Source organism: Gymnodraco acuticeps, unplaced genomic scaffold (genome assembly GCF_902827175.1).
Source record: "Gymnodraco acuticeps unplaced genomic scaffold, fGymAcu1.1, whole genome shotgun sequence".
Taxonomy (NCBI): domain Eukaryota; kingdom Metazoa; phylum Chordata; class Actinopteri; order Perciformes; family Bathydraconidae; genus Gymnodraco; species Gymnodraco acuticeps.
The window spans coordinates 1,296,111-1,368,199 of record NW_022990510.1 but is presented as its reverse complement, the minus strand read 5'-3'; the positions used below and the strand labels follow the sequence as shown (position 1 = coordinate 1,368,199).

Genomic DNA, 72,089 nt, shown 5'->3' with positions numbered 1-72,089 from the left:
TCCATCTTTCACTTTGCTGTTAGCAAATAATTTGGTGGTAAAGTGTCCCAAAGTCATTTAGCCTATGGGTAGGTCAAAAATCGAATGGGTGCTGGCCATTGGCCTAATCATATCGCCTGTGTTGGCTTTATGTTTTTGGTCAAAAATGTGTTTGTTTCACATTTGCATCGATGTAATCAATAATTTGTAGGGCCGGGACTTTAACGCGTTAATTAAGATTAATTAATTACACAAAAATTAACGCGTTAAAAAAATTAACGCATTTTAATCGCACTTATTTTTGCACCGCGGAACGTTTCTCACTGGATGAGTTTCAGGCGTACCGATTATACTGGAGCACCAACTAACGTTCATGACTTCAGACAACAACAAACCACAGTGAACAACAGTGGGAAATGTTGTTTTAAAAAACGGACGGATGGAAGCGTCGATAAGAGCACGGTTGTGTGCAAATTATGCAAAAAGGAATTTGCATATCACCGCAGCACATCAAGCCTCAAGTATCACCTCAATGCAAAAACATATAGCAGCTAGCGTGGAAGCTAGCGTGGACATTAGCCTATTTTATCGCGTTCACACCAAAAAGAGCCGGTACTAAAAATTAGTTCATGAGAACCTTTTTACCCCCACGAAAGTCCCTGCTAGAGAGCAGAGAGCTGCTAGAGAGCAGGGACTTTCGTGCGGCTCTCTTGTGAGAAAAGAGCTATATTTCTGATTGGCTGGGCGGATTGCAAACCACGCCCCGTAAAACTCCCAAAAAGTTTTGTGAAGCCGCCATTTTATTATCCTTGCATTAGCATTATTAGCATTAGCATTATTAGCATTAGCCCAGCGCAGAAACGCAGAGAGACTAACTTATGGCAACACAAAATAAAACATGGGAGCGGTGGAGATGAGGAGGTGTCGGCGTTCTGGCGATTTACTCGGAAGGCTTCAGTAGAAGCTGCTGGGACTCCCAGCAGCTTCTACTGAAGCCTTCCCCAACTCCGGGGACTTCCGGCCGGGGACTTTGGGCGGCAGTATACGCCGTGAAGTGGTTTGCGGCCTGCCAGTAAACCCAAAGCAGTGAGAAGAAGTGACGTCAGCAGCTTCATTTGCCTAATCCACCCCCAGGTTCAAAGAGTTCTCATGAACTAAGTTCTCATGAACCTTTGTGGGAAAAGTACTGCGGTGTGAATGCGCCTAATGGTATACTAAAATCCATGTGAAAAAAAATTGCTTCTCACTGTTCTTAGGTCAAATATGTATATGCGATTAAAAATGCGATTAATTTCAATTAATTAATTACAAAGCCTCTAATTAATTAGATTAATTTTTTTAATCGAGTCCCGGCCCTAATAATTTGTCTAATTTAATAAAAATAATAATAATTTTCAAAAAAAAAACATATTTCTTGGGGGTGCTTTGGCAATCTGCTCCCCCCTGGCGCCGCCCCTGACCTACAGTGAGATGGTAACAGGCATGCGCTTAGTGCCCGCTTTCCAGCCAGTTTCTGTGGGGTGACGCATTCTGAGGTGAGGCAGAGCTCATCTGTGCCTCACCTTACCCCACAGTAACTGGCTGGAGCGCGCTCACAAAATAAGTGCTAGCGCTAAATTAGTGCCAGCCAGTTGATGTGAGGGCTACAAGCAGTAGCGTAGGCAGAAATGTACTTTAGGGTGGGCCTGTAAAAAATAGGGTGGGCCAGATTTTTCTTCTGCGCATCAGAAGCGAACAACAATCCCCGTCGGTATACCGGTGGCAGATTACTTTTAGAATAGTTTATTTTTCCATAACAGATGGGTATGTGTTGGTGAACAGGAGACACGTATTTTACTGTTTTAATGGCTTATTAAGAACTCAAACACAACATCTTGGTGTCCTTCTGGACAGCTCTCTCATCTGCACCACACATAAAAAACATCACCCGGACTGCATTCTTTGTACTGTCTTAAAACCTTTCCTTAGAATATGTTATGAATTGTAAGTTGTCCTTGGGTGCTTTGAAAGGCGCCCCTAAATAGAATGAATTATCATTATTATTTATTATTATTATTCTGAAACGATGTAAACTTTTTCCAGTCACTTGCCCCATGCATTCAGCAGCAGCAGGCCATTCACTTTGATTTTATCCCGTTATAAATGTCATCATTTCGACAATAAAGAAATGCTACATAAACGTTATCTTGTACATTTTATCTAACCATCTCCGTTTCTAACTTTCAATATATTTTAAAAGAGATCTCTCTCTCTCATCTGGGTGCGGGGGCGGGGCCTCACAGACACGCTGCAGCGCCGTTACATTTTGTGAGGAAACTTTTCCACCAATAATTCAAATAAGTATTCCAAAATGTATTCACTTCAGGTTTACGAAAGTAACTGTAATCAGATTACTCGTTTTTCAAATGTAACGCCAGCTGAATTTTGATTTTTGTATTCTGATTACGTAACGCCGTTACATGTAGCCGTTACAACCCAACCCTGTGTATATCTCTCCGGACTGTCCACCAGCAGATGAAAAACACCCACCTCTCCGCCTCTTCCAAGGGACGAGGGAACCGTGCGGCAGAGTTTCCGTTAGCATTATTTTTCTTCTGACAGCCCAGCAGCAGGAGAGGTGGAGAGAGGGAGAGGTGGGGAGAGGGAGAGGTGGGGAGAGGGAGGCGGGGCTATTTCATCGTTATCAGAAAATGATCGTATAGATCAGGGATGGGCAAATGGCGGCCCGCGGGCCGCATGCGGCCCCCACCTCCTTTTTTTGCGGCCCTCAGATTAATTTATAAACAACGTAATTAATAAAAAAAATGTTTAAAAAAAAATATTATTTGTGTTTACTTGTAGTACTGATACCGTCCACTAGACTCCTAGTTACGTCGCGAGCTGCGTAGATGATTTCAAATACCGCGAAATAATCTGTGACGCGTTTGTGTGTATTGTGTTTGTTTCCTGGGGAAACACTCACAAGAATCATCGGCTTCAAATAGTTGTATTCCATTGTTTAATAACCTGTTCAATACAAACATGCCACTTGTAAAAATGAAATAACATTTCAGCGAACTGATATTTGTTTAGTGAGCTTATTAGAGGATGTTCCCATGTTTGGGGATGTTCCCTTTAATTGTAAAATGTCAATGAAGATGTCAGACTTAGTATATTTGTTAATAATTACATACAACACATGGAATTTGTGTGTGTGTGTGTTCCAAGTGAATCTGCGGCCCCCTGGTGGCTAGTACATCAATGATGTGGCCCCCACCACCATCAAAGTTGCCCATCCCTGGTATAGATCGTTGCTAGATGAGGGCAGTGGGGGCTCTTCTTGGAGTCTGGCTTTTTTTTTTTAAAACCAAAGTTCATTAGTGAACTTTGAGCCATCATTTATTTTGCAGGCAGCTCTCTGCCTCTCTCACGTTATTATGGCGCGCGCCGGAACCAACAATCAGTTTTTACCGTAAATGAGTTTGGTTCAGAGGATAAAGCACATACAACATTAATTAAACTCGATATTTGTTCACTTGAATTTCACTTTGAATTCTTGGATATTCTCAATGGGTGAATACATTTTTTTATAATAATAATTAAATAATTAAAAAAAATAAAAAATTAAATTAAATTTTTAAATGACACCGAAGCTTTCTCAGAGTGGGCCAATGAGTAAACTGGGTGGGCCTGGGCCCACCCTGGCCCTATGGTGGCTACGCCACTGGCTACGAGAGGCAGAGCTTGTCCCTGCCTCACTTCTCATCGCTCCCCGTAGTTGTAGCATGCAGAGCTCGGCAAATTTGCAGATTTTTACTATAAAAAGCGATTGGAATCATACAGAAACCACATTTACAACACAGATCAGTGGAGACATTTTATTATTCTATTTTTTCGTTACATTGGAGTACAGGTACTCTGTCTCCTCTGCCTCCCCTGACTGCACGTCGCTGTTGTAAAGTGATATGTCGATGCTGATACTGTTTTACTTTTACTTAAGAAAAATGTTTAATGTTTGAAATTAGTTTTTTTACACTGTAGAATTAGTACTATTACTTAAATAAGTATTCTGAGTACTTCCAGCCGTGCTCTCTGCAGTCCGGAGCGGGCTGTGCTCAGGTCTGCTGCAGGGTTCACAATGCTGCTCTGTACATTCAATGCTTGATCTTCAAAACTCACTAAAGCAGGGGTGTTTGTCACTGAGGGCCGCATATAGATAACCCTACGAAGGGCTTTGCCCCCCACTAGATGTTAGGTATATTGCCTCATAAGTTAGGTTATGTTAACTTATGAGGCAAAATTAGCTAAATCAATCAAATGTAGGTCAATTATGCTTGATACTTGAATATGCATGAGAAAAAAACAGCCGACATCACAGCTCTCCATAGGGTTTCATTTATTTTCTTACGAACAGTGACATCCCTTAAAAACAGAAGCCTCAGATTGCTTATAAGGGGAAATATGAAGGGTATATTTCAAACGTGTTATGTAAATAAGTTTTGGGCTTTTTTTATCAACTAAGATTTGCTAGACATTTTTCACAGCTCTAATTGGCTGAATGTATTGAAAAGGGGGCTTATTAACACATGAATACTGTCCAATCTATTTTTACACATATACATTTAAGAAGGACAATATAAGACAAGCACAAGTTTCCTGTGTGGGCCGTATTCCACTATACTCTTAGAATTGGCTGCGGGTCAATTAAAAATGGACCACAGGTTGCAGTTGATTTGGACACCCCCATAATTAAAAGACTTCTACAGTCTCTCCTGAGTGCGTGACACATACAAGGAAGTGTAGCCTTATTCTCTCAGTAGCTCTCTGTAACCTTAACAAGGCCCGTTAATGAATCTGTCCTTTAACATATAGCCTACAGAGCATGAACAGCACAGACACAGTTCTGACAGGAAGAGGACAGAGTTTGGTCTGAACAGTTATTGGATTTTATATTTTCACTTTAGACTTCACCTGCGCATTATCAGCGATGTTCTAGAAGCAGCTTGACTCATAAATCATATATAAGTATGAGTCCTGCAGCCCTTCAGCAGCCCACTCAGCCTGCATCAGCTCCTCATAAGCCAGGAAAACTTTTCCTAAAGCTGTCGTGAGTGTGTGGAATGCCAAAGCTCAGAACTGTTTTTCTCACCAACACAAACTGGCATCCTCTCCTGCTTGGCACTCTCACACCTTTCTTCAGTCTTGAACAAACTGGATGGTGATTTAACATAAAATAGTTTCCCGCATTCCTTCCTGACATGACATGCACTCAGATTAGCCTCTTAAATTCCCCTCTGACATCTGCAAAAAGCTCTGCAGCATTCGTGATGGACTCGCACGGAATATTTGGTTCCCGGGATGTTTTCATTCTGCGTCTACATGCTCCACGTCTCCTGGCTGATTGTCGTAAGCTAAAGGTATTTATTTGACAACTCAAGTGTTGTAGATAGCATTGGAGAGGCATCTGGTCTTTATACAGCGCCCTGCCTCGGGCCCCAAACCATCACACAGACGCTCTGCTGTGCTGTGTGTCGGAGTGTGTGTGTGAGATAGTGTTCAATTTGCATAAGCCACTAAGATGTTATGCAATGTGTGTGTGTGTGTGTGTGTGTGTGTGTGTGTGTGTGTGTGTGTGTGTGTGTGTGTGTGTGTGTGTGTGTGTGTGTGTGTGTGTGCATTGTGGTTGGCAGAGCATAGCTGCATGCTTGTCTGTAGTCAGTGTGTCTCCATGCTGACAGCTCTATCTTAAATCACACTGCTGTGAGTCTCCTCCTAACAACAGCATTCAAACCACAGGGAGAGAAAAACAACCCACTGCCAGTTCACCTGCACACACACACGCACACACACATCACAACCTGATTAATCTCACCCCGCTCCATCTTCCCTTCATATTCCCATCATGCCCAGGCAGCGCTCCGTGTCCTGTGGGTTGACAGCTGAGTGTATTGTGTCTGACCACAGGCCTCATGTAGAAACGCTGAGTATGCTCAATAGAAGGTGAGCGCCATTTTGTTCTGTAATTATTAGACATTACTTACATGTTGTGAAAAGTATTCTCATAAATAATAAGGTTAACAGAAGGACACATTCAGTTTACACCAACACTTTACAACCTTTAGCTATATTTTTTTGGTATATATATTTGTTTTACCTTTCAATGTCAGACACACAATAAGTAGCAATATCTGCTTTTACCAAATGAAATTGGCATCTATGACTGTACTCATGTTGTTTCTAGCACACCAAGTGAGAATAATTTGCAATCATTAATCCAAAGCATTCTTCATTTGATTGAAATCCTGGACACAATAGCGAATGAACTCATTGCAATTAAATAAATTGCAATACATCTTTACTAGACTTTTTTTTTGTAACTGTTCAGTCATGAGCTATTGCCTAAATGGCTTCCAGTTAGTCGTTGTTACGTGCCGTAGTGGGTGCTGGTGTTTGGGTGTGTGTGTGTGTGTGTCTTTCTCTCTCTCCCTCTATATTGTCTCCAGGTGCAGCCTCTCCCTCCAGGTGCAGCTTCTCCTCAGGTGCTCCCAATCACCAATCAGGGCCTATATAAAGGACCTGAGAAAAGCTGCAGTCGCTCTCCCCTTCTTCTCTGGCTGCTGCATGGTGTCTATGTCTCTGTGTGGGACCTGATTATATTTGTATCTTACTTTGCTTTGCAAGTTGGCTGGTGAGCCGTTTTCTGCTTGTCCATCATTGGTAATTAAACCTCCCTTTGTGGCTTCAGAAGATCAGTTTCTGCACTTTTTTCTCGTGCCTGGTCATTTCTGTGCTTTGTTACTTCCCTTCGTACCCCTAGATTTGGAGGGAACGTAACAGTCGTACTGCTAACAAGCTAGCACACAACAGAAGGCTTCTTCTTCAAGGCTTAGGAAAACAGACTGCAGTGCTTAGAGAATCGGCCTGCTATCACAATCAGAAATACTTAAGTTAAGGGAATTTGTGAAATAGATTTTCGTGGCAGCTGTTTCATTTAGGAATAAAATAAAGGGAGAGAGACGTTCAGGTAATTCAGGTGGTCTGAGAAAAAAACTAGACTCCAGCAATTTATCTTTGCTTTGTTTTCAGGATTAAGATCATCTAGGCCATAACAGGAGACTTTGGCTAATCGGAGATCAGTTCAGAGAGGGCATTCCTATTGGCTGTTTTATTTCTGTGTGTTTTAAATGCAAATACATGTATGTCATATCCTATCTTATGGTGAAAGCAGGACACAACAGAATAACATCCTGCAGGAAAAGTTGCTATTACAGAATTGGCAACCTAAAAAAGTAAGACTGATATAAAATCGGTGAAGCGTTGGAGATGGAGAGAAAACGTTGCTGATAGTTTAGCCTGATGGAGCTGAGAATGGCTGCCTCTTCCAATTCAATTGCCTATTCCAGAAACTACCCACTGTGCAGATTCTGTCCTGGCTGTCTCCCTCACCTAAATGCTCATGTGGAGAGACTGTTGGTGCCATTAAAACCAACTCAGGAATGGTGTGCCTCTTCAGACCATGAGCTCCCTTTTTATTCATTTCATATGGTTTGGCTGGTTGGATATTGCAGGTATTTGCCACTTGAGCTCATTCATTAAAGTCATGTCGCCTTGCACCACCCAGCACCGCCTCACAAGGAGAACACTGAGGGTTTGGATCAGGATGCATTTGGTTTCAGAACCCTCAATAAATCATATCAGAACTAAAAACAGGCTTACAATACTGTTTAATAGTTGTTTTCCACATACAATATATTTAACTTAGTGTAGTGAGAAAGGCTTTGACAAACACATTAAAAAGTAGGATATAAACATATGTGAACATTGTGTTTAAAGTTAGGATAGAGAATGTAATAATGTAATTATAGAGAGATTTGCAAAGAATGAAAACACTCCAGTAAAGTACATGTATAGATTTCATTGTTTGACCCTGGGATCAGTGTGTGACCAGACGCACACTCACACCATTGTCCCTTCTGGTCACAAATACACATATCCTGAGATCAGAGCAAACCCAGTTACAAATGATATTCCTAAATGAAAACATAAAAAACAATTGCACTCTACTGTCCTCTGTGAGTCTATCCTGGTCTAACCTGTCGCTCTCCCCCCGATTATGTTAAGTCATCATATTACATATAAACCTATAGACTGAGATCATACAGTTTGGAATTTGGGTTCAGCATCTTGCCCAAGGACTCTTTGACATGTTGACTCTTTGACATGTTGACTCTTTGACATGTTGACTCTTTGACTCTTTGACATGTTGACTCTTTGACATGTTGACTCTTTGACTCTTTGACTCTTTGACATGTTGACTCTTTGACTCTTTGACATGTTGACTCTTTGACATGTTGACTCTTTGACATGTTGACTCTTTGACTCTTTGACATGTTGACTCTTTGACATGTTGACTCTTTGACATGTTGACTCTTTGACTCTTTGACATGTTGACTCTTTGACTCTTTGACATGTTGACTCTTTGACATGTTGACTCTTTAGAGGCTTCTCAATACTCAAATTTCCCCTACTCGACTCCCCTCCTCGGTTCCCCTCCTCGAGACTTAGACCCGCCCACAGGAGATGCGAGCGGAGGACCGAGGAGGGGAACCGAGGAGAGAGGAGGGGAAGCAGCAGACGTTTAAAGAAATGAGAACTCCTCTCCTCTGAGCGGTCATTTTAAAGAGACGTCCGTTCATTATTACGTGGCAACAGCTGCATCAGCTGTCGAGTGTTTTTGTCATAGCGCTGTATCTCTGTTAGATCAGCTGAACATTGTTCCCCCACATATTTACTTTGAATTCATTGAGAGTGCGGTATAATGAGACAATAACAGGCTCCAGATGCGGACACACACACACAAATATATTTATATAAATATATACAATTTAAAGTATGAGAGCACTCTCATAATAATGTAACACAATCAGAGACTGGATATATCTCCCCCTCTCTCTGGTCGCTGAAATGGGGAATTGAAATTACGGGCCAAAAGTTGTATTTACAAGTAGCCTATTAAAAGTAAGCAGAGGACACCAACCCAACTGAGACCCGTCTGTCCGCCGCATTTACGCACACACCTACACACTGTACCACACACACCTACACACTGTACCACACACACCTACAGCTCCTAAAGCATAAGCCGTTGTGTATTTTATTATGTGAAGCACTAAATGGTCTTAGAAAAATCTGGACTCTTTGTTTGTAGATATCTACTAAACTAAAGCAAATAAAGAGAGTATAGGCCTGTTATACTGAGTGATATATATTATACACACTGCTCTGCTTTCTGCACGGACCTCACAGCTGTTCTCTCTGGAAACATCGCGACGCGATGAAAGCAGTTTCTAAAATAATATCCAGGGGATGCATGCAGAGCTGTCATTGGCTGAGATAAGTCCGGCCGTGCGTCACGCCTCCACCGTTCCCGGAAATGCATCCGCGGAGGAGCCGTGGAGGAACCATCAGTGTATCCTCGGTTAGAGCTCCTCCAGAGAGCCTCCTCGATGCTCGGTCCTCGAAGTGCATTTAGAGAAATGAGACGTCCTTCAAAATGGCGCGCTGAAATTCATTTCCGGGTCACTACCGGAGGACTGAGGAGTCGAGCAGTCGAGGAGGGGAAATTTGAGTATTGAGAAGCCTCTCTAGACATGTTGACTCTTTGACATGTTGACTATTTGACTCTTTGACATATTGACTCTTTGACTCTTTGACATGTTGACTCTTTGACATGTTGACTCTTTGACATGTTGACTGCAGCGGCCGAGATCAAATCCCTGGACCCTTCAATTGGAAGACATTTTTATCCTGACTCTTTTGTACTATACATGTGTACAAAAATGACTTAGTTTCCATTTTATTTCGCCGCTAAAAGGACCATGGACTTTTGTTTTTGTCTACATTTTTCTGTGATTGAATTTTGTCCACATTATGTTTATTGTTGACTGATGCACACTGTGACGAAGGTAACTTCGTCACAGTGGACTGACAGCACTTTAGTGAACAGTTTTGCACTTTATTAGCGTGATTGCACAGTACCGTTTGGCATGGCATATTTGCACATTTTATATAATTTATACTAATTATTGAGATGGTATGTATTAAAGGATTAAACCGTATTGATTGAAATGTCGTCTGGCAGGTGTTGGTCGGGTCCTCGGCTCCGCCTGACAAGATAGGGGAGTTAGCGAGAGCGCCGAAAGTGCTTATGCTAGAATGACAGCGGTTAAGAATAATCCGGGTGCAAATAAAAATGTGAGGGTGTAGAAATCATAGCGTTAAGTGGCATTAATTGTAAAAGTGCTGACTGCGTTTAGTTGGAGTTTGTATGTATGTAATTCTGTTCAGTTATGTGTTTGAAAAGTGTTCCCCCTCCCGTTATGTCTGTTGCTGGATTGTGTGCACCTGGTGCCCGGTGTTGTCTCCTCCCCCCTCACCTGTGTCTAGTTGCAGATTAGTGTGTCTGTGGGTATTTAGGCTCTGTTTCCCTGTCTGTTAGAGGCAGGGAGTGTGTGTGAGATCCTGGTGGCTGCAGGCTGGGCTCACGTGAACAGCAGCAGCAGATTGAGGCTGTGTGTAATGTGTTCATGTTTTAATAAATGCCCACACCGGGTTATAATGTTGGACATTCTGCCTCTGCCTCCTTGCTTGGTCGGGCCGCTCAATTGTAAGCTTCACACACCCCTTATTGGCCTTTTGGGGATATTTGTCTAAATTCAGTCCATGAGTATTAAGCCATTGGATGGAGGGTGGTGGTTGTTAGGGAAACAAGAGGTAGAGATACATGGATTATATTCATGAGATTATTAGTTTGTATTTATGTAAAATTATTTCAATTTCTCCTTTTACAACTAAGTTTTTCATGTGTTTTTGCCACTTGTTATGAGTGGTCAGATCAACGCGCCTCCACATTAGTCGTCCATTTAGTCAGCTGTTTATTTAAAAGGAAAAGGATTCATAGCCTTATGGCGTATCATAGGTAGCTTGTGTTTCATGCAGGTGAAAAATGTTTGCCCTTCCACTCTTATGGCGCTTTTCCACTGCAGCTTTTTTTGCTTTGCCATTGCCACTACAGACGTTACTCAATCTCGTTGCGGATGAAAAAATACAGCGGGGAGCTCGACGGCGCAACACGAAACGAAGCCTGGACTCGGCAACAGATGCAGGATGGTTACGTTTTTGCTAACGCTCTGTTCTTTGCTTGAAAGCGCTGTGTCGCTATCTATTGTAAAGCTCATTTCTAACAAACAAACCTATTTTATCCAACCCATGCTTTTATGGAGCCCCGAAGAGCTATGGTTAGCACAGATAGCATTAGCTAGAGCTATTGTTTGCCAACACCATATGCACCATTGTTTACGTCCAGTTTTCTAGAGTTGTTGTTGCTATTTAGTATTGTGCTGCAGTAGTTTGTGGAATTAACAAGTCCTGTATGCTGTTCTAGATGCCGTTGTGATTAGCGAGGAGGAGTCCCATACAACGAGTGATGGCAGTGCTCCAGAGCACCTTTAGCCTCGAGCACCAGCAACGCAGACAGCCAGCATGTGGTTCTAGGTACGAAATAGGCATGGCAAAACGACTGGAATACCACTGTGTGGAAATGCTCTGTTACAAGTCAAGTAACGTACCAAAAGTAAAAGTACACTCTAAAAAGAAATACACCAGCTCTACTCAAATAAATTGAGGTAACAATTTGTTAAGAATGTCACAAGGCTCAGGACCCAAACGCACAACACCAGAAACAGATCAGGATTAACAAGGTCTTTTAATTAAGGTCAGAACACAAAACGCTCACTTGGAGGATCAAAACTCAAAAATATACTTAACACGATCAAGGAATGACTGGCAGGCTTGACGAGACAAGACGAACTGGCACAGGACAAAGGGAGACGCAGACTATATATACACACTAGGTAAGGGGACACAGGTGGCAACAATTAAGGGAGGGCTGACAATCACACTGGAGGGAAAAACACACAAGGGCAGGAATGCTCTGAAACGAGAGGGAAAGGTTACTACAAAATAAAACAGGAAATCACAAGACAAGGCAAAAGACAAAAGGACTGAACTAAATAAATTAACTTAACACAAATGTCCAGACACAACACAATTTGCGTCGATCTTTTTAGTATTTAAAACTTAGTTCAGAACTAAACATAAATTGCTTCCACCTTTAAAAACTAAATTAAATTGAACCAAATTAATTTTAATAGTAAAGATGGAGTGATATTAAGTTGCATTTTGTTTAATTTAAGCTATTGTAATTTATTTATTTAAATCCATACTACTCAAAAATGTCCATGCAAATTGTTACCTTAATTTGTTTGAGTATTAGAAACTCATTTATTTGAGTCAAAAACAACATAAACATTTAAGTTCCACTTAACAGTTTATTTTAAAATGTTCTTTACACAATGACCTTTTTATAACAAATGTTCTCAAATATGAAAAAAAAGTAAATACAAAAATTAAAATAATGGCATGAACCTGCTTCCAACGTTTTTAACATCTCTTTTAGGTAGTTCAGGTTGAGTGTGTATATTAGCCTGATCAGCATGGCACAGGCTCTTGGGGCATCCGAGATTTGAAGGACTTTTGTTCATTTAAAGGAATGCTCCACTCATTAGATAATTAATCAAAACTTCAGTATTTAGTGAAACATTATGTTTAAACCATACCCTGAAGAAATCAGCGATATTCCCCGGTAAATAATGATTTTATAGCTCTTTTTTATCAAAACCTGTATATTCCGTCAGGCCGCTGCCATTTTGCCCATTTTCAGTAGTCACGTGATGGTCGTGACGTCATCCATGCGTTCACTTTGTAAACACACGAAAACATGGCGGAGTATTTGAGTTCGGACTCGTCAGCCGAGGAAGAAGTTTTGAGCAATATGAAGAGATTGGATGGGGGAATTCAGCCATACAGGTTCGAGCCATATGCAGTAGACCATTGTGATGTCCAGCATTGTAACCTGTGACAAAATACGGCTACTCATATTCAAAGAATACATTATAGTATTAATCAGAGCACTCATAAGACCTTATTATCAATAACAGAGCATTACTTCTGGGCTGCTGTGGCGCAGTTGACTAGTGCGTTGGTGTTTGGATCAGGTGAGCACATGTTCAAACCCCACTGCAGTCAGCATGTCGTTGTGTCCCTGAGACACTTCACCCCAAATTGCTCCTGTGGGGATTGCCCACAGTATTTAGTATTTAAGTCGCTTTGGATAAAAGTGTCTAACATGTAATAATTACCTATGTTTTGAGTTTAAAAGATTATCTAATTTAGAATCCACAGAAAATGTACTGATGTTCTGTCAAGTGCTATGTGCCTCGGGCTAGCTTAAGCTTTTTACCTCTTTAGTTACATGTGATGGCTTCACTTTCATATTGTTTTTATAATAGCATTACTTATCCCCAGGTCTCACCCATCTCCTATGCCATATTTGAAACATATATTGTAGGGCCATACCTATATAAAGTATATAAATATATATATTTTTTCAAAATACCAAACAGATCCTGCATTTTAGCCATGCCTCATTTCGCTCTATTTGCTCTTTCCAGCGCTGTTTTTGCAGGGGGCTGATTCTGTGAGCTGCAACTAACCACGCCCCCCTGCAGGAGAGGGGAGTTGGCAGTTACTTTGGCATTAGGGCAGGGGTATCTAGATACTTTCCAAGGTTTGACATCATGAATTGTGCTACTTTTAAAGCAAGCAACGATGTTTTAAAATCTGTAATCAAAAAGCTCCTCAAAAACACTATCGAAGCAGTTCCTGCCGTTGCTACGTTAGTTCAAACAGTAACAACGGACAATGTTTCTTAGCGGATGCATGTCAATTTAAATCAATACATACAACTATTTTTTAAATCAATAAAATAATTTTCTAAATCCATAAAAGCATTTCAATTCATATTGGGAGTCATATCGTTACTTTGTTGAGAATGTGGCCATGTAATAAGCGGGATAATGTGCAGCGACTTGGTCATTATGGGGAAAATAACACCGACAGGCTGATCAGGAGCCCAACGCGAAGGTTTAAGATTAAAGGTTTATTAACCTTTAATAAATATATATATATATTGCATTTTAAGAAAGGATTTGATTACAAGGAGTACATAACAACATAAATACTTAGATACATTAAATAACTACATAACAATCCACAAATCAGGAAAAGAGAAGAAAGAAAAAGAGAGAGAAAGGGTGAAAAACAAGGTATAGTTTACACATAATGGACACTACATTAATATTGTAATGCCTAAACACACTGCTGATCCATCTATCTATCTATCTATCTATCTATCTATCTATCTATCTATCTATCTATCTATCTATCTATCTATCTATCTATCTATCTCATACATACATTATTTGTGACATCTTACCACCTGATCAATATAAGGGTTTTGTGTTCTATAACTCACCCTTTTTTCTAATATTGCATCAAAGATATGAACTTGGTTTCTGATTCTCATTGTTATTTTATTTTTTTCCATTCCATAAATCTCCTTCACTAGATACTTCCATTGTGAGTTAATGAAGCGATTAAGTAATTACATTTTAAACAAATCCTTGTTATTTGTTTAATAATTGCTATTCTTAAAACAAGAAATGAGTACGATTTTTCTTTTAATTCCCTCTGGTGTTTTCCCCATTAATAAAGTGTGTGGGTTCTTGTTTAGAGACATTTCTCTTGTGTTTCCCAGAAGCCACACAAAACATTTTAAGACAAGAATATATGACAATGGTTTGCCTTCTTCTCACTGTATTCTGTACAGCATTTTGAAGTAGACTTAATGGTATGAAAAGATGCAATTAAGTATTCTAAAATAACATCGACAAAATCGACAAAACCAAACCAATCCGGATATCCGGTTGTAACGGAAGGCCGGCTTCTCTCCATCCCAGAGAAATGGCCGTTCTCATTCTTACAAACACACTAGCAACATATCTTGACGTTTAGCAGCTAATGCGTTCCAGGGACTGAACTTCTCTACCGAGACTCGACTCGCCGCTTCACCGTGTTGTGCTGTACAATACCGTGAATATAAATGTTGAGTTTTAGGTAAAGTATTTTCCTTAGGAAGGCTAGTTCTGCTGTTAGCTACCTGCCAGCCTGCTAGCGTTAGCCCGTTAGCTGCCGAACCACTGGTCATCCTACTCTGCTCGGTATAGTCTGTTAATGGGAAATAAATAGGACCTGAACCACAAGAGGACCGCCTTCCCGTTTTAATAGGAGAGTTAAATCACCGGGTAACCCCGAGACTAAATGCCCGAACAAGGTCCCAGGATGAATGGCTTTTCTCTTGGCGAGCTGTGCTGGTTGTTCTGCTGTCCGCCCTGTCCGAGTCGCATCGCGGCCAAGCTAGCTTTCCTCCCCCCGGAGCCCACGTACTCGGTGCACACGGACACTGAAGGGGCAACTAGCTTACATCTAACCGAGCGGGCGGACTGGCAGTATTCTCAGCGGGAGCTCGATGCGGTGGAGGTGTTTACCACCAGAAGCAGCCGGGGTAACCGGGTCGGGTGCATGTTTGTGCGGTGCGCCCCGAACAGTCGCTACACGCTGCTGTTCTCCCATGGCAACGCCGTGGACCTCGGGCAGATGTGCAGCTTTTACATCGGCCTCGGCTCCAGAATCAACTGCAACGTGTTCTCCTACGATTACTCAGGCTACGGAGTCAGTACAGGGAAGCCTTCTGAGAAGAACCTGTATGCGGACATCGAGGCGGCCTGGCAGGTCCTGAGGAACAAGTGAGTATGAACCATGTGTGTGGTGCACGAGCAAATGTCCTCCTTTAGTGTACTGTTCATGCAATACGCTACCCCCTTTACATGCTTATATTGATGAAGATATAAACTAAACTAGGCTCAGATCCCATCCAAACAGTCAACCACTTGACATAGTGATGTTGGTTTTCAATGTAGTGACTCCCAGGGTCATGTGGTCAAATTTGGGCTATATGACAAATTGTGGTTTGCACACACTTTCAGGGCTTACATTTAGCACAGACTAATTGCTAGAAAGCTTTATATCTCTGTGGCAAAAAGTCTAAATCATCCATCACTATGTAAAGGCGCTGATGGCAGTTCACTGCTGAGCTGATATGGTGCGATGATATGCGGCGAAAAAAGAAAAAAAAAGAAGGTTTTAACAACATGTTTATTTATTGACTTTTCATTCCGCTATAATCATTTTTGCGCAAAGATGGCGCTGTTTGTCAGAGCACTTCATCCTTCTGGGATTTCATGAAGAACAGCTCCAACGCCTGTGTGTATGGGAACGCCTCTGGTGCTGGCCCATTAACTGCCAGTGTTTCCCACAGATCTGAAATATACTTTGGGGGGTGGTGGGGGGGGGTTGAGGTGACGTGCAACAACATTAACATTAACCTTTCTGTTGGTCGCTTGTTAGCAGACCCTTCACGCGATGGCCGAGCGAACAGGTACAGGCAGGGTCCATAATGATAGCCCTATAGTTTAAATCTACTACCCACACATGAACATATGGAAATGAGTTACTATTTTAAAAAATAAATGTATTTATTAATGTATTTAGGAGCCTATCCATGTGATTTTTAGTGGGGGTGGACCTCAAATCCTCTGGGGGGGTCCAGGGGCATGCCCCCCCGGTAAGATTTAATTTTTTATTTTGGAGTTAAATGCATCAATCTGGTGCATTTTGAGGGGAAAATAAAGAGACTAGATCTATGGAAACACCTATATGAAACAGAACTGTATACATTTCAATAATCATAAAATCAAGGCCATAACCAATAACATACCATTTCCAATATGAAAAAAACACTGAAACTTGTTTATTAATTTTGTTTTGGTTCATTTATAGTTGTGAGTGTGTCTGTGCTCCTGAATCAGCCTCTCCTGTCTCCCTCCTCTCCCCCCTCTCCCTCCTCTCCCCCTGCTCCTCTTTGAGGCAGCAGCAAAGACTAGTTTTCTCTCAACAAGTTTTAAAATGGTATCTTACCTTTTTTCACCTAATTAACTTTTTATTTATTTATTCATGCATATTTTACTAATCACATTACATTTAATTTAGCTGACGCTTTTATCCAAAGCGACTTATAATGACCGATTACAGGGACATTCTCCCTGGAGTAACTAAGGGCTAAGTGCCTTACTCAAGGGCACACTAGTGGTGGTGTTCCTGGCGGGATTTGAACTCACAGCCTTCCGATCTTCAGCCCACCTCACTATCCATTAGACCAATCACTACCCCTCTCAAATGGAAATATGTGTTTACATAAATGGTGACCACACCGTTTGAGACCCACTGAGAACTTAGACTAAGTTAACTACCTAAACACTCAGAGAGTCCTTTACCTCACCTGAGCTGAGGTTATCCCGAGCTTGAATGACACACAGAGACCAATCAAGGGCTTTGATTTATGATCTGTATGACAGTGGCCATGTCGGCAGGCCACATCATGTGGACAGCCAGTCACCCTGTGTGAGGCAGGCCACTTAACAGGCCAGAAGGAGGCGAGATCAGAGCAAGGGAGCGAGGGATCATTGTCTACAAGTTAATCGATCGCAGATGGCGTGGACGAATAAAAAAAAAAAATATTAAAAAAAACTTAGAAAAAAAACCTAAATGGGTCGCGAAATATACTTGGGCGGCCGTTAATATACCTGGGCGGCCCGCCCAAGTATAGTCTGTGTGGGAAACCCTGAAATGCAGTGTGGATGCTTATAAAAAATAATTATATATCAAAATAATTGTTTTTACAAGTATGAATGTTATTGCTAAGTTAAATAATAGCAGTGTATAAAAGCAGCTGAAAAGTAAAACACTGGTAGATGTTTATTGCAATATGCAATTTCAGCAATATCTGCTGCCTTAAAGGGGACCTATCATGCAAAATGCACTTTTGTACGTCTTTTATACATGAATATGTGTTCCCGGTGTGTCAGGGAACTCACCAAGTGTCAGAAAACACAACCCTCTCTATTTTCCTCCATACCCAAATCTCTAAAAACGGGGCTGCAACGGATCTGATACAGACTGATCCAGATTTGAACACTGTCCTGACGTCAGGACGGTGGCGCTATGGCTATTGGTCAATTCTCCACCTATCAGGGGAATGAGAGGTTGGGCCACGGCCGGCCATTGCCGCTCAAAAGCGCTGGAGACGCTGTAGTACATATGCTAGGCCTGTAAGTGGCACTGTAGTCTGCCACAAAAGCAGCGAAGAAGACTTCCCTTGCATGGTTGCCATGGTTGCCCTTCTGTTTATTCTCCGCTGTGGCTCTTTTTCTCCCTCCCCGAGGCAAGCGTTTGCTCCTCCTGCTTTAAAACAAATGAATAATGACTCTATATAATCATATGTAAGGGATAATGTGCAGCGACGCGGTCATTATGGGGAAAAGAACACCTTCATGCCGATCTAGATCCCTCCGCTTCGCGTCGGGCTCCTGATCAGCCTGTCGGTGTTCTTTTCCCCATAATGACCAATTATCCCGCTTATTACATGGTCACATTCTCAACAAAGTAACGACATGACTCCCAATATGAATTGAAATGCTTTTATGGATTTAGAAAATGATTTTATTGATTTAAAAAATAGTTGTATGTATTGATTTAAATTGACATGCATCCGCTAAGAAAAATAGTCCGTTGTTACTGTTTGAACTAACGTAGCAACGGCAGGAACTGCTTCGATAGTGTTTTTGAGGAGCTTTTTGATTACAGATTGTTGCTTGCTTTAAAAGTAGCACAATTCATGATGTCAAACCTTGGGAAGTATCTAGATATCCCTGCCCTAATGCCAAAGGAACTGCCAACTCCCCTCTGCTGCAGGGGGGCGTGGTCAGTTGCAGCTCACAGAATCAGCCCCCTGCAAAAACAGCGCTGGAAAGAGCAAATAAAGCGAAATGAGGCATGGCTAAAATGCATGTTTTGTATTTTGAAAAAATATATATATTTTAGGGCTGTCAAGTTTAGGATACTCTTTATTTATTAAATTATGATCCCTCAGATTAGTTTCTTTACAGGAACAAATTTAATTAAAAAAAAGGTAGAAAAAACAGACCTCCAAATCTGAGGCCATGGTTCTCAGCAGGAAACCGATGGACTGTCCACTCCAAGTAGGGAATGAGTCCTTACCCCAAGTGAAGGAGTTCAAGTATCTCAGGGTCTTGTTCTCGAGTGAGGGAACAATGGAGCATGAGATGGGCCGGAGAATCGGAGCAGCGGGAGCGGTACTGCAGTCGCTTTACCTCACCGTTGTGACGAAAGGAGAGCTGAGCCAGAAGGCACGCAAAAAAAAATTAACGCCACTAATTATTTTAACGCGATTAACGCATGTTTATCTTTTGTCCTCGGCCGCCCCGTAGTTTCAGAGCGCATCGAGTTTAAAATACCATCTACAAGCTGATGCTGACAGCCCCGCTCCTGCCGCCCGCTTGTGGCAGACCACACTACAACGCTCACCGGCAGGCACCGACTGGCTATCGGGAGGACCGGGAGGGTGTGTGTATGTGTGGCCCGAGCGAGCGAGAGAGAGACCGTACGTGCATTGTTGTTGTTAGCATCTGGTGCTAGCTAGCTGCGCTAACGGATATAAGGAGCTGTTTAAATGAAAACAGAGGAGCGACATTTCGCCGACAACTGCGCCGAGCACTTGACTTTATGCAGGCAGCCAGACAGTGGGACATTGTACGAGAAGTCAGCACACTCAGCACGGATAGTGCAACATGATTGCAGCGTCCAGGCAGCTCCCGTTCGGGCATACGCCTTGAGTTGCACATAGCTCCAACGAGCCATCATCGCACACACACACACACGCACGCACACACATTTTGTATTGTATGAGAGGTTCCAGGTTGAATTGAGGCGAATATTTGTAATGTTCAGAGGTTGTTGTGTTTAATATTCATGAGAATATTTGTCATTGTTCAAATTATAATAAACATTTGCATAAAGCATATTTGTCCACTCATATGTTGATAAGAGTATTACAAACTTGAAAAATATTCCTCTAAGGTACATTTAGAACAGATAAAAAATGTGCGATTAAATATTTTAATCGACTGACAGCCCTAATATATTTATATACTTTGTATGGCCCTACAATATATGTTTCAAATATAGCATGATTGGTCCACTTTAAGTTAAACGCAAGAGAACAAAAAAAAAACATCTCGGGGGCTTGTATCCGCGATCTCGTTCTTTCGGTCATGACCCATCCTTCATGACCATAGGTGAGGGTAGGAACGAAAATGGCCCGGTAGACAGAGAGCTTTGCCTTCTGGCTCAGCTCCCTTTTCGTCACAGCGGTGCGGTAAAGCGACTGCAGTACCGCTCCCGCTGCTCCGATTCTCCGGCCCATCTCACGCTCCATTGTTCCCTCACTCGAGAACAAGACTCGATTCACTTGGGGTAAGGACTAGGGCTGTGCATCTTCACTGGTCTCACGATTCGATTACGATTATCCTGTCTTCGATTCAATTCGATATCCCGATGCATCACGATTCATACCAATGCGTTGCATCCTCAATTTTTTATATTACTGCACATGGCTTATTTTTCATCAATGCATACATGCAGTAAATACATATGAACTCTCTTTTTATTATTTAGAAAGTGCTTCAGAAATCTATAACATAAATGTCTTGACATTCATTTATAAACCAAAATAAATGAATTGTATAGGTCTAGCCTCCCTATATCTGTGTGTGAAGTTGTTCCATCCTCAAAAACAAAACAAAATACTTCTGCAGTCTAGCTGCAGCTTCTAGCAACGGTCTTCTGTTAAAAAAAGGACACTGAATGTCCTGAATGTGGCATCACACACAGGACTTGAGTCTGAACACAGCAGACAACAGGAGTATTTACAACAGCATATACAAACAAAAATAGTGCATGTGGGTGCACACTTACATTCTCTGTTTTACTGTTGCATAAATCCCATGAATGTATGAGATTAAGTTAGCTTCATCATATCTCAGTGATTAAGTGAATAATAAAGTTTCTATCGGGTCACTATCAGCCTGTCACTCATTATTTTCAGGGAGGGGGCGGGGTTTGGAGGAACGGAGGAGACGGTGATCGCGGAAGCTTTTTTCCTCCTGCCTTCACAAACTTTACACACGTATATATCGTCTGAAAATTGCTAGAGGACATTCATACTTTGCAATCCAAGACTTAATTAAATCCACCAAAAACCTGACATGATTGTAACGCGATTATTTTTGAAAAACATAAATCCCTGTGCCGCAGCGACACGGAGTGATTCAGAGCGGGTCCTTCTGCTGTTGGTTCTGGACTGGTGTTCTTGTGTTGGTGGATAAAGCAGACTGCTCCGTGTTTGGTGTTGCTGTGCCGCTGTCACGTCTGTTCCCTGATCTCTGCGCCACCGACCGATTTGATATTAAAGTGACAGAAAAAAAAAAACGTTATAATGAAGCAACGTTACTACGCTATAACCGATTATCTTCCGTCACTGCATCGAGACCGAATCGTCCACGTCCGCATCGCAATGCATCGTAGAAACGATTATTTCCAACACCCCTAGTAAGGACTCATTCCCTACTTGGAGTGGACAGTCCATCAGTTTCCTGCTGAGAACCATGGCCTCAGATTTGGAGGTCTGTTTTTTCTACCTTTTTTTTATAAAACATTTCCTGTAAAGAAACTAATCTGAGGGATCATAATTGAATAAATAAAGAGTATCCTAAACTTGACTGATGGGGTATATGAGTGTGAAATTTGACATGGTGAGTCATGCTTTGTGGTGGGACTTTTTTGCTGTGTAATCACCACAATATACAATCAATTTGTTTAACAATAAGAATTTAAAGTTTTTCATAGATCCAGCCTCTTGATTTGGCTCTTTAAGTGCAACAGATTCATTAATTCAAAGCAACATAATGTAGGATTCTGGATTGACATCAGCACTGCTCCCACTTCTCCTCCCATCATTCCAAAGCTCCAAACTCCAACATTCCCCCTGTGACTGGAGCTCCAGGGCCTGGCAGCACAGCTAACTGAGCTAAAAGCGAACTGGCTGACCTCACATCCTGTTAGCAGCAGTTAGCGGTTTGGCATTGCTCTAGCAACAAATAAAAGCTTTCTGTCCATCAGGAAACTCCATAAATCACAAAGTAATAGCAGCATCCGGAGGTCATCAGAGGAAAAGCCATAACATATGAGCTGTTTTCACCAAAATCAATTTTGTCCCATTAAAGCCTTGAGCACTTCTCCTATGAGAAGTTTTGTCTCTGCAGAGTATGGTTGTATTCGGCTTGCACTATGTTACTTTCCCATTAGAAACAGTTGTGGATAGTACCTGGTACCAGACAGTGCCACCAAAGCTGAGCTGATCCGATACTAAAAGGTTCTCTGGAGAGCAACCTGCCCAAGCGTAGAACACTGTTAATCATTAGGCTGTCCTTTGGGGAGCTAAGCACCTAAGAAGGGGGTTTATGTTTATTCAATTTGTTCATAATTACACATTGCGGAAAATCATTAGGACTGTGCCCTTAAACAGCTATTTATTTTCATAGCGGTTGTCTCATTGCTCAGCCTCTGCTGAAATACAGCATCGAGAAAGATTTTGGAGTAGGGCTGCAACAAACGACTCATTTGATAATCGATGAATCTATCGATTAATGAAACGATTAATCGACTATTCAAACTATTACTGTACGCCTTGCACAATTTCTCAAACGCTCTTATTTAGCCATCAACTTTTAGATGTAGGTTGAGGTTGTTCTAGGCATGTGGAAACTAACAATGAAGACAATCAAGATGAATACTTGATTCAAAAATACATATATTATTAAATTAACTAAACAAATTGTTTACAAAATTAACATTGCTTTTTATTGAAATAAAATAAATAATATTTCACATCAAAAGAAACAACAATGTTTTAACAAATCGTATTAAATAATGTGATGACAGAACTGTAAACAGAATAGCTGAAACTTTAACAAAATAAAGAGTAACTCAGTTTCCTCTAATCATTAACCCATGTTTGTATAATGGAGTTAACTCTATGTGTTGCTGCTAGGGGTGCAACAACTAATCGACTTTATCGATTAAAATCGATGACCAAATGAGTTGGCAACTAATTCAGTCGTCGATTCGTTGGTGACGTCATCACGTGTGTTTTACACGCCGTTAAGCTCCAACGTTATCGGTCTTTTTATCGGTACTGGAGACATTTAAAAAATATATGTCATAGCCTATGTATTATTGCTACAAAAACATTATATCGCAGTCTTAGTCGCCAACTAATTTCTAACATGCAAAAAGACAAACAAATGCGTCTATGATGTATTTTCGAGATCTCTCTCCCCCGTCTGTGTGCGAGGGGGCGGGGCAGTTTACACACACGCAGCTGCTACATGTAGCAGCACACGGAGGAGATGGCGGAGAGAAGCGCTCCAAGGTGTGGTTAAATGTTACCCGTCTTGAGGCGGACAATGCTCGTTGCCAAGAGTGTTTAGCATGTGAGGGCGGTAACACGAGCAATGTGTCTAAACATTTATCAAAAGTGCTCCACATCCAGACGGAGGGATGCACCGGGTTCGACTGTCTTTCTAGCAGCTCTGTAGCCCCATCCACGAGTAACGTTTCCACGTCAGGTGTTATGTATGCTAGCAGCAACACACAGAGTTAACTACATGATACAAACATGGGTTAATGATTAGAGGAAACTGAGTTACTCTTTATTTTGTTAAAGTTTCAGCTATTCTGTTCACAGTTCTGTCATCAGATTATTTAATACCATTTGTTAAAACATTGTTGTTTCTTTTGATGTGAAATATTATTTATTTTATTTAAATAAAAAGCAAAGTTAGTTTTGTAAACAATTTGTTTAGTTAATTTAATAATATATGTATTTTTGAATCAAGTATTCATCTTTATTGTCTTCATTGTTAGTTTCCACATGCCTAAAACAACCTCAAGCTACATCTAAAAGTTGACGGCTAAATAAGAGCGTTTGAGAAATTGTGCAAGGCGTACAGTAATAGTCCGAATAGTCGATTAGTCGTTTCATTAATCGATAGATTCATCGATTATGAAATTAGTCGTTTGTTGCAGCCCTAGTTGCTGCTAGCATACATAACACCTGACGTGGAAACGTTACTCGTGGATGGGGCTGCAGAGCTGCTAGAAAGACGGTCGAACCCGGTGCATTCCTCCGTCTGGATGTGGAGCACTTTTGATAAATGTTTAGACAAATTGCTCGTGTTACCGCCCTTACATGCTAAACTCTTATTGTGCTTTTGGCAACGAGCATCGAGACGGGTAAAGTTTAACCACACCTCTATGGGCTCAGAACAGTCTCATAATACACACATGCACACAGAAGGATTCACACACTTGTATTTCATGATCCGCACTTGTGTTTTTCAATGCACACACAAATGTGTTCCGTTTCATATACATGTAAATAAAATCCAAATACAGAAAAAAGTTTTACATGAGTATTTTTGATCCTCACATATTTGTTTTCCGTTTAAAACCCCTGCACCTGCAAACACAAACCGCTTTCTGTGCACGGATCGCTGTGAATTCGTGTGTGGTTTTTTTGAGACTCCCCTGACGGTCAGCCGATTCGTACTTGTAATTGTTTCTATCTATAGCCAATCAGATGTCTCCTCAATTCTAAGCCAATCACATGAGCGCGCCCCCACGAGGGTAGATTTCTTGCGTTCATGACGTAGCGCTTCATGTACGCATTTTGCGCAGTCCGGAGCTGACAGGTCCATGGAGCCTGCCTGCAGGCGCTAATCTCAGGACACCCTCCACTCTCAGTACAGTGCCACTTTCCGAACAGGAAATGCACACAAATACAAGCCTTTATATTATTAAGGTACAGCGCCACTTTCCGAACCATTGATGAATGCTTGTGTACACAAAAACGGCAGGCAAAACCGTTTTAAATGTGTGTTTCATGTATGGCGAATACAGCTGCTTTATTTATGTCTGTATGAAGTTGTTGTGAGTGTGGAGGGAGCAGCTACAGGTTAGCTTAGCCTAATCGATCAGTGCACTACGAAGCCAGTGCTAGACAGTGACCTGTTAACGGGGGGGAGCCCCGCCGGTCATTATCGGCCGATATTCACTCTTAATAGTTTGATCGGTGCTCTCTATAAAGGCCGATCAGGAGAGCTGGATCTGATCGATATGGACATAAACGCGAGTTAAGTGTAACCGGACGCGAGAGAGAGATCAGATCAGCTGCTGAGTCTGATGGAGACACGCAGCTCTGCATAATCACCTGATGCTCCGGCCTCTGTTTAGCGAGCTGACCGGACTGCGCAAAATGCGTATATTACATTACATGACATGTCACTTGTTAGACGCTTTTATCCAAAGCGACTTACATACTCAATACTGTGGGCAATCCCCACAGGAGCACTTTGGGGTGAAGAGTCTCAGGGACACAACGACATGCTGACTGCAGTGAGGTTTGAACCTGTGACACCAACTCAATCCGAACACCAACGCTCAACCCACTGCACCACACGCCTCCCCAGTAATCTTACCCTCGTGGGGGCGCGCTCCTGTGATTGGCTTAGAATGAAGGAGACATCTGATTGGCTATAGATAGAAAAAATTACAAGTACGAATCGGCTGACCGTCAGGGGAGTCTCAAAAAACCCACATATGAATGCACAGCGATCCGTGCACAGAAAGCTGTTTGTGTTTGCAGGTGCAGAGGTTTTAAACGGGAAACTAATAAGTGAGGATCAAAAATACACATGTAAAACTTTTTTCTGTATTTGGATTTTATTTACATGTATATGAAACGGAATACATTTGTGTGTGCATTGAAAAACACAAGTATAGATCCGGAAATACAAGTGTGAATCCTTCTGTGTGCATGTGTGTATTATGAGACTGTTCTGAGCCCATACACCTCTGGGCGCGTTCTCTCCGCGATCTCCGCAGTGTGTTGCTGCATGTAGCAGCTGCGTGTGTGTAAACTGCGAGAGAGATCTCGAAAATACATCATAGACGCATTTGTTTGTCTTTTTGCATATTAGAAACGAGTTGGCGACACTAAGACTGCGATATAATGTTTTTGTAGCAATAATACATGACATATATTTTTGAAATGTCTCCAGTACCGATAAAAAGACCGATAACGTTGGAGCTTAACGGCGCGTAAAACACACGTGATGACGTCACCAACGAATCGACGACTGAATTAGTTGGCAACTCATTTGGTCATCGATAGGGATGTCCCGATCACCTTTTTTTGCTTCCGATCATTTGATTTTGACAATCTGCCGATACGGATTTTTCCCGATCCGATCTTTATGCAATGCATTAAGAGAAAAAAAAGGAAAAAAGCATTCAATTTGTCCCTTAAGGTTATTTTTTTTATTTAAATGACAGTACCCAACTATCCATTCTATCCAACATGGATATAGCTTCTTTTGTTCACAGCAGCATTGGATCAGTTCAGTTGTGCAGCATTGGATCAAAACAAAATAAAGCTTATCAGTGGTCCACCACAAAATAACCATGCAAACAAATTGAGTGCAGATAGTGGAGTAACAAAACAAAAATAACTCTACTGGAAAGAGGTAGCTTGACTAGCTTCACAAGTTCACATTCAGTCACAAATAATCAAATGAAAATGTGGCTTAGTGCAGAATTCTATCCTTAAGACTAACTAGTCTAGTAATAATGCAATGAACAACAGCAGCTTAACATAACATGAATAAACAAAGTATTATATTTCCATCTTACTGGAGTAACACAATTCAATAGTAATCAGCAGCGAACCACTTCAACACGTGTGTTTCGGTGTATTCACGGCATTCATTTTGTTATTCTACAGTATTGTTGTTTTATAGTTATTTGTTAATGTAACCCAATTTCTGTTCTTTGAAAGTGAAAAGGATATTGCATTGTGTTGGTTACTTTCGTTGCAGTTGTATATGTCTTGGCTTCCTATTTGTGGACATGCTTTTATTTTGAAGGAGAGGTAGCGCTGTTGACAGGAAGTTGTTGTTGCTTTGGAAACAACGTGACGGAGATTAACGGAGAAAAGTCATATCTACATATAAAGACGGAGAAAGTAAACGATAACGTTTATGGTTAAGTGTTGGCACCCCCCGAAGAGGCACAAGCTCTTACGTTGATATTGGAGATTTCAATAAATTCAATTTGAGAAAAAAACGGGGAAAAAATGAAAAAACTAACAATCGTATTAGATTGGTCGTGTTGAACGTAGCTCTGTTCTTTCCACCACGCGGAACCTCCTTCTTGCAAACATTGCATCTGGCTGTTACACTGCCTTCGCTTTCAATTTCATAATACTTCCAAACTCCTGACATTTGCTCTGTCCCCACTCCCGAGTCACCAGCTGAACGTAGCCTCTCGTTAGCTTACTGCTACTATTAGACACTGCGCCCACTCTGTTGCCAGCTTTGAGAGAAATAAGCAACCAGGTCTGAAAACAAGCCCAACAGAAGCAACACATACATGATGTTGTGTAATTTTAAACCAAAACTAAGTCCTCAGGATGACTTTAAGACGTGAACATGGTCATTTTTGTTTTGTAACATTACATAAAATAATTTTTTTAAGGATTCCCGATCCCCGATCTTTTTCTCCCGGTTCCGACCTTTTAAAAATCATGTGATCGGCTCCGATCCCCGATCACGTGATCGGATCGGGACATCTCTAGTAATCGATTAAGTCGATTAGTTGTTGCACCCCTACTTTGGAGGTAAAGATCTGTTGCTCAGTTCGCTTGACATTTTGATAATTGCCCATTGATTGTATTGTATTTGTTGTTATGAAATGACATCTTCCCCATCAGGCTTTAAATAATCCCTTGTTTGTGTTGTAATGCCAGACTGTTCCCTGTAACCTCCAATCGTTTCTAAATGACCACAGTTACAGAGCATCACCGTTAAACAAAGTGATTTGGGTTGCCACGGCATTACAAGAGAGATTGTCTTCAAAGAAGAAAGTGGGGTTATCTTTTTCCCTATCACCATTTAGGTTGAAAAGATAGCTTGTCAATTCTCATGACTTTTTTTTATCAGTGTTACACATGCCTCTTTACATCACTGTGAATGTGGGCTTTGTGTTTTGATTGAAAAGCAGCCCAGACTAAGCTTCCTCTGCTTTTATTAGGAGATAAAAATAAAGCATTGATTCTGTCCGTGTGGCCATGGCTCTGTGTCGGCTAGTGTTGGCCAAACAGGGAGTGTCACGCTGCATTGATGATGTGATCATTCCCAAATGACCTAAACCAAGATTCCCATGCAATTAGGTATGAGGCTGGTATGCCGGCAGACCCTGACGTAGACAGATTTTTTACCTTGTTCACAGCTTACATGCTGTTTTCCATGAATCCAATTAAATAGAATCCAAAGATTTCAAATCATTCTATCTTTTGAAAGCATTCAACAGAGCATCTTTGGCGTGTCAGCGTTTAGTTTACTAACTCTTCCCTTTTTCTTTTTGCGATTATTGATGTTGGTGATAATGTGCCGTTACTGATTTTATTTTTAGGCAGGGTTGTTTTAAATCAATTTGCACCTGGCTTCACGTCTCAGAATACGGATGCTGTTTCATCCTTCACAATGTGGCCTCTGGATGCCTCAGGCATTAGTCTGGGCATAGCCACCACCTAGAACTATTCACTCACTTTAATCCAAAGTGAGTTGTAATGCTAATGTCACTTCATTTCTAAAGCCTTTTTATACAATGCCCCACAAGGCTGAATTGAAGCAGCACGATACTGGCCAACCACTGATAATACGTTTCACAATTGAGCCCTTCTCCTGTTCAACTACACTTGAGGCTTTTTTCTATTAATATCAATACATCTGTGCACAGAGCATTGAAAGATGTTTCTGTTTTTTGAAACATGATTGAAATCATTTCTCAAATGACGCAAACATGACATTTCTTTCCGACCAATCAGTGTTATTCAGAGTTTAAACCTTTGAAAGCACAGTGCAGTGTCTCTATACAGTATTTGTTGGTGAATACATGCTACAAGATCCTATTAGGGTCTCTGTGTCTTTACCACTTGCTGATAAAAATGAGGCACAAAGCCAGCTTCAACAACGGCTCAGGCTCACCTAAGGTGCAAAACCAGTTATATTGCATTGACAAGCTGCTCACCAGGGCTTCTGCTCATCTGATGTTTTAAAGAAAATCTGCTCTATTCCAGTCTTGCTGAAGCACCCCCAGATCATCAATGAACTCCACTATATCTCTTAGTAGGTATAGAGACTGTAGCTTGTAAACCCCTCTATTGTCTGTTTGACTGTTAGAGGAGCAGGTGTTGAAAGAGCTATACAAGTTTAATCTGAGAACATTTTGTTACTCTACATCAGGGGTGCCCAACCTTTTTTGAACCGAGAGCTACTTTTAAAGTTGCCAGTCTGCCGAGATCTACCAGTCCAAATAGAGAGGCGTAGTTACTGACAGCCTACTACCAGGTAAATACACACTTCTACTTGTATAAAACTGACCTTTGGACGATTATTACTTCATAAAATACTGCAGATCCTTTATCTTACCTCTTTCTAATCTACACACATACAAGTATTTAACTGAAGTTACACAACAGTGGTGTTCATACGGAGTTGGAGTTTATTCACACGTCACATACTACAGTGGGTAATGTTTTCAAGAAACATTGAACAGTGCTGCCACATATGACACAGGAACAAAAGAAAAGACTCTGAACTCTTTCTTTGCCATGATATAAAAATAGTGTTGCTACAAAAGTATAAATGAGGCTTAATAATAAGACAACTCAGATCTGAAGCTACACAGGAATCTGCTGCCAACGTGCAATAAAAAAGACAACATTAATAGAATCAAACCCTTTTTTTGTTGCATTTTAGTCGAGTATAAAAATAAATGCTTTTAAAATAGGATGCAAGCAACACTAGTTTCTTAACCTGAATTGATAATAGACTATAATCAATTTAAACAGAACAGATCTTAATGTTTGCATTATTATACCATTTTGTACAATAATTATAATTAATAAGTTCAAACAAACTAAAACTTACAGCTGATTAATAACGGTATCTAACTTGAGTTTTTATTATATCAAAAACCTGTTGAAATGCTTCTGTTATTTTTACTGTCCCCCAAAAGCGCGTCGGCAGCCTCCAGGAATGCTTCTTTCACAACTTCGCCGTCTTTGAAAGACTTCATGTGTTTCTCAAGAACGTGACTGACACGATAAGATGCTCTGGTAGCAGCCTTGCTCTTGTTGTTGGGCCTGGTGAAAATGGACTGCTGTGCATTTAGCTGTCCTTTCAGGCCCCTCCCCTTTTGGAGCGTAGGGCAGAATTAGGAGGGAATTCCCTCTCGTAGCGTTTGTGCACTGTTTTGAAATGCCGCTCCTAAATTACCCTTCTTCGATAAAGCCACGCTCGCATTGAAGATGAGACAGATGGACTTTGAATTGGAATAGTTACACAAATAATCATCCTCCCACTCGGAGTGAGAATTATATATTTTGGGCTTTTTTGCTTCTGCCATAATTGCGGTCTTGTGAGTGAGTGTGCGTACTGTCACTCCTGTTGACACGGACAACGTCAGCCAACTAGTGCCCACTGCCCACCAGCCACGCCCCGACACATGGGGTCACGCCGGCCAATCAGAAAGCTTTGATGCGTTCACGTGCATTATTCTGGCACAGGAAGATTATGTTATAGGACATTAACGATAAAACTGAATATTGTTGTTCTATTTTTAGACACATCTCGCGATCGACTGAGAATCTCCCGACTGGTTGGGCACCCCTGCTCTAGTCCGTTAGTCTTCTACAGTCCAGTCTTTCTGCCTCTTCTGTGAACTCCTTTTTTCTCCAGCCCTGCACTTCCACTCAGCTGCCGTTTATATTAGTGCTGTCAATTGTTAAAAAAAATACATTTAATTTTGTTAATCACAATATTAATCTGTGGTTAATCATGATTAATCACATCTTTAAAATACCATGTTTAACTTGTATTTTGGGGAATACAAACCATATGCACATGTGGTGTTTTAATGCAGAAATGCATGACAAACTGGTAAGAGGAATCAAGAGAGTTTTAAAAATAAATTATAACATGCTTTTCGTATTATTGGCAGGGGTGCATAACTTTTTTAGTGAGTTACTCAGATGAGCACCAGGAGACAGCGTTTGGTACTCACCCCACACGTAGCGTGGTCCTCCTTCACTGTCCTCTATTACACTTCTTGCATGCTAGATGATGAAGATGAAGATGCACCTCCCTGTCTCTTTTTAAGCCTCCGATTTGCTTTCTCCAAAACTTATTTCCAAAACTGTGAAGTCCTTGCATTTCCTGAGGCCAAGTTGAAGGATCAAATACTAAGAAATGATCACATGACTTGAAGTCATATCTGATTTCAGATGTGGGAAGTTACTAAGTACACTTCTTCAAGTACTCTACTTAAGTAACATTTTGAGATATTTGTACTTTACTTGACTTTGATCTAATTTGTAAAATTAGCTGCACCTTTACCAGCTTTGAGAACACTTTAATGATCAATCATTATAAAACATATCATATATATTATTCTGAAATGGACCAATCTGCACAATCACTACTTTTACTGTCGCTACTTTCACTATATTTTGATGAGAATACTTTTCAAATTTTACTTGAGTAACATTTTGAATGCAGGACTTTTATTGTAACTGAGTAACTCTGGTACTTCTACTTTTACTCAAGTAGCCTACAATATCTGAGTACTTCTTCCACCTCTGTCTGATTTCAAACTCTTCCATAACACCCTGAGGAAGTTTGCAACTGTGTGTTTTACTGCACTTTGTTGTAAATCAAACTGCAGCAGCTTGACCGCAGAGCGTGCACGTTGTGATCAGCTGATTTTGCGTAGTGTCTGTGCAGGGCACATAATGTGCTCAGGGGAGTCTCCCTCTGTGGCCAGTTGGCGGAGTTTTGGCACAATTCTGTTGTTCATACCGACGTTAACCCTGTGTGTGCACACGGCGACCAACTCTGTTGTCCAGTGATCTAAGCCTCTGCCTCCTGTAAGCTTCACAGGTCCGTCGGTTATGTCCTGCGCGGCTCGGCCAGCTCCAGTTCAGTCAGTCACAGAAAGTCCGAAGAGTTTTAGCAGGGAGCGAAACGGCAACGTAGCTGCTTAATGTCTTTGTTTTTTGTTACATGTCTCGTAGTTTACTCCATTGACTGTTGACAAGGAACACGTGTAGACCAAATATGTGTTTTGTTTAGATGTTTTGAGGTACGCAAAGGCGCGTAGTGACACAAGTGACGTTACGCAATTCAGATTTTTGCCGCTTATGTGCACCCCTGATTATTGGCACACTTGGCTAAAGGAGAGCTGCCTTGAATCCCCTTTGAGTTTAGTGTGCTACACAATGCTTGTAGTATTCATACTGCGAGCACTATCTGCTCTCCCACTCCTGTTCAACACGTCCCAACCTATCGTCTCCGTATACAGTCATCTAGCTGAATCACCTCTCGCAGCTGTGTGTCTGTGAATTCAGCAGGATGTCTACAGGAGGCACTTAGAGTAAAGTTGTTATATATACAGTTGCAAGAAAAAGTATGTGAACCCTTTGGAATTACCTGGATTTCTGCATAAGTTGGTCATCAAATGTGTTCTGATCTTCATCTAAGTCACAACAATAGACAAACACAGTCTGCTTAAACTAATACCACACAAACAATGATATGTTTTCATGTTTTTATTGAACACACCATGTAAACATTCACAGAGCAGGGTGGAAAAAGTATGTGAACCCCTAGGCTAAAGACTTCTTCAAGAGCTAATTGGAGTCAGGAGTCAGCCAACCTGGAGTCCAATCAATGAGACGAGATTGGAGGTGTTGGTTAAAGCTGCCCTGCCCTATAAAAAATACACACCAGTTTTGAATGTGCTATTCTTAAGAAGCATTGCCAGATGTGAACCATGCCTCGCACAAAAGAGCTCTCAGAAGACCTACCATTAAGAATGGTTGACTTGCATAAAGCTGGAAAGGGTTACAAAAGTATCTCTGAAAGCCTTGATGTTCATCAGTCCACGGTAAGACAAAGTGTCTATAAATGGAGAAAGTTCAGCACTGTTGCTACTCGCCCTAGGAGTGGCCGTCCTGTAAAGATGACTGCAAGAGCACAGCGCAGAATGCTCAATGAGGTGAAGAAGAATCCTAGAGTGTCAGCTAGAGACTTAAAGAAATCTCTGGCACATGCTAACATCTCTGTTGACGAATCTACGTAAAACACTGAACAAGAATGGAGTTCATGGGAGGACACCACGGAGGAAGCCACTGCTGTCCAGAAAAAACATTGCTGCACGTTTGAAGTTTGCAAAAGAGCACCTGGATGTTCCACAGCACTACTGGCAACATATTCTGTGAACAGATGAAACCAAAGTTGAGTTGTTTGGAAGGAACACACAACGCTATGTGTGGAGAATCCAAAGGGTTCACATACTTTTTCTTGCAACTGTATATAATATATAATGGCACTGTCCTAGTAGTAAACACTTAACCTGTTAAGCCCGAGAGACCACGGTTCCGGGGTACTGCCGCAACATCTAGCAGGAAACAGTGTCTGAGGGCATGTTCATTTAATAAACTATGTATGTTTTATATCCATGTAACGAGAAGAAACTCATCTAACTGATCATTTTATTTTATTTTTCAATAAAAACCCCACAATGCTAACGCTGAGCCTCTGAATTAGCAACGAGCGAAAAATGCTAACAGATGACTGCACCGAAATTCACTCACAAAACCTTATTATTTATCTTTGGTGCACATCCAACCCATCGTTTCACATCGTGAGGTGACACAGAATCGAAGGGTACCCTCATTATCACTCAATGATACGAACTCGCGGAGATAATAACAAGAACAGACATCAAAACATGTTGTGCTAGGTAGCTAAAAACGCCAACATGGCTCACCTGTGTCGTAGTCTGGTCAAAAGTGGTCTTCAATGGCATTAAAACCATAAAAACGCTGCTGAAGTTAATCCATAGGTTAATCCAATGTGTCTGTGTCCCTTTGACATTATTTCTGATAATCCATGAGCAATAAACCTGCTTTTCCGTTTCCAGATGTCAGAGCTAGAGCTTATAGCTCTATAGCTTGATTCATGCAAAACTGCGTCCGCGAAGCCCCAACTTTTTGTTTTACTATGTGTGTGAGTGGGGAGATTCCCCTTCGATTCTATTGGCTCTAACGGTCAGAAAGAGATGTCAACCACCAAAATCGACCAATGGGTTCCAGAGAAACAGTAAAACCCCCATTTCCACCCAAATCACCTCAGAGGTGGAGTTTTTTTTGCTAAACCTCTCCAAAAAGGTCAAATGTCACTTGTTTTGCATCAATCTTGATACAGGGTACTTATTATATGTTGTACTTTGGATTCCTAAAGCTTTTAGTCTACCTTACCATCATCCAAGGGTAGTTTTCACTATAAGTAAAAAATAATTTTTGGACGGACACTATAATTTACAGTTTTTTATTATGTTCAATCTGAATTTTCTTTAAAATAAAAAACATCTATATTGATTCTGACTTTTCTACATCCAACTCACAGGTTTATCATTACTTTGAGAACAAAGATTATTAATTTAACCCTTTTAGAAGGGAAGATATGGTAATTTGTTCTGGGAATGTCATTTTCGAGCCCTAAAACAGGCTTAGGGCTAAACTGGTTAAGAAAGAACATGTCAAGCTATGTGCGGTATCAGAAACAATGCGCGTGTTTTGGGGGTAATATGCTGTGTGTTTACATTAGCAAGCATGCTAACCCTCAGAGATAACGCTGTACTGGAGAGAATATGTGTAACGTAATGTGGTAAACCCTACGAGAGAGAAAGGTTTGAGCTCCATACTGTTTCAGAAATAAAGCTTGAAGTGGTTTGGAACATAATATGGCATTTATTCACAGCAGCGTTTAGCTGAGTTTCTCCCGGTAGAAAACTCTCTTAGCAGGGGAGAGCTGTATGACGCTGAAAATGGGCGTGGCTAGCAGCATCTGTTCCATTTAAAGCTACGGTCACAGAATCAGCTTTTTTGGAACAGGGCTGCAATAGAGGGGTATGAGCAGTATGAGGCATGGCTACAATGGGTGATCCGTTTGGTATTTTAAGCAAAAAACTGCACAGGCATGTTTTGTATAGATATGGCCCTACAATATATTTTTCAAATATAGCATAATAAGTCCCCTTTAAGAAACTAGAGCATGCTTTAGCAAAATGCTTTGCCCTTTTCTTCGTTTTCACTTCTCCTAAAGATAGAGTGCATATTTGTTATTCATTTAGTTCTGCTGTTAGTAATCGTTCTTACCGATGATCAGTGGTGTCCAGTCGTTCCAATACATGTTCTTTGTACGGATTTATCTGCATATTATTTATTTTCACTGCCAGCTTGAAGGGAAGAACTCACGGTCAAACTTGGAAATGTGATTTAAAAACAAACATTATTTCCTTGTCATGTATGTATGCATGAGCCTTTTTTTACAGTAGCATAGCCCTGTTATGGCTATAATCATAAATCGTTTGTAGGGACTCTCTGTCCCTAACAGTGTGCTGCATCAAAGTCCATGTTTTGTGACTCAGCTGGCAGCCAGCTACTTTGTCCATCCATGTGTGGGGTCATAATCTTCTATCAGGATGACTGCTCAGTTTAGTTGCTGCTTATCAGAGGCAGGATTTGTCTAGGCCAGGGGTACTCAAATACAAATCTTAAAGGTCCAAAATAAATGTTTCAATAAGACAAAGGTCCGTTTATTACGGTCATTCAAACTTTTAAACAATTGCAACAAGATTCTTAACACGAGGTTGCAAAAACAAAAATAATCTGTATGCAGCAGTTTTCATTGTTATTGTGTCTGTGCTTGACCCCTCAGAGTCGCAGTGTAAGAGCTGCAGTTATGAATAAAGGCAGCTGCACCCTCTTTCATTCAGCATTCCCATTATTGCTTTATAAATGTATTCCCCCTTGTGTGTCCACTGAGGTTCGTCAGGCCCAACACATCTTCAACAAACTCCCCCTTTGCCACATCATAAAAACTCACAAACACCAGCAACTGAGCATTGTCAGTGGTGTCAGTGGACTCACCCACAGCTAAGGAAATGCACTGCATTTTTTATTCCATCACAAAGCTGATGAATCAAATCACCAGCCAGTATTTATGTTCTTCTGGTTGCTGTGGAATCTGAGAGGGGGATTTGCTTGACCTGTTATTTCCTCTTTTTGTTTGCCTTCAAACAAGGTCTCCATCACTTCAGTCATGCATTATTTTATACTGCAGTTATTATCCAGTGGAAAGTCCTTACCTACTGGCCTAGTTCAATCAAAGTGGTTACTTTTGTTTGGCTGGGCAGTGTAGTTTTACACACCGTCTTATTTGACTTTCTCAGGACTTAAAACTGTTTTTTGGGGGCAGACCCCCTCAAAGAAAAAAATATATTTACACACGTAAAGTCATCATCTTAATAGTTTTGTATGCTCATCCGTGAGCAGAGCATAAATGTGTCTATTACAGCTGAATGCGGTGATTACCATTTTGTTCAGCAAAACGCCTCACAAAATTAGTAAGATCCAAAGCTTTAGTGCGTTTTGATTCAATGCTGAGTACAGTCAAACTTGACAGTCTCTTCTCTGTCAGTGTAGACCTCAAATACCTCATTCCTTCAGTGCTTGGGTCCGAATGCTTCTCGTTTTGCACCGTCCCGTTCAAATGAAATCGCCGCCAATCATATGTCCACGCTCGCGCCAGGACCGGGGGAGGGGTTACATGACGTGCATCTTGTGCTGCATTCACTTGCACTCGGACATTAGAGACTTTCTCTCATAAATGTCCGATGAGCCACAACTTTTCTTTCAAAACAAAGCTGCCAACTGGGGTGGCAGCTGGAGTGGCAAGGCCTATTTTTAGGGTGTCCACCCCGGTAGGTGAAACTAGGCTACTAGCTACAGTACAGATGGAACTAGATGAGCTGTTAACTCTCGCTCTGAATTTTTTTTTTTTAAACTCTCGCTCTGACTCAGACAGGTGGAAAGAGACGAGACCTTTATATATACAGTCTATGGACGAGACACACATTTTTCCCACCCGCATTCTGCAAAGACCCGCCCTACTGTGCCTCTGATTCGCAGATTGTTTGGGGGGAAAAAACGCTGACGGGATGCTGAATGTGATTGGACCAATGCGTTGACAGACACACACAGACAGTGGAACAGGACATGCAGAGCGCTGTTTGCAGTCTATGGACATAGCGGATCATTTTGACTCGTTTTGACTTGACTTGCGTTGTGACGATGTCTCGCAGATAACACAGATAATACATATGAAAAGTATAATTTGCTCAGAGTCCAGAGACAGTTGTGGTTCGGTCCGGATCCGGACCGGAGTCCGGACTTTGAGGATGCCTGGTCTAGGCCAACAGATTAGTCACACCCTAGCTGTTATCTGATCAGCTCTTTTGATGGCATCGCTTCATAGGACACATCCAGCCATTCAACCAGGCATTTGTTGTACAAGCTTTTGACATGGTTGTCCGTTAAGCTAGGGTCCAATTTTTCTGAGTGTGTGCAGATGTGTGTGTCTGTGCTGTGGCAGAGGGCTGCTGATGTTCTGCTAGGCCTCTGCACTCCCAGCCCTGTCAGGATGGGAGGTTTGCTCAAATCTTCCTCCCTAGATTGGGAGTTCTGGCAAGGAACATCCCGTCCCAGGTTCTCCCTCTCTCTGCCTGACAGGCCTGTTTTCTGTCAGCGCTGATTTTCACCCTGCTGTCCTTAAGAGGAGAAGTCGGGAGAAACCATGTCCAGGTCATATATCAAATGGTTCTGTATTCTGCAACACACATTCTATACCTGACCCTACCGGACCACAGTTTTTTCCAAGTGTGCTCTAAAGAATTTAGATGTAGTCATTCATCTTTAGATGTTTGGTTATCAAGTTGCTGCTGAACACTGCACTACACAGATTTACACAGTTTTGTAGGAATGCTGGTGGATCTAGGGCTGCCTAAATGATAAGCAATGTGGGAATACAGCGGTGGTTAGAGCGGCGATATGTTGTCAATATATTGTTTCATAGAAACATAACCCATGTGCAGCAAGATCATTTATGATAAAGTGCTCCCCTGCCAGAAACACACTTTTGGACACACACTCTTAGGCTACAGATATTTGGGGGCCATGGGGGTTGCCATAGATTCAAACTTTCAAATTTCAAATTTGCATTTGCACCTGACCCCATCCCAACACACCTCACACGCATGTATGCACAAACACTCAAAAGGCTTAAAGATGCCATGTCTGTGATTTTCAGAAAGGTCTAGGTGCTATATAAATACTGTGAAAATCTAAAGACGCTTTCTCTGTGGAGAGCGCACACTAGTGCTGGGGGGAAACGATTATTTTGAAAACGATTAATCGGGCGATTATTTGATCGATTAGTCGACTAATCTAACGATTCTTTTTCTGTTGTTCAATTCATAAAAAACGTAATGTAAAAAAAAATTTTTTCACGATACTGTGTCTCAGGGGATCTTAATATTTAAGAACCTATTAATGTGTTATACCAGATTAACGGAAATAATCTCAGCTAATTGACGATACAAATTTACCAAAACAAAACACAAGTCTCATAAGAAGCATCTAAATGACCCCTGAGCGAAAAATGCTAACGAACATTGGCACAGAACTCAAGATAAAAGTACCCTTATTACTTATCGTAGCTGCACATACAATATATCCAATTAAAGCTGAGACTGCACAGATTATGTAGGTATATAGTATCATCACTGAGTGATCCGGACTCGCGACAGGGGAAGCAAACACAGACATCACAACACGTACCTTCACAGAGCTTCTAGGGAGATCGTCTCACCACCGTAGCTGTCAATCTGATCAAAAGACGTGTTCAATGGCATTAAAATGAGAAAAAACGCGAATGAATCGGTTAATCCATAAGTTTTTAACGTCTATGTATAAAACAATTATTGAATTTATAATCCATAATTCCATTTTTATGTAAAAATCGGAGAGCAAATGCTAGCTGCTAATGGTAGCCACCACAGCTAGCTGCTGCTTCTGCTAGGCTATGCAGCAGTCTCAGTGAGATATAAATATCTTTGCGTTTTGGACTAACTTTAAAATATTCCCATGCTTTTGAAGACCTAGGGCGAGATGTTTTCGTTTGGGGGCTTCGTGCGCAATCCTGTGAGGAGGAGGTGGTAGCCGTATCAGTCTCCATTGTGTTTGAAGTGCGATTGCGAACTGCTTGTTGCTTTGGGTGACCCACGTGTGTGGAGCGACGCATCGACACGGAAATATGTCGTCGACGATATTTTGACGCGTCGCTACAGCACTAGCGCACACCTTTTTTCTTTTTTTAAACTGCCTTTGCACATTTCACTGTCAGGACGTCCATAAGGCTGTCATGTCTGAACTGTACAAAATATAGGTTGAAAGTGCCACTACAGCGTTGTTACAGTCGTCCGAATACAGATACGAAGGACCCGGAAACACTCACCAATCAGAGCAGACATGGATTTTTCCTTAAAGGTGTCTTAAAGAGAGAGGGTGAATACAGGTTAATCAGACAACAATATGAAAAAAAGTTAAATTGAAGCATATAAACATGTTTAATTAAAACTGGAAATATAAGTTATAAACCTGAAAATAAGCATCTCTTTAAACATATACTGAGTATTCCCGGTTTAAATGCATGTTTTGTTCTTGTCTTTATTCGTTTTAAATGTTTTTTCTTTTTCTATATTAAATCAATGAACTAATTGTTCTGGCTTGTCCGTGTGCTGTGTTCAGGTATGATGTAGCTCCGGAGAACATCATCTTGTATGGTCAGAGTATTGGGACGGTGCCCACCATCGACCTGGCTGCCCGCTATGAATGTGCTGCTGTTATCCTCCACTCACCACTCATGTCAGGGCTCCGGGTGGCCTTCCCTGACACACGCAAGACGTACTGCTTTGATGCCTTCCCCAGGTGAGTCTCACACACACGCCAGTATACATACACACGGTAGCAGCGGCAACATTAGCAGTTAACAAACGTACCTTAAAGATCAAATGCAAAGCTTCCAAATATGCTACATTTTTATAGAAATGTTGTTTTTAAGACTGCCTGTATTTTTTATTTTATTTAAATCGAGATAATACACCCAAAAAAAAGCTTTTTATTGATCCAAAACTCGACCCAAAGCCGTCTGAATTTCTGACATGTAATTCCCAGCAGCCTCCGCGCACGTGACGTAATAGTGGCCAAACAGTCTCTGGACCAAATATCCCGACTCGGCAGTCTCGGTCACATGTTTTTCGAAAAGAAAACTGAATTAACATGGGTTATTGTTGTGCTTTTTGTTGTACGAACGGTGCGGGATCTGGGAGAGTTTTACATGCATTTCCCAAAGACCAAATCATCCGCAAAAAATTGATTTTTTTTTAGTGAATCGTGTTGGATGGCAACCGACAAAATGGAGCAAGTTGTGTTCTGACCACTTCGCGTGTGATGCATATGACGTTGATCCTGCTATCATGAAGTCTGTGGGTGGAGAAGCATTAATAGCACGTCGGAGGCTGAAACCCGGAGCCGTCCCCTCCATATTTCAGCACAAGAAACCACTGAAAGAACGAAAGAGCCGGGCGATGCAGAAACGCCAAAGAATTGAGGTAAACAACTTTTGATTAGATTTCAAAGCGCACGGAGCACAGCAGATAACGCAGATAACGGAATTGCAGTTTTATTGCTTATAGAGGTGGGCACCGTTAGATTCTGTGTCTTTACGATCATAAACAATGTGTTGGATGTGGAGCTAGGATAAGTAATAAGGGCGCTAGGAGTGATAGGTTAGCATTTTTCGCTCGGGGCTAATTCACTGTTAGCATTGTAGTTTATCTGCAGCTCATTCATCGCTCCTCCACTCATAACGGAAAATGTCGAACGTCCTACAGTCGGTGATGCAGACTTCTTCTCCCACATCTTCCTTCACTTTCCCATAGTTGTGGCAGCACTTGTTTTCTCGGCTTGTATGCGTGGTCTGGCAGTTTCCACATCTACACCAATTCTCAGCACCCTCGGCCTCTTCCTCAGATGGCGAACTTGAATCATCGCCATCAGCACTTTCATCGGTGATATCAGGTGACGTTTCCTTGTATTTCCTCTTCGACATCAGAGGCTCGTATAGATATGGTTGGATGTCGACAACATACTCCAGATATTGGGTGGCCTCCGACTCAGAATCAGACATGATAGACGAAACTAAGTTGTACTATCGGCGGAAGCCGCTGTGAGCCGCTGCGAGCATTTTTCGCTCGGGGCTAATTCAGAGGCTCACTCAGAGCGCCTGGACTTTATTTTTCTAAACCTCTCTAAAAAGGTCAAATTTCACTTGTTTTGCATCAATCTTGATACAGGGTACTTATTATATGTTATAGTTTGGATTCCTAAAGCTTTTAGTCTATAGTCTACTCAGAATCAGACATGATAGACGAAACTGGTTGTACTATCGACGGAAGCCGCTGTGATTGATAAGCCAGGTGGAAATATGTTTGGCACATCTGACGTCACGCGCCGCCATCTTGCGGCGGAGAAAATAAATCGTCGGACTTGGTGTTGGGGGTTGAACAAAATTAATATTGCGCATTGCCAGACTCATATTATCTCCGATTTTAATACTGCAATATCTTAGATAGTGTTGTAGCTATATGATTTCGATTGTACTGGCAATTATACAAAAAGCTTTGCATTTGATCTTTAAATCCTGCCGTCACGGTTGGAAACGCGACCAAAGTATGTTTCTACGTCAGAACAGTCTTACTGGTAAGCAGTGTTATTTGGGCACCTGATTTTCTTTAGTTTTAACTGTACAGGTGCATCTCAATACAATTGAATATCGTGGAAAAGTTAATTCATTTAATTAATCCCATATTTCTGTATTAAAAATCATTTTAATTATCGGATATTTTGTAATATTCAAATGTTCTTAGATACTGAATTTGGGTTTTTCATATGCTGTAAGCTGTGATGATCAAGATTAAAACAAATAAAGGCTTGAAATAATGTACATTATGTGTAATTAATCTATATAATATACAGTATACGAGTTTAACTTACTTAAACTCATATTCTCCGTCACAGACTGACGGACAACTTCTCACTTCAAAAAATGTTAAAGAAATCTAGACTGCAAAATAATTAAACAAGCGAGTGCCTGTTTTTCCTGGCCAAGGACAGGTTCCTTGAACACAACACGAGCGTAACGTGTCATCACGTGCTGTATTGCTGACGGAGAGCACCGGAACCCCGCTCCAGCACTTCAAATATTGCAGTACCCATAAGGAGCCGTACACACCGCAGTGTTTGCGTGGCTGTGTCTTTAGTTGTAAGCCCAGTGGCGATCTGTTGTTATTAGTAGGGGTGCACATAACTTTTTTGCCCTGGTTCTCAAAGGAGCACCTGGAGATGTTGCTTGGTGCTCATCCTTAAAATGAAATAAACCGTAACTTTTGAGGGGGTCTTGACTTTATTTGCCAGACACACGGCACTGAACACACATGCAGAGGTGAACACAGAACACACATGCAGAGGTGAACACAGAACACACATGCAGAGGTGAACACAGAACACACATGCAGAGGTGAACACAAGACAACATTAGCACGACCAGTAATCCTACAAGCTGTCATCACTACCCTCCTGACTGTTCTCCTCACTGTCTTCCTCTCTGTCAGACATGGTAGCTGATGATGTAGGCCTACTACTTTCTCTCTGGTTGAGTCTGTGATTAGATGCTTGCATCCACAAGTCAACAGCTGGTTTTGGATCAAAAGTCTCTGTTGTCATCTTAGACAAGTGGATGTAATCAAATAAGTATGTGAACATAACCAATAACCTACCATAGCAACAAATTAATGTAACTTATTTTATTTTTGTTGTTCATATCTTATTTTACCTTAACATTTATTTATTTATGCATTTTTTTTTATCTTTCCAGTTTTAAAGGATATTTTTGGTTACTGTCCTATAGTATACATTGGAATGATTTCAAACCTGTTTATCCCAATCATTATAAAGGAGTGCCTTGGAAATATGTGTTTACATAAATTGTGACCAAACCGTTTGAACTTAGACTCAGAGTCCTTTACCTCACTGAGCTGTAGTTAACTTATCAGCCTCTCAGTCTGACTGGAGAGGACTCTCCCTCCACATTATTGTAGAAACATCTTCTTCTTATATCCGTTAGAGCAGCTAGCACCAGATTCTAATAACAACAGCGCTGGTACCGGTGCACCCTCCCTCTCTCCCTCGCTCACTCGCATTTTGGCTGTGAGCTGCGGGCGCCAGATAAGCCAACATCCCCCATTTTCATCACTTACAGCGCCCATCGTACAGGGCAAATGAAACGTGGAACCGGGGTGAAAAGGGTGTTACATTTACTTAATTATGAATATTGTTACATCAAGGCCGAAAATTAGGATGAGCCCCAACGGTCAAAATGTTTTTTTCCCTCCCAGAACTGCCAGCGCAGCACCTCCCCAGATCTGGCGCCCTAGGCGAACATCTAGCCAGTGCTACGGGCCGGCCCTGAGTTATTACATTACATTGCATTTAGCTGACGCTTTTATCCAAAGCGACTTACAATAAGTGCGTTCGACCAACAAAATACAAACATGAAGAAAACAGAATCATATAAGTACATCAGGCTTCATAGAGCAAAAACATTTCAAGTGCTACTCAACTGGCTTTAGATAAGCCAGTCCTTTATTAGTATATAAGTGCTTTGTTAATAGTTCTATCGCTCGAAGTGGAGTCGAAAGAGATGAGTTTTCAGTCTGCGCCGGAAGGTGTGTAAGCTATCATATCATGGTTCATATGCAACTCGCAAATATCTTTCGCTCTCGCTCTCGCTCTCGCTCTCGCTCTCGCTCTCGCTCTCGCTCTCGCTCTCGCTCTCGCTCTCGCTCTCGCTCTCGCTCTCGCTCTCGCTCTCGCTCTCGCTCTCGCTCTCGCTCTCGCTCTCGCTCTCGCTCTCGCTCTCGCTCTCGCTCTCTTCTCTCCTCTCTCTTTCTCTTCTCCCTTCTCTCTCTCCCTCTCTCCCTCTCTCAATGTTGGTACGCAAATGCGCTTTGTTTCAAATGACCCGGTGCTCTTTTTTTGGCGGAGGTGCGCATGCGCACCTGCGCACCAATTATGTGCAGCCCTGCATCTGGTTAGCTAGCTATGCTAACAAATTTAAAGAGCTTTTCTACAACCAGGTGGAAGAGAGCTCTCTCCTGACAGACTGAGAGGCTCAGATAACCTCAGCTCAGTGAGGTTAAGGCACACCTTGATACGATCATTATAGTTATAAAAAAACAAGAGACTAAATGAAAAACAGGTATAAAATACTATATGACAGTAACTAAAAAGTTGTTATTAATAAACAAGAATACAGTTCGAAAGGGGAGTGATTTGTAAAATATCCATAAAGAAAAATAAATCTGCTTACAGTTCTGTTTCATATGGATGTTGAGAGATGTATCCATAGATCTCTTAATGTTGCTCTCAAAGTGCACCAGATTGATGCTTTTAACTTCAACATTTAAAAAAAAAAATGATACAAGCGGCCGAGATGGGTTTTCTCCGCAGGGTGGCTGGTGTCTCCCTTAGGGATAAGGTGAGAAGTTCGGTCATCCGGGAGGGACTCGGAGTTGAACCGCTCCTCCTTCGCGTCGAAAGGAGCCAGTTGAGGTGGTTCGCGCACCTAGTAAGGATGCCACCTGGGCGCCTCCCTAGGGAGGTGTTCCAGGCACGTCCAGCTGGGAAGAGACCAAGGAGTAGACCTAGGACCAGGTGGAGGGATTATATCTCTTCTCTGGCCAGGGAGCGCCTTGGGATCCCCCAGTCAGAGCTGGTTGATGAGGGGAAAGGAACGTTTGGGGCTCTCTGCTGGAACTGCTACCCCCGCGACCCGACCACGGATAAGCGGGAGAAGATGGATGGATGGATGGATTTTAAAAAAAATCTTCCCTGGGGAGCATGCCCCCCGGACCCCCCTAGAGGAGGTTAGGTCCCCCCCCACTTAAATCTGGTTCACATGGATAGGAAACTAAATACATTTGCACACATCTTGTGTCCATATCTTTCTGTTTGGGTGGTCATGCCACACCGTGCACGTGCATGCATGCACGAGTCATGGTAAAATATCTGGATTAAGAGGTTGCTTTTTCTTTGCACAGCATGAAAGAAAGGCCAAATGAATGGACTGTGATTTTAGTTTTTTAAGCAGAGGTCAATCATTTGTACGGCCCTCGGAGGATGTTGTAAAAATTGTAATGGCCCTTGAGAGGAAAAAGGTTATAAATAATAATAAAAACCATTGATCTATAATTTAACATCTCTGTCTCCTATTGATCAGAGTATATTATAAAGAATAGCCAGTTAATTGAAGCATTATAGCACCGGCCCTGTCAAGTGGTATATTACGCTGTTTTTTTTCTGCTTCAAATGGTTCTCTCTTTTTTATTTTTTGCATCCCTGTATTTACAAATATCACAGCCTTCGTATAAATATACAGAAGTAATTTGGCAACTTTTTAATAATGCTTCATTCCAATCATTATTTTAAAAAAAATTAAAAAAAGTTTTATTTTTTCCCCATTATTTTCCAAAAAGGAGCCTGTTTTATAATAGTAATAATAACCTTTAGCCTTGACCAAAGGTATTCAATGAACATTCAGAGAAGGGGTCTGCTTAGAAAATACTTTGTCAAGCCTAATGTCTAACCTGCGTCATGATTCAGTGCAGTATGTAAATAGTTCCAGATTTTGTATTAATACCTCTGTCAACAAGGCTATCAAATACAGTTCAATTCAGTAATATTTATTTTCAGCTTTCATTATGAACTGGAGTGACACATGAATAATGAGTAGCCTATTATAATAATAATATTTTTTATTTCATTGGTAAGCCTGGAACAATATTTGGTTTGAATAATGTACAAAGTGGAGGAAGCTACCTCATAACCGTTGAGTCAATCATGGTCAAGATGTACAATTCTACCCATTTGAGCTTTGTTTCTTAGTGGCGCAACAATACCTCCTATAATAGTTGCTAAGAAAAGGAATGACCCCCTGGAAGAATGAACATGTGTTATGAAAAGTTCTCTTTTTGGTGTCTACATTTCTCTTTTCAGAGCATGCTATGTGCATGTGTGCCGAGTTGCAATACTTTGGTAGGAGCATTAAGAACATTTATAATGTATGCTAGCCATAAAGGCTAGAAAAGCTGCAGCAGGTAACATGGAATGCTCCTGAATATTGACTCATTCTCAATCATTTATCGGCCATAGGTCCTAGTCCTACTACGACAGCCACCACAATATTTTATGTGAGTCCTCGGCCCTCCTGGCCCCCCTACCTGCCATTTTTCTAGTTCTCTGCTCTGGCACCACTGTAGCTGATACTCAAACCCTATTCCCTCAATAAGAGCTGGTGAGTTCTTTCAGGTCTGTTCCAAACATAAAGTAATCAGTACATTACTCACAACTTTTATTCTATTATTCTCCACTGCTCTGTGCTAATTAGGGATGGGTATCGTTTGAAATGTATCGATTCCGGTTCTTATCGATTCCGGTTCTTATCGATTCCGGTTCTTATCGATTCCCCGTTTCGATTCCAAAATTGTAAAAGAAAGTGGTCAAACGTTTAGATAACAAAAATATCTTTATTCTTTTAAGCTTTAACTGACATTTTTACAAATAAAAAAAATATACATGCAATACAAATGTATTGCACAATAGCTGTGCTTTATTTTAACTGAGCTATGCCTTTAGCAAGCTATTAACAGGCATTACACTGTGCCTTGTCTTTATCTTTTTTAGTGTCGTGGAGCCTCACTTTAAACATCTTTGGTGTTATGAAGTGACTGAGCTCGTTAACTCTCTACGGGAGGGCGGGGGAGCCTCGCTGCGGGGAAACTGTGGACCTCTGTCGCCTGTCAGCGCAACTTACATGATGCCGTTTAAAAAAATGAAGGGCGGTGCCGGCCGTCAGCGTACCGAGCCGGCCGTCAATGGCCGTCAATGGCCGTCAACGGCCCGCTGACGATCGGCCGTTCTGTGATTCTCCAGAACACACAGATGGCCAGTCTGCTATGTATTCCACCGGGTCACCGCAGCGCCGCGGCGCAGACGGACCCGGTGGAATACAGGGTCTACCGCGTTTAGGAACCGTTAAGCAGAACCGAAATTGTGTATTTTGTATGGGTACCCGATACCCGGCATTTTCTTATCGGTTCTCATCTGGAACCGAGTTTCGGTTCCCAACCCTAGTGCTATTCACACTAATAATTGACTCTCTGTGCATACTGTAGATGGGCTACTACGGTGTGTTATAGATTCACAGTGTGTAGACATTTTGACAGACAAAGTGCTCAAACAGCAGTCTTTTTTTACTTTTTTTCCAACGACATGGCAATTTCACACTCAATTATTGTCATAAACATGGTCTTATCAGTGCTTATCACCGTGCATTAGCAAACAAGCTTTCATTCTGACAGAGTGACTGCTTGATGACTAATTCTCATCCACAATATTAAGTGCTGCTTTCTACTTGTAGGTCTACATTTATTATACTTATTCTTATTTTTGTGGCTGACTGTTTAGGATTGTGATAGACATATTTCTGCACAAACCAATAATCTTAAAATATGAATGCAACAACGATGATTCTGTCAGAACCAACTAAGACTTAAAGGGAGGGAATGCTCATGATACGCATTTTTAAATAATTATCATCCGATAAAACAGACCAGTCTCTGCCAGTCTTTTTTTCTTTCTTTTTTTAATCCGATGACGTTATCAATGATTTTAAACTGATTAATTACCGAAATAACATCAACCCTGTGGGCTGCGCCATTTTGACGAGTCACATGACTTATTTTACCGGAAGTGACGTGAACTATGCGTTTGGTGTCGAGGACAAATTGACGTATGTGCTTTGTTCATGTTGTTTACTCTAGTTACACTCTCAATTCTATATAAATATGCCTCATTGTATCGCAAAACATTGCCACAATTCGGATAGGAACAATCCACGGAATGCTCGGTTCCATCTATTGCCAACGGGTAAGCGTAGGAAGTACGTTCGGAGGCAGTGGCTAGCGAAATGTGCTCGGCCCGAACCGAAGGATCCACAGGCGCATGTATGCAGCGAACATTTCAAGTTTCCGGACGACTACTCTGAGAGTATGATGAAACATAAAATGGGATTTATTAATCAACCATTACTTAATGGGGATGCAGTGCACTGCCAATGCCAGCACATTACGCAGAAGACTCTACTTATTGTTTACTACGTAAGGAAGCAGGAATTGCAGGACCCAGAGCGCACGGAGCGCAGAGCGGACAGCAGATAACGGAATTGCAGTTTTATTGCTTATAGATTATCAGAACATTTCAAAGGGGACACAGTCACATTGGATATTAACCTATGGATTAACTACATCATCGTTTTTATCGTTGTAATGCCATTGAAGACCAGTTTAGACCAGACAAAGACCAAGGTAAGCCATGTTAGCCTAGCGCATGTTAGTACCTAGCGCCACTTGTTTTGATGTACGTTTTTGTTGATAACGTCGCGAGTTTGTATCTTTCAGTGTTGAGATGAGCACTGTTAGATTCTGTGTCTTTACGATCATAAACGATGTGTTGGATGTGCAGCTAGGATAAGTAATAAGGGAGCTAGGAGTGATTTTCGGTGCAGTAATAGATTAGCATTCTTCGCTCGGGGCTAATTCAGAGGCTCACTGTTAGCATTGTGTGTTTTTTTTTTTAAGAAAAAAATGAAAAAGATCAGTTAAATTAGTTTTTTTCCCGTTATATGGATATAAAATATTCATAGTTTATTAAATATTAAGGTTCCTTAGACGTTGTTTCCTGCAAATGACGCGATTTCGGCCCCGGAACCGGGTCCGTGGGGCCTAAGAGGATAACAGAGTATGTTTTTTATTTTTTTTACAGTTGTATTTGGATGGAATGAATACCTATGTTGATAATTCAAAGTAAGTCCGCCTGGACTTTATTTTTCAAAACTTCTTCCTCGGCTGACGAGTCCGAACTCAAATACTCCGCCATGTTTTCGTCGTGTGTTTACAAAGTGAACGCATTGATGACGTCACGACCTAGTTTTTCGGATCATGTGACTACTGAAAATGGCCAAAATGGCAGCTGCCTGACGGAATATACAGGTTTTGATAAAAAAGAGCTATAAAATCAATATTTACCGGGGAATATCGCTGATTTCTTCAGGGTATGGTTTAAACATAATGTTTCACTAAATACTGAAGTTTTGATTAACTATCTAATGACTGGAGCCTTCCTTTAAACCGCATGTTACAGCTCAACAAAAAGCGGCCGATCTAAACTGAAGTTGAATGTGGAAATACTCCACTCTTATCTGACATACTCCATCCTAACCATGTGATGTCATCTAAATGATAAGTGAAGTTATGATTGGTGAGTGCTTGTGTCTTGTATCTCTACTTGCACACAGCTCCATATGGTGTCAGTAGGGCCAACTCTTATAGTGTGTCTTATGTTTCTTTTATTGAAACCAAGCACAAAATTAACTAAGCACACATAAAGCATGTATATTGTCATATTTGGGATCATGCTCTAAACCGGTTGCGTCAGCACAAGCCTCTGTCCTCTCCTTACCAGGATCTGTCTACTGCAGATCCCAGAAATTCATTATTTCATTATTAGTGTTGTTGTCGAAGTATCATGCCGACTCACTGCGCTCATAATAAGGTCACACAAGGGATCAGTGCTTGTGTGACCAAATTATGAACACTCAGACGATGTTACAATCGAATGAGTCTGCAGTGATTAGCAGTGTAGCATGGTAAGGAATATTAAGTGTAGTTTTTTGGGAAGTGTTGTAAGATTGTGTATTTGTGCGTAATGATCTACAGGTGTTTGTGCTGTGTGGTTAAGCAGTTCATCTTTGACAGGTCTAGAAATGTCTGATTATAATCCTGATGCCAACTCTAAACTAGGATCTGAAATGGAAGTAGATGCTGGTTTAATGCCGGCTAAGAGCTGATAGTCAGCCCGCAGGACTCTGATTACACATGCTTCTCACAAGAATAAAACAGCTGATAAACTCTCCTGGCTATAGATACATATACATCTGTATATTCATATTTAGTGGTAGCAGTAAATAGAAAAATAAAGGGCTGGGGAATCTGTTCAGCTGAGCAGCTGTTTCGAGCAGAGGGGCTGATGTTAGTTAGTGTGGGGAGATTAATGTAACCTGAAGACAGTTGCTCAATACTTCAAGTGGATTTAAATGAATGTCCTGTAAGGTGGCGGAACATTTGCAGCTGTTAATACCGAATACAGCAGATCCACAATTAAAAAGGTGTTATTTTGTGATTTAGATGTTATCATTCAAGTATTGTGTTAAAGGGATCTGTTTCTTTAACTTCTAAATTAGCCTAATCCCTGATTTTTATGTTGAATATGTTATGTCAGTGGTTAAAATATTTTCTAATTGTAAAATGTCATATTTCATTGATAAGGAATTGTTAAAGCAGTCACCTATTGGGTAAATAAATGTTTTAGATTTCAATTCCTAATTAAATAATGTATAATTGTAGTGATTCAAAGCTGCTTCTAATCCAAGATTGAGGTACCATTGGTTATTTTTAATTGTACAGCACCTGTGTATGGATTTTGTCTGGCATGAGAATAAGCAAATAAATGATCTATATACACTTATTTGCCAGTTTATTAGAAAACACATGGCTAAAATGTGTGTCATTTAAACAGTCCTGCAATGAAGCCTATTTTCATAAAGGTTATAATGTGAAGAACAAACTATATTATCCAAAATCATCAAGCTTAATAAACATCCTTCTATAACAATAAATTAATGTACCTAATCATTAATAATTGTAATGATTTAAGAGGTGAGGTTTATAAAAGGGTTGTGCTCTATGAACACATAGATCTACAAATCTAATCTGCTGTCCCCAGTCCCCACTCTGAACCACCGACTCATACACATTAGGGCTGCACGATATTGAAAAAAACTGACATTGCGTTTTTTTGTTCCCCTGCGATATATATTGCGTTTTTTTTAACCTATTAAGCCCCAAGGTCCCGGCGGGTACTTTACTTTTTTTTTCACGACACTGTGTCTCAGGGGATCTTAATATTTAAGAACCTATTAATGTGTTATACCAGATTAACGGAAATAATCTCAGCTAATTGACGATACAAACCATTTTTACCAAAACAAAACACAAGTCTCATAAGAAGCATCTAAATGACCCCTGAGCGAAAAATGCTAACGTGCTTTGGCACAGAACTCAAGATAAAAGTACCCTTATTACTTATCGTAGCTGCACATAGAAGATATCTGATTAAAGCTGAGGTTCCACAGATTATTTAGGTATATAGTATCATCACTGAGTGATCCGAACTCCGACAGGGAAAGCAAACACAGACATCACAACACGTACCTTTACGGAGCTTCTAGGGGAGATCGTCTCACCGTAGCTGTCAATCTGATTAAAAGACGTGTTCAATGGCATTAAAACGAGAAAAAACGCGGCTGAATCGGTTAATCCATAGGTTTTTAACGTGCAAAAATTATTTCATTTATCATCCATAATTCCATTTTTATGTAAAAATCGCAGAGCAAAAGTTAGCTACTAATGGTACCCACCAGAGTGGCTGCTGCTTCCGGTCTTGGCTATGCAGCAGTCTAACACACACACATTACCAAATACGGAGTGAGAGTGACGCGTAGCCAAAACCGGAAGCTGCATACACTCTGGTGGCTACCATTAGCAGCTAACTTTTGTGCTCCGATTTTTACATAAAAATGGAATTATGGATTATAAACAATTGCTTCAAAGCCACAGATACATTATTAACCTATGGATCAACCGATTCAGCCGCGTTTTTTCTCGTTTTAATGCCATTGAACACGTCTTTTGATCAGATTGACAGCTACGGTGAGACAATCTCCCGTAAAAGCTCCGTAAAAGGTACGTGTTGTGATGTCTGTGTTTGCTTCCCCTGTCGCGAGATCGGATCGCTTAGATACTATACTTAAATAATCTGTGGAGTCTCAGCTTTAATCGGATATATTGTATGTGCAGTTTCGATAAGTAATAAGGGTATCTTTATTTAGAATTCTGTGCTAAAGCGCGTTAGCATTTTTTTTTTTTTTATGAATAAAACCGCACGTCCCTGCGGTGTGAATATCGCGCATGCGCATATCGCGGTTATCGCCATGACACGGTATATCGTTCAGCCCTAATACACATGCAGATGAACCACTCTGACCGCACAGTCGGACATTTAGCGAACACTGTATACAATAGAATATTAGAGAAATCTCTCTGTATATTGTATTTAATGTTCTTTATTTTCTTCCATCTATATTTGTGTTTGCCCACATATACGATTGAAGTGAGGTGCAGATTAGGGATTACCTTGTATAAGGACATTTATATTTAAATATGCATGACAAAAACCACTTTGTCTTGACATGTATGCTGATGCACTAAACAGTTGCAAACACTTAGCATGCTAAATGAGAAGGCTCTGTTTTTAAATGTAGTTGGAACAGAGGACTTAATAACACACAGCAAAATGTAATCTCTGCATTTAACGTTATTTTTAAAGTGGGCAGCAGTCTCCAAACTGGTCTGGTCAGAACCTGAACAGACCACCCATCCAAGCTAAGTCCTGCCATAAATGTTGTCAGGCATGACGTTTTTGGAATTAAGAGTTTGAAATGACAAATGGGGGCATGCCCTTGCAAATTAAAACGATACATTTTTTAAATTAGTACACTCATTGTTTTAGTCATGCCACGTTTTCCCTGGAAGTTGTCTTGTTTTCCGTTTCTGTTATCATAATGGATTGTGAGTGGGGGGGGGTGATATGTCCTCTGCAGAGAGCAGCAGGAGCACAGCAGTGACAGCAGCAGCTCTCTAATGAAGCGTGATGCTGGGGTTTGGCCCACTTCTTGTTTTCTGTTCAGCCCATATCAGATGCAGAGTTGTTCATGGTTGTTATTCACGGTTGCTACATATTTTTGAGTTAACACTCTGAATGAGATTCTTTCCAAGGTGAATGGGCGGTGAAGCTAGTCAGACGAGCTAGTAAGAGCTAGTCTACACTAGTGTTGTCACGAAACCAACATTTTGGTTTCGATTCCGATACCAAGTCAAGAATTGCGATTCTGATTCTTTTTCGATGCTTTTCTTTTATTATTTTCATGATCAATAAAATTGTAGTTTATCTGTTAAGTGTTTTCTTACAACATGGTCTCTTCTTTATACTTGAGTTTATGTGATTTCTTTGATAGTTAACTTTATTATTTACAGTAATATAAATAATTATTGACAAAATGTACATTGGAGATGTTAGCCACATTGATAAGTTAGCTAAAAAGAGCCATATTAGACAGTTAGCATTGCCATTAATTGCCTCGTCAAACTACGAAAACGTTCGCTTGTCACAAAATAAATTACACTGGTTTGGTCTTTTTTGTCAACAAGCCGAGGCGCAGCGGCAGTTTCACTCCCACTTGCAGCCATGCTTCTCGCTTTCTCACATGCTCTGGCAGCTAGCGCGTGCACGAGAGAGGGGAGGCACTTGAGTGTGCTTGAGAGGGGCGGGACTGCAGGCACGGCTGCAGTGCAGGGAGTGGAAGCAGAGCGCTGAACACACACGGCTCTTAGTAAAACGGCGCTTTCTCACCGGAGTACTTTTCCCCGTCATTCTTAAAGTACCGATACTAATGAAACGGAGGAATCGTAACATTTTTAACGGCAGGGTATCGCGGTACCTTTCAAATATCGGTACACCGTGCAACACTAGTCTACACTAGGGATGCTCGATTATGTCAATCATAATCTCGATTATTTCGGTCAATAATTGATATCACGATTATAAAAAACGATTATCCATTTACTTTGAAAAAATCAATTTATTGGAGAAAAACAATTTGAATAGTATGTTTTTAACAGTTGATTTCCCTGAACTTTAAGTATAACTGAACTGAAAAACCAATAAAAAAAACAATTAATAAAAAAATAAATAAAATAATCGTTTTTATATATAATTTCGTAATCGTTGCAAGCCATAATCGTAATTGCAATTAAAATATGATTAATTGAGCAGCCCTAGTCTACACTGTTTCTGGGAACAGAGACAGGACATATGTCAAGGTCCAAAACAAGGATAACTAAATGATTTGTCTCCAGGTTGCAGTTTCAGAAAAAGTCCTGGTACAACTGGAAATCTTAGTTTCAGATGCATAGAATTAAAAACTCCGTCCTCACTCTATACACGACCTGAAGAAGGTCTGAGCACTAAACTTTATTTGTTTTATCTTTGTCAAGATGTAGCTTGCAATACATTTTCTAAACATGAATTTTGCCCGAGGGCCAGGATTCCGCATGAACATTGTTGTCTTTCATTGCATTTGCTTTAAAGGTAGGGGAGGTAAGAATGGAGAAACCAGCTTGAGTGTGCTAGAATTTGAAAGTACACAACCGAAAAAAAATCTTCCCCTTCCTTCAGACTTCCTTACAGAGCACACTCCTCCAACACACACGAACGTGCACATGACCAATGAGGCCACAAGATAAGTTTGTGGTCAGATGGAAGGCTGACAGGCAGGTAGGCCATCGGTGCGACGTGCTTTTTACAGTGCCACGGCTTCCACAGATGAACTATTTGTATGTATTTATTGTCAAAGCCTTTAATTTATTCATTGCTATCGGGATGTTAAGAGTATTCCATGTAATATAACAAAAAGTGTTTCTGAAGTGAATTACCTACCCTACCTTTTAAATGAACAGCACAATGTATGCATTCAAGTAAGGGAAGAGATAGGGACATACAGGCTGGGGCCATAATTATAATAATCATAATTATTATAATTAATAACATATAACACTGTGCAGACGTGCAACATTCTGCTGCAATATAATTCACTATTTGATATAACACTAACATTCCTGACAATAGTCATCCTTTATGGCAGGGCTATTCAATTACACATTCAGTTGGGCCAGATTTTATAACTACAAAATTCAGCTGGGCCAGACATTCAGCGGCCTGTAAAAAGCGGGTAATGACACATTTTAAACCAACACATATTACTGCGATGAATAACATGCCATTTTTATTCATTGTTCATCTAACAAAGGCACGTCAAAAAGTGCATAAAAACACAACAAATTAGCATTAATTTAACAGAATCTGAGGCATCTCAAAGTGCATTAGGAAAAAAAAGTGCACAGTTGTAGCATTACATTTGTTTGCTTTAGAAGTCAAATATTCAGGTTATGTTTTTTTGAACGAGGCACATCACAAAGTGCATTGAACTGAATACAATAATAGAAGTCTTAATAAATGTCCTCACATACAAAATACAATTGGATACATATGACACATGCACATCAAAAAGTGCATTAACAAACAGTTAAAGAGCTCCAATGTAACAAAAAGAGGTAGTACTCTATCAATAGGCCTACTATTTTTTCACTTTTCAAGTAATAATAAAAAAATCATACGTTTTGGTCACATTTTACCTGACACATTACAAAGTGCATTTAAATGAATAGGAGAAAGAACTGTCAAACACTTCAGTGCACTAACCCATAACAAGGGATAAGGGTAACTAACATATGAATGAATACTACACTACACGTCTACTATAGTAAACTAGGTGCTTACTATCACCTCATTTGTGATTTGTCATCGCTGACTTTCTCAATGGGAGAAGTGACATTTTTTGTTTTGAACAAGAGCAGTGATTTGTGCCGGGGATGTGATGTGTTTGTGGAGCGTCGGAAAATGCAGCATCAGACCCGTACTCAAGTCGGTCCAGCTTGACTTGGAATGCGCGCATCTGCTCCACAAGATCAATGACCGTTTTGTCTCTGTTTACGCTTCAGAGTTGAGAGAGACATGTTTTAGAGTTGCTATCATAGGACCACCGTTACTAGCACCACTAGATGCACTTTCAAAAAACGTGTTGTGGTTTGGTGGTTTCTATGCAACGCGGAGTGTTGCGTTCATGGTCTGTACTAGTGTAGGAATTTGGCCACGGGAGGCTGGGCCACTCGGGAGTTGGTTTTGGGCCGCATCTGGCCCGCGGGCCGCCATTTGAATAGGCCTGCTTTATGGTGTACATGTCTTTTTTAATAACATTTTTGAATGGAACATTCATAAATCAAAATAAATATAACTTAAATATTAGGGCTGTCAAGTTAACGTGTTAATAACACGTTAACGCAAAAATTAATTATTATCCTACAATGTGATTTCCTGGATTCTTTCCCCCCATTCTGTCTCTCATAGTTGAAGTGTACCTAGGATGAAAATTACAGGCCTCTCATCTTTTTAAGTGGGAGAACTTGCACAATTGGTGGCTGAATAAATACTTTTTTGCCCCACTGTAACTCCTCCAGAGAGACTCCTCTCTCCTCTAAATCAGTGTATCCTCAGTTATGGCTCCTCCAGACAGCCTCCTCGATAATCGATCCTCGACGAGCCTTGAGAGAAATGTATTTCCTTCGAGACGGTGCGCCGACATCCGTTAAAGGGTCGCTGCGGGAGGACCTGGGACGCGAACATTTGAGAAATGACAAATGGCTCATTTCCGAGGACTCGCGCGCGTCTGCTTGACGCCGGGACGACCGGCTGCCCTCCCAAACAGGCGCACGGACCCGAGGGGCCGCTCATCACTGCGCATATCTGTGACCGCAGTTTTAATATTTTGTTTGTTTTGTTGTGTTTTCTTCTTGTTCTTCATTTGTTGTTTAAGGGCGGCAGGCAAACAGCTTTTAGGCGCAATACCGCCCCCTGGATTATATATAGTGTAATGGATACTACCCTGAGTGACAGACTTTTCTCCCTTCATAAAAAAAGGCGTATTCGTCGTGGGACTGCATGTGCCGAACCGTGATGTCTGAACCGTGATGTCTGAACAGTGACGGTTCGGGACGAATACGGATACCGTTACACCCCTAGCATAAGGAGATGCATGTTAACAAAATGTCCACTACAGTGGACATTTTCAATGGGCTGGGACCCAGGGGGATAGGTCAGTTAAAGCTAATATGTAACACAGTGGTTCTCAACTGGTGGGTCGCGACCCCATTTCAAGTGGGTCGCAGATGTGTGAGTGAAGAAAAACTTCTTTTTTTTTTTTGAAGGCCCGATTTTCTAACGCTGTGCATGCAGTAGGCGTTGGATTGGAAGTACCGGAGACCATAAGCGGTTTTGAAAACTTCTGTCACGTAGTGATCATCTTCTTAATAAAACATCTTTGCTGATGTTTTTTCGAGTCTTCTGGCAAATCAGAATCAAGATTGTTGTCGGAAGTCCCCACGGAGAATAACTTTGCAGTAGAACTATTCTTTATACATCCATGGGTACAACTTCAGATAAAAACTAGAAAATGCATTTCCTGCAGAAAATGTGTGTGAATGCTGTAAACTGTGAACATTTATGGCTGAATTTAGCTGAATATGTTATTAGCTGAATGGTAGCTGCTTTAAGCTACAAAAATGCAGAAAAAGCTTAATATTTAAAAGAAAATATAAACAACAACATGTATAGCCTTGATGTCCTGAAATAGCTGAATAATGTAATAGTTGAATGGTTTCTGCAGCTGAAAATAGGCTGAAGGAGTTAAATATCAGATGTAAGTAGTAGTGAATGAATTTGTATTAAGAAGAGAAAAGAAAGTAAAAAGGCTTGGGAAAGTAGCAGAATATTTGAACTGCAAACTTTTGAACCAACTTGATGGTGAATTATCTGTCGCCATGGCAACGGCATTTGATGACACCCCATAATACGATTAGATGCGTTGATGGCTGCATCGTTACCAAACCTGTGAAGTTTTGCGCCGTTTGGAGCATTTTCACTGAAGTTATGAGAAAACGTGTTTACATGGTGAGCATTGTGTTGCCATGGCAATGGCATTTGAAGAAATCTCAAAATTTCCCGTAGATGTCTTCATGGCTGGACTGTTAGCACACGTGTGAAGTTGAGCACTTTTTGAACATTTTCATAGGAGTTATAAATTACATTAGGAGGTTACATTAATCTACTCTCTTATATGATAGACATCTATCATATTAAATATATATTATATATATTATATGATAGAAATATATATATTATATTGATAATAATAATAATTGGTGTGTGTATGTTGTGAGTCTGTGTTGTGTGTGTGTGTGTGTGTGTGTGTGTGTGTGTGTGTGTGTGTGTGTGTGTTGTGTGTGTGTGGTGTGTGTGTGTGTGTGTGTGTGTGTGTGTGTGTGTGTGTGTGTGTGTGTGTGTGTGTGGTGTGTGTGTGTGTGTGTGTGTGTGTGTGTGTGTGTGTGTGTGTGTGTGTGTGTGATGTGTGTGTGTGTGTGTGTGTGTGTGTGTGTGTGTGTGTGTGTGGTGGTGTGTGTGTGTGTGTGTGTGTGTGTGTGTGTGTGTGTGTGTGTGTGTGTGTGTGTGTGTGTGTGTGTGTGTGTGTGTGTGTGTGTGTGTGTGTGTGTGTGTGTGTGTGTGTGTGAATTGTTAGTTCAAATGCATTGCAATGACTTCCATGTTAAAAAAAGACTTTAAAAAGCTGAATATTTTAAAAAGTATAACGTATTTTGAAAAAGTTGAAAGTTTCCCATCATGTGTTGAAAAGGCTGAATAGTTTGATATTTGAATGGTTAAATAAAGATATTAAATGTAAGCAGTAGTGATTGAATGTTTACAAACACCTGTGTGTGTAAACCCAGTGTGTGTCCGGCTCCAATCTGCCCAGCAACACCATGACAACCATCTGCAGCACTGAGTCCCATAAGATTGCATTGAGGATTATATCTGACAATTTTGCCACCTGTTCAAAAACTATGGCTCTTATAAAAAAATTACCAGACCGTGAGCATCAGGGAACCCCAATGAACTGAAATATGTTTTATAATAATAATAATAATAAGGGGAATAAAAATTCGAAGTACTATAGTGGAATGCTGTAAACAGCATTCGCACTAATAAAGATTCAAAGAACTATAGTGGAATGGTGTAAACAGCATTCGCACTAATAAAGATTCGAAGAACTATAGTGGAATGGTGTAAACAGCATTCGCACTAATAAAGATTCGAAGAACTATAGTGGAATGGTGTAAACAGCATTCGCACTAATAAAGATTCGAAGAACTATAGTGGAATGGTGTAAACAGCATTCGCACTAATAAAGATTCGAAGAACTATAGTGGAATGGTGTAAACAGCATTCGCACTAATAAAGATTCGAAGATTTATAGTGGAATGGTGTAAACAGCATTCGCACTAATAAAGATTCGAAGAACTATAGTGGAATGGTGTAAACAGCATTCGCACTAATGAACACACAATGAAATATGACCCCGGGTTTGATGATTGACAGGTCACAGAACAATTCACACAGACTATCTCCTCTTTACTCTTCTCTCTGTGAGGAGCAGCAAGTTCAGCAGTCAGAACAAAGTGAAACACAAACAATGCCATAAAATATTATTATGTTGGGTAGTAATAGATTTATTTATTTTCTTCTCAGAGTGTACCAGAATGCGTAGTTTGTTAGTATTTCTAAAAATCTCCTGGGGGAGAATCGCCCCAGCCCCCCCTTCTGGGGTTGGATTTTCAGCATGTCACATTTTTCACGTGTGGTGAATTTGCAGGATTGGCTCAAAGTCTGCCTTTTTATTTTTATTTTAAAAGCATACTTTAGTTCTGTGAAGGGATATAAGTCATATATGCACTGTACCTTACTTTAATTAATATTGTATGCTGAAAAGCGTATATATTACAGCACGATTTTTTGTTGAATAGATGAGTGGTTCAAAATTCCGGGTTGCGATTTATTGACAAAGGAAAAAGTGGGTCCCGAGGCCTGACCAGTTGAGAACCACTGATTTAACATATGGGGAGGAATCAAAATAGGTATTTATTATTACCAAGGTGCACTTGCCCCTGTATTCTCTACTCTACACTAAAAGAGTTTAGTGTTTCCTTTTTTTATAACAAAAATAACAATAAACAGTAGTTTTCTTTAATTTGTCATTCATGAATAAATGAAACAAACTGTTATCAAATATGTTTTGCGGCCCCAGACACATGCTTTAGGTAAAAAAAGGAAAGGGGGCGAAATGGCTCTTATGATAATAAAGGTGCAGACCCCTGCCCTCGGGCCTATCAGCTGTTCAGTCAGAAACCCTGCTTTAACCAATAGATTGCTAACAAGACACAATGTGAACTTGGCCTGGGTCTTCAGGAGTTGTATCCTTTTTCTCCAAAACAGCCTAAACTGCACATACGGTGACTGCTGACTTCGTACTCATCCTCATACTCACACTCTTTCTCTATTTCTCTCACTCTCCATCCCACTTCGCTTCCCTCAATCATAGATTCGCTCTGAATCTTGAAGTCAGTCTCTCCAAACCAAACGTTTGCCAGTATAACAGGGCTAATTTACTCCTGGGTGAGAGATTGCTCCGTGTAGCTGTGAGCTCATATTCATACAAATGTTGGGAGAGCATGTCTGAGAGCCACATCTGCCATAATTCAGTCAGTCTGTATACCCAGCTGTGAAGTAATAGTTGTATTCCATCTGGATTCAAATGAACTCACAATGATTTCCCTGCATTCATCTAGCAGCTAACCTCTATCTGAGCAGAAGGGCACGGCGAGGCTGAGCTGCTCCTCCCAGTTATGGGCCAGGATGATTAGTGAGGAAATTGTATCCTGAGTACGGAGCTTTGCATAATTCCACCCACACAACACATAAGGCGCGTTCACACCAAGTACTTTTCCCACAAAGGTTCCTGAGAACTACGATTTAGTTGCGTTCACACCAAAAAGCCCCAGGAACTAAATTAGTTCATGAGAACCTTTTTTACCCCCTTTTCAGTCCCTGCTAGAGAGCAGGGACTTTCGTTGGAGAAAAAGGTTCCTATGTCTGATTGGCTGGGCGGATTGCAAACCACGCCCCGTAAAACTCCAAAAATGTTTTGTGAAGCCGCCATTTTATTATCCTCGCATTAGCATCATTAGCATTAGCATTAGCCCAGCACAGAAACACAGAGAGACTAACTTATGGCAACACAAAATAAAACATGGGAGCGGTGGAGATGAGGAGGTGTCGGCGTTCTGGCGATTTACTCGGAAGGCTTCAGTAGAAGCTGCTGGGAGTCCCAGCAGCTTCTACTGAAGCCAGTCCCAATTCCGGAGACTTCCGGCCAGGGACTCCGGGTGGCAGTATACGCCGTGAAGTTGTTTGCGGCCTGCCAGTAAACCCAAAGCAGAAGAAGAAGAAGTGATGTCAGCGGCTTCATTTGCCTAATCCTCCCCCAGGAACTAATTTCGGTGTGAACGCGATCTGCTTTAGTTCATGAGAACTAAAAGAGTTCTCATGAACTAAGTTCACAGGAACCTTTGTGGGAAAAGTACTTGGTGTGAACTAGGGATGCACGATATTGGTTTTTTGAAACCGATACCGATACCGATAACTTCCTGCTTCTCATATTAAATGTACCTGTAGGTGCCTTTGCAGCTGGCTTTGGATTCGCCGCTAGTTTAACGCTTTTAACACACCATCGTAGCGATGGCGATGTTTCAGGTGACTAATCAGGTTGGCAGTATTATAGCTTGTTGCCTTTTTCCCTCCTCGTGGAACTTCTGCATTGCATTTGTTAATACAAATAGCAAGCGAACTATCTAACTCTGAAACTTTGAAATAGTCCCATACTACCGACGACATGTTTGTTTACTGTCCTGGCTTCACGGCCGCACACCATTTACGTCACAGCCAGGCATGAGTGAGGGAGCGCTGGATTTATGAAAAACTCCCCTCTTCCTAAACCACTAATACCACAGTACTGGCAAAACGGGAGGAGCCGAGTGAAAAACAAGCGCCCCTCATGCCAATCCACCCACAGTGCAGTATTTTTTTCTTTTTTTTACCCAAAAGATATATTTTATATTATCGGGGCTATTAATACTTTTATCGGGTTTAGAGGTACATTTATCATGATCAGTTCAAATGTGGTGTTTTCACAGTTAAGTAAAATATATGGGAGCAGTTTGGGGTTAATATATTGAATTTGAATTATGCCCATTTAATCTTCCTAGTTTAAAGTTAAATGTACTGCCATTTTTTTTTTTAAAGCAAAAGGGCTTTATGAAAATAACAAAGTAAGAAGAGATTCAACATTTTTATATGTTTTTAAACTGACTTGGAACATATTTTTTTAGGATTGGTTAAATACGTTAATAGCTTATTGAGCCAATAATGAAATGTGGCACTTAAATGCTTTAAATGGAATACGTTTTGAGAGATTAAGTTATTGTATAAAGCTTTAAAAATGTACACTTTTCTGAAAAAGTATGGCCTTTTTTTTCTCTTGTATATTTACTATTGCTCCTTAAAGGAATGCTCCACTCATTAGATAATTAATCAAAACTTCAGTATTTAGTGAGACATTATGTTTAAACCATACCCTGAAGAAATCAGCGATATTCCCCGGTAAATAATGATTTTATAGCTCTTTTTGATCAAAACCTGTATATTCCGTCAGGCAGCTGCCATTTTGGCCATTTTCAGTAGTCACGTGATGGTCGTGACGTCATCCATGCGTTCACTTTGTAAACACACGAAAACATGGCGGAGTATTTGAGTATTGTCAGGGGCCCAGCAAACATTTTAGAACATTTACTGATTTAAGCTAGAGAATTAAAGCAGTCTGGACAGTCTGAGAAACGTCACCGGACAATTACAAAGACTAGATAATTCCAAAAGATCCCTATCTACAAAACTTCAAATTCAAATATTTTATTAATTAAAAGGCCAACTACAGGCAAACAATACAATTGTGTATATCATGTACTGCCCAAATAATATAAAATAAAGTTTTCTAAAAAGGCAAACAATACAACCCCAATTTAGGCCTACTTAGTAGATACAATGATTTTGATTACTAGATATGTATGCATGTAGTACCACCCTTGCTAGCGATTCCCTCTCTAGTTTAGCATACTCAGCCTTGTTGTCCCTGGCCCTAGAACCACGATTTTATGGGGCCGGTGTCAGTACCAGATATGTTCGGGCTACCAGATATGTTCGGGTGTATTTCCGTCATATCCGTCATATACTCACGTCCCTCTGCTCCCAGCGCTCTGCTGCCACACACCGGCCGTCTGCGGAACTGCAGCCGGAGGAACTCGGGACAGCTTGTTATGTGTGGGGTGCTATGGTGGGGTCCCATGTACTTGTGCACATAAATAATGTTTCTAATTATTTACAATTAAAAAAATATATATATTCTGCGTTACTTTAGCCAACATTTTTATAAGGCCACTAGATTAGATAATTACGAAATGTGTAGATAGAATACATATATTTCAGGTTGTTATTTTGTCATTATGTTTAATGTTTTATTTACCTTTTAGTATTTTTATATAGTATCTGAACTTTGGAGAGGAGTTGGGGGACACACAACACATCAAATCACATCTACAGATCAAGACGAAGCTAGTGGAAGTACTCCTAGCGTGTGAAAATGTTTGTGAAAAACGTGTGCAAAGTCTCCGAAAACGGAGCAGTGGCTGTGATGCTAGCTTTGCGGCAAGCGGTTAGTTGTAATTGTTTGAAGTTGTTGCTATGGAAACAACATGACGGAGAAAAAATTAATATCTTCTACATATAATAACGGACAAAGTAAAGAATGAAGTGTAGGCTATCCCATTTTGAAGTTGTTGCTATGGAAACAACATGACGGAGAAAAAGTATAATCTTCTACATATAATAACGGACAAAGTAAAGAATGAAGTGTCGGCTATGTTTAAATGTTCGGAATTTGACCGTGATGGCCCTCTTGAGTTGCAGTACAATCCGTCATATGACGGATGCGACGGAAATACACCCGAACACATCTGGTACCCCGAACACATCTGGTACTGACACCGGAAAAACTGGGGAAAAGTACCCGCTAGCCGGTACTACGCTATATGGAAAGGCCACCAAAAACTGGCCTGGCCTGGACGCTAAAGGACGTTTAAACGGGGCTACCCGCTGCAATGGAAATGCGCCATAACATACCTTATTCTTACTCCTACCACTACTTCTGGTCCTCCGTCGCTTCACACTTGCAGAGGGCGATTTCTCAACTGGCCGAACTGGTGTCGTGGTCGGTGATGACACCAGAAAGACCGATGGTACTGCATCTCCATTAAGTAATGGTTGTTCAATAAATCCCATGTTATGTTTTATCATACTCTCAGAGTAGTCGTCCGGAAACTTGAAATGTTCGCTGCATACATGCGCCTGTGGATCTTTCGGTTCGGGCCGGCCACATTTCGCTAGCCACTGCCTCCGAACGTACTTCCTACGCTTACCTTTTGGCAATAGATGGAACCGAGCATTCCGTGGATTGTTCCTATCCGAATTGTGTCAATGTTTCGCGATACAATGAGGCATATTTCTATAGAATTGAGAGAGTAACTAGAGTAAACAACATGAACATCAATTTGTCCTCAACACCAAACGCATAGTTTACGTCACTTCCGGTAAAATGGCGCCGCCCACAGGGTTGATGTTATTTCGGTAATTAATCCGTTTAAAATCACTGATAACGTCATCGGATTAAAAAAAGAAAAAGAAAAGACTGACAGAGACTGGTCTGTTTTATCGGATGATAATTATTTAAAAATGCGTGTCATGAGAATTCCCTCCCTTTTAAAGGTGGGTAGGTAATATTGGAGAAACTAGCTCGAATACACTAGCATTTGAAAATACACAGCCGGAAAAAATCTGCCACTTCCTTACAGAGCCCCTCCTCCAACACACACGAACGAACACATGACCAATGAGGGCACGAGATAAGTTTGTGCACAGATGGAAGGCTGACAGGCAGTTATTTTAGCCGGGCCGGCTCAAATGATTGGTCGTGCTTTTTACAGTACTACGGCTTCCACAGATTCCACAAAGGACTTAATATATTCATTGCTATCGGGATGTTAAGAGCATTCCATGGAATATAAGAAAAAGTGTATCTCGAGCCGGTTTCTCAAACTTACCTACCCCACCTTTAATAAATCTAAGTAACACTCGGTGGTCTGAACATAGTCCGATCCTCCTCAGCAACGGTCTGTTCTCCTTGGCAACGGTTGCTTAACCTGTTAAGCCCGAGAGACCCCGGTACCGGGGCCCTCCCGCAGGAAACAGTGTCTGAGGGCATGTTCATTTAATAAACTATGAATGTTTTATATCCATGTAACGAGAAGAAACTCATCTAACTGATCATTTAAAAAACTTTTTTTTTTAAAAACCCACAATGCTATTGCTGAGCCTCTGAATTAGCAACGAGCTAAAAATGCTAACAGATGACTGCACCGAAATTCACTCACAAAACCTTATTATTTATCTTTGGTGCACATCCAACCCATCGTTTCACATCGTGAGGTGACACAGAATCAAAGGGTAGCCTCATTATCACTCAATGATACGCGGAGATAATAACAAGAACAGACATCAAAACATGTTGTGCTAGGTAGCTAAAAACGCTAACATGGCTCACCTGTGTCGTAGTCTGGTCAAACGTGGTCTTCAATGGCATTAAAACGATAAAAACGCTGCTGAAGAATCCATAGGTTAATCCAATGCGTCTGTGTCCCTTTGAATGATTTCTGATAATCCATGTGTGATTCTATTGACTCTAACGGTCAGAAAGAGATGTCAATCACCAAAATCGACCAATGGGTTCCAGAGAAACGTTAAAACCCCCATTTCCACCCAAATCACCTCAGAGGTGGAGTTTATTTTGCTAAACCTCTCCAAAAAGGTCAAATATCACTTGTTTTGCATCAATCTTGATACAGGGTACTTATTATATGTTGTACTTTGGATTCCTAAAGCTTTTAGTCTACCTTACCATCATCCAAGGGTAGTTTTCACTATAAGTAAAAAATAATTTTTGGACGGACACTATAATTTACAGTTTTTTATTATGTTCAATCTGAATTTTCTTTAAAATAAAAAACATCTATATTGATTCTGACTTTTCTACATCTAACTCACAGGTTTATCATTACTTTGAAAACAAAGATTATTAATTTAACCCTTTTAGAAGGGAATATATGGTCATTTGTTCTGGGAATGTCATTTTCGAGCCTGAGACCTGAAAAACAGGCTCAGGGCTAAACAGGTTAAGGAAAATGAACAGACCTCTAAAACGTCCAAAGATCCAGAATTGAGTAGCCAGTTTAGCCGTGTAATTTAAGATGATCTATTTGTCAGCCCATTGTCACAGATGAATGTTTTGAGTTGTCCCCTGACCCCCTGCTGTCTCTGTCTCCTCTCAGTATCGACAAGGTGTCCAAGGTGGCGTCCCCGGTGCTGGTGATCCACGGGACGGAGGACGAGGTGATCGACTTCTCCCACGGCCTGGCCATGTACGAGCGCTGCCCCCGGGCCGTGGAGCCCCTCTGGGTAGAGGGGGCCGGGCACAACGACATTGAACTGTACGCCCAGTACCTGGAGAGACTCAAGCAGTTCATCTCCTTCGAGCTGCCCTCCTCCTGAGGAGGTGGGGGTTCAGTACTGAGGCCAGGGATCATCTCAACACACTCCTTATCATCTCCCAGCTTCTAGCATCGGGCAGGACTGGTTCTCTGTCCCAGAGCCCTTCTGGGGAGGAATGTGTAGGCGATTGGAAAAAGAGGGTTTTAGATTGTTGAGGTGCGGCCAGGAGTCGGGAGCCGGGGGGGGGGGCTCTGGCTGAACACGGGCTGTCCACCCCCTGGCAGCTGCTTTTCATGTGGACACCGTGTCTGGATTCACTCTGAACTCTCCTTCCCTTCCTCCTCTCACTCCGCCCCCCCTCCTGCTCCACAGCTCCAGTTGGTCACATGTCCATATTTCCCTCTGTTTCTCCTTTTTTTTTTGACCAAGTCTTTGCAAGCTTGATTTTTGTATTCTTTTATACCAAGTGAAGGAAGCATCAATTTTTGCACCTTGAGACAAATGAAGTTTTTTACTTTTTCTGTATTTTTAAGTTACCATTCAGGGTTTACCAAACAATTGCACTTTTGACGTGCACATATTTTCAGGTAATGATTTTTGCTTTTGTGTTTGAATATGAATGTTGATTTTCTTTTGTTATCTGCATTCCACGTTTTTTCTTAATTGCAGGTAGAACCTTTTTTCAGTGGGTGTGTACAGAAGCTGTTGACGAGAGTCTTTGTAGTCCTGATGCGTGCTGCTCTCATACAGGAAGACGGTAAACCTAACTTTATTAAACAATCTAGCAATTTCTCTAGCTCAAAGGTTCTCAAACTGTTCTGGGAGAGTCCAGTCTTTGAACTTGTGAAGCTCCTGGTTAAATCAGCATACAGACAGCAACTTAAACACAAAGACATTTAGAAAGAGTACAATAATTGTGCAGATGGTGCTTCATGGAAGTCTGCAGTAAAGATGGATATGAATCGAAGTTGTTTATTGAAATACATTTTGATTGGTGGATTATCTAAATGCAAAATGTAATGCTGATTTTACCAGACCACCTAACAATTAAAGTAAAATGCCTTAAAAGGTCATTCAGTGAATGGATCTTATCAGCCTGTGTTGCAGAGTATAGATACGCCTTGCCATCGCAACAAACAGACATATTGGTCCATAGCCCACAGTCTAACTAGCATGGATATTTTGGGGAGGCATTGACATCCTCACTAACTGTACCTTTACTGAAGAGAGAGCAGCAGGCACCGCGCTACCATTCTGTTAACTGCAGATCATGTGCTGATAAGACTTGACTCAGTACTGTAGGCTGAAGCTGTTCACCTGCAGACTGAACTGTGATCCTGCTCCATGTGAAGGTGTTCGAGGTCTGGGTGTCTTCACTCATTTCTCACTACTACTACTAAAAAGCCTTATGTTCGTAAACATTTCAGCCAGTCCTGTGAACCACAGCAGGCTCCGTGGTCTTAAAACTGCTGCTATTCATCAGAGGTATCAGTCAATCACTGTGGAAGCCAGACGGTTGAATACTGAGGTGAGAGCAAGGTACTAAAACCAGATTCAGCCTCTGAGCCGTGTGGGCTCTCCTCCACCTTCTCCGTCTGCTGAGCTGTGATGGCGTTATCTTCACCCAGCTGGAACTCCAAAGACCTGACAGAACCACCGTGGGGAAATCTGAAGTGTGCAACGCATGCAATCACCTCCAACCTTTGTATCAATTGTATCTCAATCATTTCTTATTTTCCCCTTGCAAAGTAAAACACTAAACCATTAAGCTAAACACTAAATCATGTTAAACAATCACAATAGAGTAAAAGAGACACTATCCCGTGCCTGCTGATTAGAGGGATTGTGTTTGAGGGATATTTCAAAGCAACTTGTGTGATCGATGATTGGTCCGTTTACTGCTGTGAAGTGGTTTGTCATTTGAGTGTCTGTGTTTTTATTATTTTAATGTATGGCTGATGTTTTTGAATGACGAGCCCCTGATCATCTCTACTGTTCGTCTTGTGGCTCCTCTTTTTTAAGCTGATGAAAACCCCACTCCAGTCCTGATTATTGTTTTGATACTGACATTTTTACGAGGTTTTTCCAGTCTAACTCTTGATAGGTTTACACTGTCTCCGGAGCTGGTTTGTACGATACTCCTCTGTAATGATATATCTTCACTATACATATTAGCCCTCACGCAGGGCTGTCTAGTATTGTTGCTTTTAACACTGGAATCACAATATGCAAATGAAAGGCAGATGAAGCTCACAGTATCAGATGTTGGTGATGTGTAAATCAGATGAGCCTTAAACATGTTGTGAAGCAGATTGTCATACATGTGGTAGTTGCAGGAAGGCAGCACAATGGATGTTTTAATGATTATAATGGAATAAAGAATGCATGGAAGTGTATGTCTGACCTTGTTTTTTTGCTACGTTGAAGGCCTCGCTTCACACAAGAAACTGAACACTGAACAGTTTTGAGATGGCTAACTATTTCGATAGCTACATATCTTTGTAGGAAAGGGAGAACATATACTCTTCATATTTTAGCTGGAGCAACCCCTTTTTTAGAAGATCATCATCTTGAGTATTAGGTGCATCTTATTTTTTTGTATTTGTATGTATTTATAGATGGACCATGCATACATTAATCTCAGCAAAGAGAAGAGATGCAATATGCCAGATTATAGCTCATTTCCATCAGGTTCATGACAATCGTACGCAAGGTCTGAGGCAGTTGTTAATGAACTCAGAGTACAACAAATAAACAAATGTCTCTTTAATTGATCACATAAAAGAAGCTTGTCCAGGGGCAGAATGATGCCCTAACTTCAGTCTTCAAATGAAAAAGAAGAGATATATCTAGGGTCTGAGTCTCTTCAGACATTCTGGATCCTCACCTGAAGCCATCCACACGAGACGAAACCGATTTCGAACCGAAGTCGATTTTAAAAAAGTATTCCGTCCACACGGAAACGGCTCAAGAAACGTGTCCATCCCATGGCTGTATAATAAGAACTGGATACAGCGTCGGAGGCGGGGTCTCGTTCTCTCCTATGAGAGCTGCTCATTGGCGCATGAAGGCAAAATGGCCCAACTTTTGAGAGAGCGAAACGTCACAGATTACCTGTCATGCCTGGCTGTCGGAGCAGAAGAACCCGTATGTGCAGTCATAGAGCATGCGCCCCTTAAGCCCCGCCCCCCGAGCGCCCACTCTCGGCTCACTAGAATGAATGGAGAGAGAAAATAAATCTAGATTCGGCTTTTAGTGCATTTTACAACTTAAAGGACTTTATAGGCGCTTTCACACCAAGTACTTTTCCCAGGAATAGTTCCCAGAACTTAGTTCCCTGGAAATCTTTAGTTCCGGAACTATCTAGTAGATTGCGTTCACACCGGAATAAGTCCCTGAGGGAGGATTACGCAAAAGAAACCGCTGGTCACTTCTTCTTCTTCTGCTTTGGGTTTACTGGCAGGCCGCAAACAACTTCACGGCGTATACTGCCACCCGAAGTCCCCGGCCGGAAGTCCCCGGAGTTGGGGACTGGCTTCAGTAGAAGCTGCTGGGGCTCCCAGCAGCTTCTACTGAAGCCTTCCGAGTAAATCGCCATAGAACGCAGACACCTCCTCATCTCCACCGCTCCCATGTTTTCTTTTGTGTTGCCATAAGTTAGTCTCTCTCCATTAGTGCGCTGGGCTAATGCTAATGCTAATAATGCTAATACGAGCAAATAAAATGGCGGCTTCACAAAACCTTTCAGAGTTTTACGGGGCGTGGTTTGCAATTCGCCCAGACAATAAGAAATTGGAACCTTTTTGTCCCCTTTGCAGTCCCTGCTCTCTAGCAAGGACTGAAAAGGGGTGAAAAGGTTCCCGAAAAAAAGTTCCAGTTCCAGATCTTTTTGGTGTGAACGCAAAATCCCAGGAACTATCGGAACTATTCCTGGGAAGAGTACTCCGGTGTGAAATTGCCTAATGATTCTAATAATGGCCATACAATAGTTCATACTCGGTAGTTTAAAAAAAATTATCCGCTGATTTACAGACGTGTCTTTCCCCATGTTAGTCAATGGGAAAAAGTATTTCTGTGCCGGGTGACGTCACGGACTGATTGTAGTACTGCCGAATTTTGGGCACAGAGTCTGGCGCACTTCCTGGGGGCTTGGTCCGTCCACACGAACACGCTCGAAAATGCTGGAGACGCTGTAGTACATATGCCGGGCCAAAGAAAATGGCGGCTTCATAAAAACCTTTCAGAGTTTTACGGGGCGTGGTTTGCCATTCGCCCAGCCAATCAGAAATTGGAACCTTTTTCTCTCCAGGAAAGTCCCTGCTCTCTAGCAGGGACTAAAAAGGGGTAAAAAGATTTGCAAAAAAAAGTTGTAGTTCCAGATCTTCTCTATGGTGCACCTGTAGAAGGTCAGGATGCTCTCTATAGTGCACCTGTAGAAGGTCATGATGCTCTCTATAGTGCACCTGTAGAAGGTCAGGATGCTCTCTATAGTGCACCTGTAGAAGGTCAGGATGCTCTTTATGGTGCACCTGTAGAAGGTCAGGATCCTCTCTATGGTGCACCTGTAGAAGGTCAGGATGCTCTCTATAGTGCACCTGTAGAAGGTCAGGATCCTCTCTATGGTGCACCTGTAGAAGGTCAGGATCCTCTCTATGGTGCACCTGTAGAAGGTCAGGATCCTCTATGGTGCACCTGTAGAAGGTCAGGATCCTCTCTATGGTGCACCTGTAGAAGGTCAGGATGCTCTCTATAGTGCACCTGTAGAAGGTCAGGATGCTCTCTATGGTGCACCTGTAGAAGGTCAGGATGCTCTCTATAGTGCACCTGTAGAAGGTCAGGATGCTCTCTATAGTGCACCTGTAGAAGGTCATGATGCTCTCTATAGTGCACCTGTAGAAGGTCAGGATGCTCTCTATAGTGCACCTGTAGAAGGTCAGGATGCTCTTTATGGTGCACCTGTAGAAGGTCAGGATCCTCTCTATGGTGCACCTGTAGAAGGTCAGGATGCTCTCTATAGTGCACCTGTAGAAGGTCAGGATCCTCTCTATGGTGCACCTATAGAAGGTCAGGATCCTCTCTATGGTGCACCTGTAGAAGGTCAGGATGCTCTCTATAGTGCACCTGTAGAAGGTCAGGATGCTCTCTATGGTGCACCTGTAGAAGGTCAGGATGCTCTCTATGGTGCACCTGTAAGGTCAGGATCCTCTCTATGGTGCACCTGTAGAAGGTCAGGATCCTCTCTATGGTGCACCTGTAGAAGGTCAGGATGCTCTCTATAGTGCACCTGTAGAAGGTCAGGATGCTCTCTATAGTGCACCTGTAGAAGGTCAGGATCCTCTCTATGGTGCACCTGTAAGGTCAGGATCCTCTCTATGGTGCACCTGTAGAAGGTCAGGATCCTCTCTATGGTGCACCTGTAGAAGGTCAGGATCCTCTCTATGGTGCACCTGTAGAAGGTCAGGATCCTCTCTATGGTGCACCTGTAGAAGGTCAGGATCCTCTCTATGGTGCACCTATAGAAGGTCAGGATCCTCTCTATGGTGCA

General features: G+C 41.3%; 1 protein-coding gene across 1 annotated transcript; it reads left to right on the top strand.

Moving 5' to 3' along the window:
* Nucleotides 1–14,833: 14,833 nt before the first annotated feature.
* On the top strand, nucleotides 14,834–68,940 carry abhd17c (abhydrolase domain containing 17C, depalmitoylase). Its single transcript, XM_034226982.1, has 3 exons — nucleotides 14,834–15,722; nucleotides 39,785–39,964; nucleotides 66,385–68,940. The coding sequence occupies exons 1-3, from the start codon at nucleotides 15,238–15,240 to the stop codon at nucleotides 66,602–66,604; spliced, it is 885 nt and encodes a 294-aa protein (XP_034082873.1). The 5' UTR covers nucleotides 14,834–15,237; the 3' UTR covers nucleotides 66,605–68,940.
* Nucleotides 68,941–72,089: the final 3,149 nt, after the last annotated feature.

What these genes read in the sequence shown, in the direction of transcription:
- abhd17c (XM_034226982.1), top strand. Translation starts at nt 15,238, where the DNA reads ATGCCCGAACAAGGTCCCAGGATGAATGGCTTTTCTCTTGGCGAGCTG. An exon ending in TGGCAGGTCCTGAGGAACAA is followed by an intron (nt 15,723 to 39,784) that starts GTGAGTATGAAC and finishes TGCTGTGTTCAG; the next exon opens with GTATGATGTAGCTCCGGAGA. An exon ending in TGCTTTGATGCCTTCCCCAG is followed by an intron (nt 39,965 to 66,384) that starts GTGAGTCTCACA and finishes GTCTCCTCTCAG; the next exon opens with TATCGACAAGGTGTCCAAGG.